The sequence below is a fragment of the Dreissena polymorpha genome, chromosome 2, assembly GCF_020536995.1.
Source record: "Dreissena polymorpha isolate Duluth1 chromosome 2, UMN_Dpol_1.0, whole genome shotgun sequence".
Taxonomy (NCBI): Eukaryota; Metazoa; Mollusca; class Bivalvia; order Myida; family Dreissenidae; genus Dreissena; species Dreissena polymorpha.
Window position 1 is genome coordinate 78,312,926 of NC_068356.1, and position 72,089 is coordinate 78,385,014.

At 38.3% G+C, this 72,089-nt stretch overlaps 1 protein-coding gene across 1 annotated transcript; it reads right to left on the minus strand.

Annotated features, from left to right (window-relative positions):
- Positions 1–577: 577 nt before the first annotated feature.
- LOC127867716 (uncharacterized) lies at positions 578–57,289 on the minus strand. Its single transcript, XM_052409059.1, has 21 exons — positions 57,155–57,289; positions 46,810–46,864; positions 37,660–37,730; positions 33,479–33,570; positions 32,515–32,675; positions 30,829–31,824; positions 30,145–30,361; positions 29,351–29,412; positions 28,540–28,673; positions 27,653–27,725; positions 23,298–23,445; positions 20,512–21,937; positions 11,709–18,565; positions 11,235–11,326; positions 9,214–9,423; positions 7,635–7,761; positions 6,386–6,531; positions 4,043–4,432; positions 3,609–3,778; positions 2,904–3,045; positions 578–1,801 (listed from the first exon to the last, which is right to left on the minus strand). Exons 1-21 carry the CDS (start codon positions 57,155–57,157, stop codon positions 1,668–1,670), a joined length of 11,706 nt encoding a protein of 3,901 aa, XP_052265019.1. The 5' UTR covers positions 57,158–57,289; the 3' UTR covers positions 578–1,667.
- Positions 57,290–72,089: the final 14,800 nt, after the last annotated feature.

Genomic DNA, 72,089 nt, shown 5'->3' on the forward strand with positions numbered 1-72,089 from the left:
GAGTTAGTGTTCGTGTGTCGCATGAATAGATATCGTTGCAGGAATTCAAATAAACCGTAAAACTAAGTTTAGATTCACATCATACATGTATGGTATACATGCTGGCGAATTCGGCTGTGCAGCCGTTTTCAATTTCTGAATTAAATATCGGGCTTATTTCGCATTTTGCAACACATGTTCTTGTTAACTTTTATTTTAATTTATATTGAGATATGTATTTTTTACACATTTTATATAAATTCATCAATATTTGAAAAAATCGTATAATCTCGCTTTTTCAACTTTAGCACTGACATTCGCCGAATGAATGTAATCGCTTAGTCTTGAAGCTTAATTTCCAACTTAATATAAATATACTGCACCATGGCGATTAACGAGTAAGTTCACCCACCATTTTACCATATTGTATCACACGTATTTATTACTACCCCAAAAAGTAAAACGCTCTGACATACATGACATATGGTTAAAGAGTACAGGTAGTTAAAAACGCTAAACTAATGAAACGCTGAGATAACCGAAGCTTATAAACTAAAAAAAGAACCTGGGCGCAAGCTTATAATCATAACAAAACTGATAAATAGAAAATTCTTTATTTCAAGTCTTGTGTTTATCACGTATACTGAACAATTCTGACTATGAAACTAATCGATTCTAAATGGCAATATAGTTTATATTCAACACAGCAGTGTACAATTATATTTTCACAAATCAACATCTTTACACACAACTTAAGAAATGAGTCGCTTATTACATTAGTTGTTAATTGGTTGTGAATAATACGATTGTATTGCACATTCCATAACCGGAAACAATCATTAATTTGACAGAACATGTGACGAGAATGTGATGTGGTAATAAATTCAACGTTTACATCTGTTGAATTTAAGCCACACTTAAAACATGTATGAAAATACAATTTGCTTAAAATATGATTTGTGAAGTCCATAACAAACAGTGTAACTTCTTAAAGTGTTCATTTGATTCTTTCTTTCCCTTTACATGCCTTCGTGAACATGGGTCAATATTGCATCTAGTACATAATCTATAACATTTACTGTTGTTCATTATTCAATATATTCATTTTTTTATATTACGAATATCGCATACGTTTTTAAACATAGCAGTCATGATTGCATCTGTTGTTGTTGTTTTTTTCTTAAAAGAATAACAAAACCGTGTGTAGAAAAATGTGCCTCTACTGCAGTTTACACTCACATAAACATATTATAATTAGGAAAATTACCTTACGCGTAAAATGGTAAATATATTTTATTGTCGCACTAAATACCTTACTAACATAACATTGTTCTTTTCAACCAGAGATGTTTTTCCTGAACTATTCTCAAATGCATCTGATGAAAAGTCGTCTTTTCCTCTTCCTTTAGTGCGTTCATGAAGTACCGCTTAATGCGCACTAATTACCATATTTTGAAGTATATATATATTGTTTACATAACACGATTCAAAAACATTAAAATAGTATTAAAATACAATTTTTACATCATTCCGGAGTTCGAAAATTCCGAAATCTGCACATCAAAATGTTAGCGCCAAAGTCCGCACTCTAAAATGTTGCGCCAATGTCCGCACTCTAAAATGTTGCGCCCAAATCAGCACGTCAGATCTCCGTAAACTAATCAGCGCATCAGAATTTCGTGCCGAAATCAGCAAACCACACGCATTTTCTTTTGGTCGCATATGTGTGACCCGTTGCTATAGCAGCGACACACGTGCTTCTTGCAGTCCTCTACATAGGAGAAGAGTTTGGTCTTGTAGACGCGGTTACCGACCTTGCAGCCTGAAATGTCACGGTAAAAAGATCAATTATTACATACATTCGGTTTTAAGGCGTAACAAAGTTGTCAGTTTTCTACTTACCCGACTTTTTCGTTTCGACCATGGTTTGGAATTTCAGGTTAATAGCTTAAACATTAATCTGTGTTTTCGCTTACTCGCTGAATAAGCTTTAACATGCACATAGTATAAAGAAAGAATCTTGCATACGGATGTAGAAGATTTTTGTTAGTAAGCATCCTTAGTGAATTCGGAGAGAGCTCGTGTATAGTAAATTCAAATAAACGTGAACACATTTGGCGTCGTATCGATCAATCAAAACAAAAGCCAAAACATTTAAGTTACGTTTTCGTTATTATAGTACTGCATACTTATTGTCAGATACGTCCATAGAAAATACTGCACAATCTGAAGAGGCAAGTCATAGTTTTATCTGAAGAGGCAAGTCATAGTTTTATCTGAAGAGGCAAGTCATAGTTTTATCTGAAGAGGCAAGTCATAGTTTTAACAATGTGTGTGCAAACTTGAATAAAATCAAGTATACGAAACCTATACCGAGACACTGTATGGCGATCCTCGATTGCTGAACAATGGAGTCGCGTTCTCAGAAAACTGGGCATACTGCATGTGCGTAAAGTGTCGTCCCAGATTAGCCTGTGCAGTCCCCACAGGCTAATCAGGGACGACACTTTCCGCTTTTATAACATTTTTCGTTTAAATGAAGTTTCTTCTTAGCAAAAATCAAATTTAGGCGTAAAGTGTCGTCCCTGATTAGCCTGTAGGACTGCACAGGCTAATCTGGAACGACACTGCGCAAATGCATTATGCCCAGTTTTCTCAGAACGCGACTCATTTAGTTGTAGTCTAACCTATAGTAGTATGTGATTGCCATAAATATAGTATAGTGTAGCCTACCCATCACATAGATTTGTTCGTGTATATTTGGTTACGTGTAGCTTTAAATATCGTTAAGTGTAAAATACGCTTAGCCTCTGTTTTGCGATTTGCGGTTTTGTGTTGCCCTAAATATTGTTAAGTGCAACATACCAAAAGACTGTACGTCGACGTCAAGTTAGTTATTACTTATATAGTAATGTATAACCTACCCAGTGCCTCGGTTTGACGGTCCTCCTCGCAGAAATTGACGGATTTTGCCGGGTCGCAGAAGTGCGTTCCATTACAGTAACACTCGCACAGGTGTTCAACGCAATCTTTTCTGAACGTGAAATCGCGCCCGCCTTTCAGCACCTGGAAACAATCGATACGCAGAATCAATGCAGCCTTAGCTAGAAAAACAGGCCTTCAGTGGGCTTCAGATCTAGTACCTACCTACCGGTTCCGAAGGTATACGCTTTTGTATCGCTATGAAAGTTACTGTATCTCATGCAGCTGGAAATACTTAAATCGTCCGAATGTTTGAGCGAGCGAGTTGGAGATTTAACTCTCAAATAAAATGTAACATTTGTTCCTTTTTGTATTTTAAAGAAGACGGTACTTTATAGTACTGTCATGGTAAACTAACTGTTAGTTTTTTTTCTATTCTTGTGTAATCAATATGTTATTAATTGTGTACGTGCCTGAACAATGATATTGCTTGACTTAATGAGGTGTGGTGAACCTTTGGACCGGTTTAAGCCGCCAGACGACTTGCATAGACCACCCACGGGGCGACTCAAGGTCGTTTAACTAGTATTTTGTTTTACAAATTCCTTCTTTGTATAAGACAAGCTGACACATGAGGAATTACTCAACTGATAATATTTCTGAATGTTCATGAATGAAATTAATTTTCACCCTTTTTATATACCAACCTCTCCGTTGACTATGCATTCTTCGCATCCATCGTGCATTACACTCCCGCCGCTACTTCCAGATTGGGAGGAATCTCGTGTGTAACCGTCATAACTGCCGCCCCTTGGGCTTGGAGTACGGGATGTAAAAGTCGAAGATCCACCGCCGCTTCCACTTGCATGAAAAGTCCCTTTAACATAAAGAGTGCGCATCGAAATCGCACGAACTTAACATATGAAACAGCTACATGTTCGTTTCCATATTTGTACCTCGCAAAAACACGATGTTAAAGGTTATTACCGATTTTTCCCATTACTTTTCATTTCAAAAAAAAATGTGGCACAGAAATCCATCATACCTCACCTATTTTCTTTGAGAAACGAAACATGCACAATTTGTGTGGCCTTTTCAGCTATAATTTGAAATTTCCGTTACTATAGATCATTCCAATTACCACTTCCGACTCCACTACTACTGGAACCGCTACCGCCCCCGCCACCTGCAACCTGACTTTCGGTGAAAAACCCACTGCGACCATCACTTCCGGCCGCTACGCTGCCGCTATTATAGGTTGATGTGTACGTTTCTCCTATTGCCCCGGATTCCACAGCAGAAAACGAGCGTCCGAAACCAGACGGCCGTATCGCGATGAAAGTCCTTCCAGAATCCGCACCGGTGCTCACTGGAATTTCCGGGAGGCCTCCGGTGCTTACCGGCCGGCCGCCCGAACCACTACCTGCTCTACACACCCTGACTGCGGTGGAGCCGGGACAGCTGTACGAGCCATCACATTTGCACGTGCATTCGTATTGGTTGCAATCGTCCACGTGCTGGAACTTGGTTCCTAAAAATTGAAAAAGGTACACGTATAATGATCTAAAGACCAAATTTAAGTCACAACAGATTTGTTTACTTAAACACGTGTGTTGTGAAAGATTGAAGTGATACAAACATATTTGATGAAAGTAAATAGTGATAAAAGTCGATACTTAGAAATAGTACTTCTTAAAATAACAGGACAAGTTTAATGTGCCTTTCAATATAAATAAGACGGGCGTCGGGTGCGTAATGTGGCCGAAATATTGAGCCGCGTTCTGAGAAAACTGGGATTATTGCATGTGCGTAAAGTGTCATCCCAGATTAGCCTGTGCAGTCCGCACAGACTAATCAGGGACGACACTCTCCGACTAAACTTGATTTTCGGTAAGGAGGGACTTCCTTGAAACTAAAAAGACCATAAAAGCGGAAAGTGTCGTCCCTGATTTGCCTGTGCGGACTACACAGGCTAATCAAGGACGACACTTCACGCACATGCATTATGCTCAGTTTTCTCACAACACCACACTATTGGTAACATAAAACTATTATTATAATTATTCGAAATACAATACGGATATGCGTCAGCATTCGTATACACTGATGAGGAGTAGCAATGGCAGAGATTAGACCACACTTAACCCATTTATGCCTAGTGGACTCTCTCATCCTTCTAAATTGGATCAATTTATTTCCAAAATAAAAGATGTCTAGTATATTTATTTCTATATTTAGAATATTTCTTACAGAAATTCCTTTAAGCAAACAGCGCAGACCCTGATGGACGCCGCATCATGCGGCGTCTCATCTGGGTCTACGCTGTTTGCCAGGGCCTTTTTTGCTAGACGCTTGGCATAAATGGGTTAATAGACTCCATGAAAACGCAGGCCAATCTGGAGCTAATTTGGCCACATATGACATACGACCAATTTTTGCACAACGCGGCTATATTGTCACTTGTTCGAAGTTTGGCCTGCGGCGATTGATATTAGCATATTGAGTCCATTTATCACGAACAAAAATCGAAGTTTTTACATATCTTTCCACTGACCTTGAAAATGTACAAAATGCCTTTCTTGCGACAGTTCACTATCTGTACAATTTCTTATTTTGAATAATATGCGATATACTGAATTTGTAACAAAAGAAGAATGTATCTACTTCAAATGCCATTACATTAATTGTTTAGAAAGACCACTATATTACAAGTATTGAAAAGCATTTTGTGAACGTTCAGCCGTCTTAATCAAAATAGTATGTTTGATTGTTTCGACTGTTCAGCACGGAATTATTTATCTCGATGTTTTTATTCTTAAAATCAATCAACTGCAATATGAAATATTCTTTGCATATCGTATTTAATCGGCTTATAAACAACGACATTGCTTTTGATGCGAAGGAAACGATCTACGAATGTGTGCACCAAGCATCAGGAGGGCATACTATATAAAAATAATATACACATGTAATGAAAAGTATTTCGATTTGATCTTAATTAGACAAATATGTGTGTGCTGATTGATGGGTAGTGTATCAAGAATATTTGTGTCCCTTGTCCAAAACCTGGGTGAGTTTTATGTTAAATATGTTTAATAAATAAACGTTTGAATATAAATAACCAAACTATGAATATATCATATTCAATATAAATACAAAAAGAAAAAAGTGGGATTTTTAAATTGTCTTTCCTAGTGGACTCTGTTTTACCCAATACAACTTGGTGAAATCATTTCAATAGATGGCGCAATCCAAGATCTGTCGTCTGTGCATGTCCATTACACGTTCAAAATAAGAGTCAATTTACTGGGGCTAGTTCTATTCATGACGGGCATTATTATATCCGTTTGATCCGTGAAGCTACAAGATGTACAAAGCTGAACTTTGGCACATTCTAATAAGAACGATGCTACTACGTGAGAGAGTTGTAAGTGTAGAATTGCAGGTCATCGATTTTATTGACATTCCAAATTAAAATACTTACCGAATGCATATTCATTTTCACCGATGACGCATTTCCGGCACGTGTTTTTTGCCGGGTCAAAGATCAAGTCGGGACGGTCGCAAGTTTGAACGGTCATTCGGGGCGGGCATTCGAAGGTCCCGTCACAGGAGCACATACATCGATACCTGAACACAAAACGATAGCGGACAGTTAATACTTTGTGATTTTGGAAAAAAAATGAAACCGAGTTATATCTCTTTGAATACATTGAAAATGTCGTATAGTTAATATAATTACTGTTTTTATATATTGTTCGATTCATGAAAACCTCAGCACATGTGTACTTTTCACTTTTGAAGAATATTCACAATTTTAATAAGAAAACATGTAACATTGATATATTCGTGCATTATCCTTAACTTAAAACATAAGGACACTATTAAAATTGTACTTTTAAACGTGAACTTGTTTGAAGTATAATAATTATGTTCTATGAAAAGATTTCAATGTATCTGCCTCATGTTTGTGTGCTTTATTTTTTAAATTTTAGTTCTTGTTTTGTTACGCGATGCAGTTAACGAGTAACAGGTCAAAGGGATCAGAGCTGTGTACCTACGGAGCGCAGAGTATATATTTAAATAATATTTCAACAATTACCAGACGTTTATTTAAACACCACTGGTTTATCGGATGGATATCACGCACTAGCATATAAACACGAATTACCTGTTGCAAGTATCACACGTCGGTACAACTTAACCCATTTATGCCTAGCGTCTAGAAAAAAGTCCTTGGCAAACAGCGTAGACCCAAATGAGACGCCGCATGATGCGGCGTCTCATCAGGGTCTGCGCTGTTTGCTTAAAGAATTTCTGTAATAAATATTCTAAATATAGAAATAATATACTAGAAATCCCTGATTTTGGAAATAAATTGATCCAATTTAAAAGGATGGGAGAATCCACTAGGCATTAATTGGGTTAAATACACAGCGCGAAGGTTGATTTAACCACAGGCACTCGGCATTAGTTACTAAACCCCTACCCCCAGCTGCTAAACCCCTCCCAAAACTCTCAAAATTGTCGATCAGTTATACAAAATAACAAGACACAAAAGTTAGTCGAACAAATTATCTTTTTTATTGATATATATAATAACTAATGGACAATTTTGGGAGGGGGGGTATCAGCGGGGGGGGGGGGGGTACCTTGGTACCTTGTTGGTACCTTCTAACGCAGAGCAGGGCGTTAACAAATATCTCAACAAAAGAGTGAAAGCATTGATATACCTGTAGCAAGTGTCGTTCGCAGTAAACCACTGGTTGGGTGCGTGGGTACCTCCGAACGCAGTGCAGGGCTTACACTGGGTATGGTCCCAGGGCCCGAGCGTACCCGTGCAGTCAGTGCCAATTACATCTTCAATGGAAATAAATGCACGTGGTTATGCTAACGACGCTTCCAAAGAAAACAAATACAAGAGTGTGAACTAAATCTGCTAAGAAGTTACAGCAGAACAGGCAAGAAACACTTGCAATGTAACTGTTTTCATTTCGTGCATAAAGGTGGGTTCCCACTGCCGATCCGATCAACTCGATCATCCCGATCACCGAAATTTCCCGACCAAACCCGACCAATCTCGACTAAAAAGGGTATTTCACGACTTCTTCTCGACCTCTTGTCGATAACACACGACCCATACACGACTCATTCTCGACGTCCACTCACCCATCTTTCCGATTTCCGCTCGATCATCTCGACCTATACGCGAGCCCTATACACGCTCAGCTCGACCAAGTGGACCTCAGCTCGATCGCAACCAGATCTTCACACGACCAGATCGTGATGGTCGTACAACAGTCGTACAAAGTCGCGAACGGTCGTGTATTGAAACTTTGAGAATTAAAACTTTAAACATCGTTGTTCTCTAATCACTTTAATCATCATGGAGATTTTTACCGCTTGTTTTAACAGTATCAGTCGCCTTTGTGCCCTTTCTTGGCATCTTTGGATGTTTACGCGTCCGATTCTATGAAGGTTATGAGAGACAAGCACATGAGCTCGTGTATGGTCGAAACGCAATCGGGAAGTGGTCGTGTACGGTCGAGTAGCCGTCGGGTAGCAGTCTAGTAAATATGTACATCAATTCGAATAGAGGTCGAGTGGATCGTGTTGCGATCTAAAAAAAACTCGGGTAGAGGTCGAGCGGATCGGGTACACATCGTGTAAAAGATGTCAATCCGATCGCCACACGATTGCTTCACGATCAACTCGATCTTCTACTCGACTAATACACGACCACTTTCCGAGCGCTTCTCGATTCATTTCCTACTCGACCGCTACTCGATATTTGATGACATGTCAAAAAATATCGGGTAGGAAGCCCGACCAATGCCGACCTACCCGACCGCCTCCGACCACTCATGCCGACCGAACCAGCCCAGTACCCGAACGCTTGGTCGGGCTTGATCGAGTTGATCTGATCGGCAGTGGGAACCCAGCTTTAAAAACAAATACAAAAAAATATTTTAATTTTGAAAAATGAAAGGCTAATCGGGGTACAAAAATATTTTCAAAAGCACACAGCGTATCAATTATAATTACTTGCAAGCGTTGGGTGAAACTTCGAACAAGAGCGTGGTTACCAAAGTTTCGGAAATTCTGAGTATATATTTAATCAGTATTAAAGGGACTTGCCAATAGATTAAGACACACTTTTAAGTGTGTCATTAAATGACACTAATTGATCGTTTTTAACCACGGAACTGTAGAACTCAAGTATAATGACAATAATATGCCGTCATGGTCTGTGACGTCAGGATTTGGAACAGTCCTGACCCACAGGTTAAACATAAATTTAGCGAAACTTACTCGTGCAGTTCAGCTGCCCATTACAATCACACGTGCACGACCAACGCAGGCAGCCGTCCTGAAGCACAAACACGGCGTTCGCCGCGTACTCTTGGTCGTTGATGTAGCAGCGGCCGCTACACCCGGTACTGCCGCGACCGCCAAACTCCGTGGCCGTCAACTCCTCGTTGGCGAAGATTACGGCGGTGTCTGGACCGCTTGGGCGCGCACCTGCTCCAGGTTACCAAGAAAATACAAATACAGTTAAACCAAGCTAATATGAATGCTCTAGGCACTTGGTAGATAAGTAGAAAAAGTTTCATTAAAGATCATATATTTTTATCGACTGTTACTCTGTGGCGCGTGCAACTGGTCAAATGATCATGACAAACATTATAATTATATCAGTAAAACGACGCTAAAGCGAGCAATTGAGAGTCTTCATAAAAATCGTCTTAGTTGCGGGGTGTTATATTTGTCGTCAGAACTGCTGGGGCGATTGTCTACCCCTAGTCGATTGATTGAGACAATACATATGTTGATTAGACCGATTGTGAGTCGGAAAAAAGATCTTATAACCAGAGTGGTTGTTTTACCCATTTATTGATAACGGCAGATCACCGGGTATTCACATATGTATACTTTATTTTGCTGCAGCTGTTGTTCAGTTGTTTAACAGAATATGTTAACTAATAAATTAACAACTTCTTTCTCTATAGAAAAATAGTTTAAATTTGATTCGTTAATTTAAACCCTTGCACATGTATCAAAGTCAAAGTCTTAAAGGCGGAATGTCACTCGCTATAATTTAGAACAGTGCGGATAGATCATGGAATTAAAAACATATATATTTAGTAGAAAGTATTTAACAAAAATACACGTTTCAATTTGAAAAGTGTTTACGATATACCTGTTTTATTATATGCGCCAATTAAAGTGATATTCATGGGCATCTTACAGTTTATAGGTGTCTGTCGCAACCGTTGTTTATTTTTGGGGTTTTTACTTCATATACACTTATATTTGTTAATGCAGCATCAACATACTAAATCCCGGAAAGAGAAAAATAATATTCAATATTCAATCAACCGTACTTTCGTTTGACAACTGATCACGCATGTTCAATGTGAACCTAAATTTAGTTTTAGTGCAGATTCGTGGTATACGACACAAAGACACAATTTTGTTTTATGGATCATTTCGGCTTACAGGACTGGGTGAGTCACGTAAGATATCGAATATAAAATATATTTTTATAAACAATTGGATGAGTTGCAGATAATAGGTCAGTAACCACATTTTAACTGACTCGGTTGACCAGTTCATACTTTTCAGCTCAATTCAACAATGAAAAATGCCCATAATATCACTTTAGATTTATTCAGGTTTTAAGCAATCTCTAGGTACAACAAAGTTTTAACTTGAAAGAACTGGTACCACATGAATATACGCTTGTTAAAAACGATTAAAGGTATTTTAAGTTCGAATGACAATACATGACCAAATGGACTTGGGTTATTTGTATTCACATCCCATGTACATAAACGGTTAAAGTAACATTACTACTCAAAATCAACAAACATTTCGTAGAATTGTTCGTAAAATAAACTTAACCAATTGAAAATCAGTGTTCCTTATGGTAATTGCCGAAATTTCAACGCCAGATGTGGTCTGGTAAAATAGATGTTTGTAGATACAAAATGCTCGTTTTTATTATTGTTTTGCATATCTATTCATACGACACATGAACACTAACATGGTGTTCGTGTGTCGTATGAAGATATATTCGCGGGAATTAATTGTGGCCACAAATAAATAAAAACGAGCATTTTGTTTCTACAAAAATCTATGTAATCATACCACATCTAGCGTTGAAATTTTGGCTATTGCTACAAGGAAAACTGATTGTTAAGGTGTTAACTTTATTTTACGAAATACTTAACGAAATTTTCGTCGATTTTGAGCGTTATAGAGACTTTAAAACAGTTTCAGCAAATTCCGATCAACAATATTACCATGACATTCAAAATTAGAAAACATACCGCTTGTGTAAACGTGACTTCCGGCTATGCTATAACGCAGACGCTGTCTGGCCTCCGAAAGAAACTCAGGTTCTTTTCCGGTGCATGTGTACCTAAAACAGAGATATTTAACTCTTTTTAGGTACGAGCTTTGTATTATATATTGTTTTTGAAAGTTTCTCATATGCAACCCTGAAGGAGTTATATATGTTATATACAAACCTAGCTGAAATTTAAAGGAACATATAGTCTTCGAAGGTCATTTTACACTGGTCCATATCTAAATATTAAAAGAGTCCACACATAAATATAACAATTTACAGTACCATAACGCAAAAATTAATCAAAGAATCAAAGAGAAATCATGAAATTCAGAAAATTATGTGCAATACCCGAAACTAGCACGGACTCTAAAATAAAACCATTACACTAGCTATGACTTTACACATTTCTTTTTCGATAGAAGTACCTTACACTTTAAAGAATGCTTCTCACCTCGGAACCTGCTGCGGACAATCCCAGTTTCCATCACATCCACAAATACAGTCAATTGAGTAACACGAACGCTGGATCTGGAAACGGGAGTTTCCGGGCCGCTCCTGACCGGCAACGTAGCACGGCGTGCATGTGTCCGTCGGCTTCACTTCAGCCGGAAGAAGAACGTTGGTGACGGTCCGGTAGCCGCGGCACTTGTATTCGCCGCTGCACTGACATTCGCACAACATTCGTACCCCACCAACGTCAGTCGTGAAGCGGGTGTCCCCTTTATAAGTGACCCCAAATATTGAGCACGTGCTACATCCGTCAAAGACTGTATTATCGATGCGCCGACCGACGCAGACAAAATCTCCATTACATTGGCACGTGCATCGGATGTTATTTCCGTTTCGCGTTAACGTGAAATCCTGGTTGCTAGTGTACTCCCGTCCGTCAATAAAGCAATTGCGACATTCCGACGTCGGTGTACTACACGAGTGTTCCCCATTGCAGTTGCAAGAGCATACCTGTCGCTCACCGTCGACCATCATCTGGAATCGGGTGTTTCCGTTGATTCTCCGGTCTCCTACCTCGCATGATCTGCAGCCAACCTCTTCCGGTCGCTCGCCGGTTGAAATTATCTGATAGCCGCGGCAAGTATACGTGGAATCGCAGTTACACGCGCACTGCATGAACAGTCCGTACTTGGTGATCTGGAAACGGGAGTTTCCTTCGTAAATGTCGCCATCGACGTTGCATCGTTTGCAGCTGCTGCCCTGCGTTCCGCAATCGGAGCCAGTGCATGTGACGGCGAAATGCTTGGAGCGGCAGTTGTACTGGCCGTCGCAAGCGCAGGTGCACACCATTTTTCCATTTAGCTCAAATTCCGAATTGGCGGCGTATGAGCGGCCGTCGACCGAGCACGATTTGCAGCCGTAGCTGTCGCACTCCTTTCCTAAACAGGTTCCGGAAATACTGAAGCATCGATATGCGCCGTCGCATTCGCAAACGCAACTCATCGTCAGGCCCTCCTTCTGAAGCCGGAAGCGGGAGTCTAGCTGGTACTCCGTGTTGTCCAGGACGCAGTTCCTGCATTTGTCGGCAGCACATTCGCCACCGAGGCAGGAGATCTCAAATCCGGATCCAGTACAGCTGTGAGTCCCATCGCAGAAACACGTACACAGGTGTTCCGCGTTTCCCTTCTTGTAGTTAAACCGAGTGTTTCCCGTGTAAGGGACTCCGTCGATTACGCAACGTTTGCAACCGGAAGTGCCGCAGTTCGGCCCTTCGCAAATGACCCGCCGTCCCTCGCACTTATACTCCCCTGTGCATTTACAAACGCAGTCCATGTCGATTCCGCGCTCCGTCCGCTGGAAGCGTGTATTACCAGGTACTTCGCGATCATCCACGATGCACGACAGGCAGCTTTCGCCCGTATTTTTACAGCCACTTTCGTCGCACACAGTTATCGAACGCTTGCCAACGCACGTATGCCGTCCATTACATTCGCATGTGCATTCCATTACTATGCCATCGTCGTTCAGCACAGCAAACTGCGTATTTCCGGCGTACCATTTACCGCGCACGTTGCATTGTCCACACGGGCCTGTTACTTCGCTGCACCCAGTGCCGTAGCACTTCGTATCGGTGACGTTCCCTTCACATCGGTAATTTCCGCTACAAGAGCACGTGCATTGCATGCGAACATTATCAATCATGGCTTCAAAACGCGAGTTTCCTGCGTAGCGTCGTCCGTCAATCTCGCATTCATTGCAGCCATTGACCGGACACCCGTCGCCAAAACATTTCTGCGTCTGTTTAGTGCCATTGCACTTATAGCTACCACCGCATTCACACGCGCATTGCATATTTATTCCGTACGAGCTGTGGAAGATCTCAAATTGCGTATTACCAGCGTAGCGGCGTCCCTCGATCACGCAACCAGGGCATGTTTCCGTACAACCAGAGAGATCAGTGCACACTCTGCCTTCACTTACGCATCTGTAGCCCCCAACGCAATCGCAGCGACAGGTCATCCGCACGCCGCCAACATCCGCTTGGAATTCGACGTCTGGTCTATTGTATCTCCGCCCATTAATGACACATTCCCGACATTCCCTGTAACAACCTCGAAGAGTCGTACAGATGCGCCCGTCACCACCCGTACATTCATAACTTCCAAGACAATCACAGCTGCATCGCATTCTCGTTCCATCAAAATCAGCATCGAAGGTGGTTCCGCCAGAGTATTGTCTCCCGCCGATAGTGCACGATTGGCACGTGCTTACGCATCCTGACGGAGTACATAGCTTGTTAGAGCCTCTACATTCGTAATTACCCTGGCAGTCGCAAGTGCAACGCATTTGTGTGGCATCCAACGTAGCGTCAAACGTCGTACCGCTTTCGTACTCGCGACCAGCTATGCTACACGCGAAGCAGATGTCAACGCATGCGGTCGGAGTGCAGCGCCGGTTAGGACTCCTGCAGTCGTAACCCCCATTGCAATCGCAGCTGCATCGCATGGTAGTTCCGTCGATTACCGCATCAAATGCGGTGCTGCCGCCCGGATAACGTCTTCCGCCTATAGCACACTCCTGACACGTGGTCACACAGCCACGTGCAAGCGTACATACCCTTGTTAAACTTCTGCACTCGTACACGCCATCGCAAGCGCATGTACAGGTCATGTCTTCACCGAATACGCGCGCGGCAAAGGCCGTTGCTGCTCCGCGAAACACTTGGCCGTCAATTGTGCACTGCTTGCATTCAGTTACACATCCGGTTTCTGAGGTACATCGTCGGCCGTCGCCGGTGCAAACGAACCTGCCATCACACTCACATGAGCATTCCATTCGGCTTCTTTCAAGTACAGCTTGGAACCGGGTATTTCCCTCGTATCTTCTTCCTCCGATGACACATTCCTGACATGTGCTGACGCAACCACGTGCAAGCGTGCATACCTTCGTCGGACTTCTGCACTCATATACCCCGTCGCAACCGCAAGTGCAGGTCATGTTATCGCCAAACACGCGTGCAGCGAAAGCTGCGGCACCTCCGCGGAACGACTGGCCGTCGATTTTGCACTGTTTGCATACACTAACACATCCGGTTTCGGAGGTACAACTCCGGCCGTCGCCGGTGCAAACGAACCTTCCCACGCAATCGCAGGAGCATTCCATTTGGCTTCTTTCAAGTACAGCTTGGAACCGGGTATTTCCCTCGTATCTTCTTCCCCCGATGACACATTCCTGACATGTGCTGACGCAACCACGTGCAAGCGTGCATACCTTCTTCGGACTTCTGCACTCATATACCCCGTCGCAACCGCAAGTGCAGGTCATGTTATCGCCAAACACGCGTGCAGCGAAAGCTGCGGCACCTCCGCGGAACGACTGGCCGTCGATTGTGCACTGTTTGCATACACTAACACATCCGGTTTCGGAAGTACAACTCCGGCCGTCACCGGTGCAAGCGAACCTTCCCTCGCAATCGCAGGAGCATTCCATTTGGCTTCTTTCAAGTACAGCCTGGAAACGGGTATTTCCCTCATATCTTCTACCTCCGATGACACATTCCTGACATGTGCTGACGCAACCACTTGCAAGCGTGCATACCTTCTTCGGACTTCTGCACTCATATGCCCCATCACAACCGCACGTACAGGTCATGTCATCGCCGAACACGCGCAGTGGGGACGCCGTCGCTCCTCCGCGGAAAACTTGGCCGTCAATTGTGCACTGTTTGCACACAGTTACACATCCGGCCTCAGAAGTACACTGCCGGCCATCGCCCGTGCAAATGAACCTTCCTTCACAATCGCACGAGCAATCCATTCGGCTGCCTTCGAGCACAGCTTGGAACCGGGTGTTCCCATCGTACCTTGTATTACCGATCAAACATTGTGGGCACTTACGGACTTCTTCCGGCGCGCACGTGTGTTGCCCATTGCATTGGCAGGCACAGATGAATGACACCTCGTTGCGGTAGACGCGATGTTGAGAGTGACCCTTGTACGTTTTCCCATCAATGACGCAGTTCGTGCACTGAGGTTGAACAATGTTTTCACACGTTACGCTTCCGTCGCACTGACACCGACATCGCTTCCTATACGAGCCATCGGCGGCTTCCTCGTATACCTCGCCGTTGTTATAATGACGCCCGTTATTGGTACACGACCTGCAGCCTTCCGTGCGGCAAACTTCTCCAGTGCAGACAATGGTTATGGTGACGTTAATTCCAGTGCAGCGGTAACTTCCGTCGCAGTTGCAACCGCAGCTTACGCGAATACCGTCGTACAATTTCTCGAATTTGTCAAACGCTTCAAAACGGCGACCGTCCGATACGCACGTTGAGCATCCTTTCCAAGTGCAAGTGCCTCGTTTGTCGCAAATGTATTCCGAGCCGTCATTCTTATAAGTGCAGTGATACGACCCATCGCAACCGCACTGGCAAAGCATGTTCTTCTCTTTAATCACTGCGTCGAACTGCGTGTTTCCCCGGTAATCGCGCCCGTCAATTCGGCAACTCCCACACGACGTTAAGCAGCTCCTTCCAGGGCCACAGTCTACTATGGTCTCGTTCTTAGTTCCCAGGCATCTGTAGCTGGAATCGCACTTGCACTGACAATCCATCTCGTATCCGTCGTAAAGGAACTGGCCTTTCCCGTTTCCGGGAACGCGCACGCCATATATATCGCAGTCGCGGCAACCGCTGATTATCCTGCAGCCTTCGCGACGCTGGCACGCGATCACAATCACCACGTTCACGCCTTTACACGCGTAGGTCCCATCGCAACCGCAAACGCAATTCATGTCCACGCCTTGATAGTTGTACTTGAACGACGACATACCTTCATAACTGTTTCCGTTGACGCGGCAAACTCGGCAGCGCTGCGGTAGACAACCTCCCCGCTTCCCCGCTGCGCATTCAAACTCCTCCGAATGCCCCTTACACCTGTAGCTCGTGTCACAGTTGCAGCCGCAACGCACTGTGACCCCCTTGTAAACGATGTCGAACTCCGAATCGCCCGGGTAGTCGCGTCCGAAGATGCTGCAAGTTCCGCAGTTAATTTGCCCGCACGTGTCTCCAATGCACGAAACGTAAATCACTTCCTCGACACCCTCGCAGTAAGATGTTCCGTCACATCCGCAGCGACACGTCATGTCGATCTTGTTCTTGTAGCGGTACGGGAAGCTCTCTTCGAACTTGCGTCTGACGCCATCGACGACGCAATCCCGGCACGTATTTGTATAGCACGTGCGTCCGTATTCGCATTTCTGCACCGGCTTTCCCTGAGCAAAGCACTGGTATCCGCCATCGCAATCGCACGCGCATTCAACTTCCAATCCCTGTACAACGTATTTTGTCCGCGAAAACGGCGCGCGCTCCTGACCAAAAATCGTGCAAGTTCTACAGTTCAAGGGATAACACTTCCCGTCGATGCACCGAATCTCAATTATTTCCGTAACACCTTTACAGAAAACAGACCCGTCGCACCCACACGTACAGGACATATCAATGCCGTTGTAGCGGTACTTAAACACCGACTTTCCCGCAACCGTCTGCCCATTCAGCGAGCACGTACGGCAGGTGTCAACGAGACAGCCACTTCCGGTTCCGTTCACACATCGGATTTCATACCCGGATCCGCTGCACGTGTATCCACCACTGCAGCCACACTGGCACCGCACACTGTAGCCGGCAGTCACGACATCCACGATTGAAAACGACTCGAACCTTTGACCGTATATCATGCACGGGGAGCAGCCGATTGGGATACATTTTCCTCCGATGCAAGTCAGGATAAGGCCCGTGTTGACGCCTTTACAGTATACGGACCCGTCGCAGCCGCATTGGCACCGCACATCGTAGTTGTTGTAACGAAGGGTGGCCTCGGAAAAGGCGGGGATCGTTTGGCCGTTGTCCAGCTGGCAGCTTTGGCACTGCCGCGTCATACAATTTCCGATTCCGCCACGGCATTGAAAGATCGTAGTTCGGCCCTCACCGTAGCAAGTATAATCCCCGTTACATCCGCATTCGCAGTCTAACACAAGGCCGGAATAGACGAGTTGGAATTGGCTGGCGCCCTCGTAATCTCGTCCGAACAATGAGCACGTTTTACATCCTTTCGGTTGGCAAACGCCGTTAACGCCGCATGATATCTCGATAATCTCTGTAATTCCCGTGCAGTAATAAGACCCATCGCACGAGCATGTGCATTCAACGGCGATTCCCTTATAGTCCATGCGGAACATTTGACCTCCATCGTATCGCCTATTATTTGCGACGCACTGATTGCAACTCTCGGTCAGGCAGCCGCTTCCGATGCCGCCAACGCAGCGGACGATTACGACCCCAGTTTCGCTTTTGCACACGTATCCACCATCGCAGTCACAGTCGCACGTGATTTTGTTGCCACCATATATGATATCGAACATAGCGCCGCCAAGATAAGGTCTCCCAAATATTGAACAATCCTTGCATCCGATTCTCACGCACGATCCGCCACGGCAAGACACCTCGATACTGGTGGTGACGCCAACGCAGTAGCTATTTCCGTCACACCCGCATGTGCATTGGATATCAATCCCTTGGTACCTAGACCGAAACTGCGACATCGCCGCGAACTCTCGACCATCGACGGAACATGTAAGGCATCGACCGACGAGGCATCCGGTCCCTCTTCCGCCTACGCACTGAACCACGATTTCATTGGTGACGCCGCGGCACACGTATCCGCTGTCGCATGAGCACTGGCACTGCAGCTTCATGCCACCGTAGATAAGCGGAAAGCTCGAGTCTCCCTCGTGCACCTCGCCGTAAACTCTACACAGGCCGCAGCCGAGCCGGCGACACTGCCCGTTAACGCAGGAAACCTGCAATAGGTAGTAACGAGGGAATTACTCGGTACGTACCAATAGTGGATTGTTTATGATATTATCGAATAGCAGCCATTCTGTCATAGGAATCATGTAGAACTGTATGTGTTGAATAATATGTTTTTCATATGAAAATGTTAAGTATGTTTTCGTGTCAGGAATGACAATATACTGCATCATTTTTAATAGAATTTCAATCTATTATAAATTACAGAGGAAACAAATGCGTTTAGCTGTTATTGATGTCACTTAATATGAGCTTTTATTAATTAACTTTATAATATTAGACGAGAATGTGTTCAATTTATTCGCCCCATACTAGTCGAGCCTCGCAAATAAAGCTCGAAATTCGCCTTATACGAGAAAAAGTCGGCCAATATGGAAAAAACACGGCCAATACGGAAAAAGGTAGGCCAATACGAGATTCAGCCAATCAGAAAGCAGGAAAAACTCGGCCTTATATGAGAATCTAAAATTTCGACAATTTTGGACGCCATCTTGAAATTCTGTGCTTAGTTTTGGTGCAAAAGTCTGAATCTTTAAAAATATACATAAAGCACTCAGTCCCTAATATATTCAGCTCCCTTTTTCGACAATAACAATAGTGCAGTGTAACCATAACAGTAAGGTTCAATATGTTAGCGTTCAAGCTACAATGACTAAGCGCCGAAGGCGAAAGCAAAACTAATTCGAAATCATGGAGGATTTACACATTACAAATGCAATTCCTAATGTCAATTAGTTAGTTTTCAATCCTTATTGTCTTTCTGAGTTGTATTAAAAACAACGGTAGTGGATCAAGCGTGGCTGGAATGTTATTCAGGTAAATTTTGCATAATTTCGCGACCTGTCAAATTGTGTTTCTGCATCATGCATTCAGCAATGTCTAGAATTTATTATTTAGAAAGCATCTTTAGCCATATACTATTTATAAATGCTATTGCTTCTATGCTTTATCAGTAATACCGCCTTCATATTACAATATTGAAGAAATAATAATTATTCTTCTGAAATTAAATGCATGTTCAACATTTGTTTCCTCTTGCAACAATACTCAATTTTCGTTGTAAATTAACAAGATATCTCTTAAAAGGTAGGCTAGATTGAACTTTACTAGTACACAGTTGTTTACCGCTATCTACAAAGCAGGGGTTTGGGGGCGGTAGCCCCTGATACTAAAGAATATAAAGAATAAAAGGATAATTAGGTGTTGCGCGCTTAGCAACGATAAAATTATACGCTCTTCCATTCTTTTTCACGTACCGCTAAAGTTCAATCGTCCCAAAAGGTATTTTGGGGTACATAACATTTTCAAAGCATTTTGCATGGAAATATAAACAGGGAAAAAGTTGTATAGAACAGAAATTTTGCTATTTTTTCAAAACTTCAGACTTAATTTAATAGCAAAAACCTGTAAGTGTAATTCGAAAGTGAAATTCAAGTTTTTCTTGCTGAATAATATTATAAAGTTAATACATAAAATTCTCATTAATTAGTTGAATTCATATTGGCTTTGTTATTGAGCTTCAGACAGCCGTATTGGCCTGCGGCCTCAGGCCAATATGGCTGTCTTCAGCTCAATAACAAAGCCAATATGAATTCAACTAATTAATAACATTATAATATTAAATAATTGTATAGAAATTTGCATAATGTTTTTTCGTATAGAGTATTCTAAATAAATATAAAAAAACTGTTCAAATAGCTGAAACACAAGTGTGATTGTGTAATTATACTTTGAATGAAAAATGCGCATCAGTTTTTTTTTCTAATATAATATAATACAAAATGATAGCACCGTGATGTTGAAGTCCTATATGCGTAACCGGTACAATACGATTGGTATGATACTATAATTATGTATAGGAATAAACACATTCTTATTCTTTGTAGCCAACATTTTGTTTTAATTATCTCATGAGAGAAAAGAATACATTACACACCTCCACCACTTCCGAGATACCCGTGCAATAGTAGGACCCATCACAAGCGCACGTGCACATCATATCGAGCCCATTCCAATTATGACGGAACTGGGCCAAGCCTGCGTATCGGTTCCGCCCCACTAGGCATGGCGCGCAAGTGCTAGGAAGACATCCGGTTCCGTCCGGCCTGCAGCGCACCATAATCTCCTCGTCGTAGCCATAACATTCGTAACTTCCGCCGCATTCGCAATTGCAGGTGAGCTTCATACCGAGCGCGTACACCTCAAAGGGGCGCTCGCCGGGGTAGGTAGTTCCAAACGCTGAGCACGAACCGCAGCCGATCTCGACGCAGCGACCGTTTACGCCGCAAGAAATGAGCAGTCCTCCGTCCCCTTCGCAGTAATAAGAGCCGTCGCATCCGCACAAGCAGCGCAAGTTCTGACTCTTGTACACCGTTCCGAATTCGTCACCGCCATTAAAACGCGCGCCGTCCACTATGCACTGGTTACAAGTCGTCGGAAGGCATCCACTTCCGGTCGGGCACGTGATGACGATCGTTGAGTCTGCTCCGTAACAAATATAGCTAGAATCGCATGAGCATTGGCACGAGAGTTTCAAGCCGCTGTAGACAAGAGAAAATCGGGATTCCCCTTCGTAGCGCCGTCCGTACACGGAGCAGCTTCTGCAGCTCAGATTCTCAAATTGTTTTTCTCCGTAGCAGTAATAGCCACCGTTGCAGAAACATTCGCAGTTTAGGGTGATCCCATTCCTGCTAATGACATAGCGCGTGTCGCCAGCGTACGTACGCCCGTTCATGTCACACTGAAAGCAACCACCCGAAATTATACCACTGCCGACACCAGAACCGGAAATACTGGTATCCTCGCGGATAAAGTACCACTCCCCGATGCATACGTAGCTTCCGTCACAATTACAGCGGCAGTACATGCCCATGCCGTTCAGTTGGAAATCGAAATGCGAATTCCCGCGGACAACACGCCCGCCGTTCTCAGCGACTGTACATTGCGAGCACGGCTGTTGCACCGACTTCGTATTCACCACAATGGCGGCCGGGCAATAAGCGGTCCCGTTGCAGAGGCAGAAACACTGATACCGGAAATCATTTTTGTCCAACGTGAACTTCGAATAGGGGTCGTACGTCCGGCCTTCCGCTTCGCACTTTCGGCACGTGTTGCACGTGTCCACGGCGCTCTTTCCAGAGCATTTCCACGTGCTGTCGCAGGAACAGTCGCAGTCCGTGTACGATGTACAGCCGACCCGGAGATTGAACTTTGACCCGCCCGGATACTCCACGTTGTTCACGTGACAAGATCGACAATCTCCGCATGTGTCCGTGACAGAGCGACACGTGGTCTTACCGCATTTGCATTGGCACGAGCGATAGTCTTGGCATTTCGTGCGGTAATCAAAGCTCTGTTCGTTCCTGAAAAAAAAGACAAGGACATTCTAATACAATAGCAGTTTATATTTGTTGTTCTGTTCCCAAACTTGCCTACTAATTTAGCAGACTTCCGAAAACTGCTAGATTTCGGTATCTCCATTAATCTTCGGTTAGTTACATAAGCGCATTCAACTGTCGGTTTGATAATAAGCACCGCTAGTTTGATGCAAGATGCATACAATTTATAAAATGCGTTTTAAGTGGAATATTTTGGTATCTGTTTACATGTAAACAATATGCAAAAGAGCCATCTTAGCACTACTTTGTTGTAATGGTTTTCGGTCTCACATCTTTTGCCACGTGTATTCATGCTCAACAGGCAGCTTCCATCCCGGCATAGAATAATGTGTTATTTGTAAGGTAAATCAACGTATAGAATTGATTTAAATGCTTGTTTTTCAAAAATTCGTGGTCATATCCTTTCAACCATGTTATGATGTATAGTGATATATTAGACAGGTCATGGTCTAATGGGCTGCACGCATTGCATGATGTCCATAAAGCGAAATTAAGTTTTGAATGTGTAAAATAAACATTTTGAGCGATTTCCACTAAGCAATGCTTTATCGATGGATCCAAAACGAGGCTCGTGAAGCAATGGAACTGGATCTTTATTGAAATCAAGTTTATATACATTTCATATGAGCCACACTCGGTGAAAAGAGGGTTTATTGCATGGACGTAAAGTGTCTCCCCAGGCTAACTAGGGACGACACTCTCCGCCTAGTTGATTTACCCGCAGAAGAGATTTTCTTTTAAAGGGATCTTTACGGTTTGGTAAATTGACAAAATTGAACAAAGTTGTTTCCGATTCGCAAATTTTCGGTTTACTTATGATATTTGTGAGGAAACAGTATTACGGAACATTTGCCATGGTCTAATATAGCCATTATATCCATCTTTTGACGATTTAAAAACCTAAATATTATAAAGCGTTGCAACGCGAAACGATTGAATAATTTGGAGAGTTCTGTTGTTGTCGTTTAAATTTGTGAAACTACGAAGATTGCTTAAATAACGTATAAAATACGCACCTTTTTATGCTTGGCAGGATAGCTCAGTTGGCTAATGCGTTTTTACTTCAGGATTCTGGGGGTCACTGATTCGAGCCCTGCCGGGGGCTACTATTTTTTTCCTTTTTTAAATTTTATTTTTGATTTTTTACTGGAGCTTTTAAAATTTAATATTTTCATTTATCAATATAAAGCATTTAATGACAAACTTCAAAACATGCCAAAATCTGTGAAAAGGCCCCTTTAAGTTTTGACGAATATACCAAAATGCGGAAATTGCCGTCAGTTATTAGCCTCTACGGACTTCACATGCGTATCTCTATATATACCGGTATGTTCGGCCGTCGTGAACACAGTCCTCGCAGGTCTGGTCAGGCGGCTGGTCTCCACGTGTGCACGTGTAAATCCCGCCCGTGCACGAATACGCACCGTTACAGTTACAGGTGCACTGCTGATAGCGCGTGCAACCCACCTCGGCTGTAAACGTGCAAGAAAAGTGCACGGATTAAAACTTAAAGCCACAAACCTTTTATTCTTTTCCAAAAAAAAAAAAATATATATATAATATAAAAAAAAATAAAAAAAAAATATATATATATATATATATATATATATATATATATATATATATATATATATATATATATATATATATATATATATATATTTTATAAGCACATGAGCGTTTGTGATTGAAATCTTATATACCAACAAATAGCAAGATTCAACACATCGTCTAATTTCTATCTATAAACGCGATAGAGTGAGTCGATAAAGTACATTACGTTTTAACCAAGCGAACAGTTCAGTATTTATTCACTTCGCAATAGGCGCCTTCTGTCTACTTGAATTGAATAAATAAGTATAGCGTTGTGTTTTACGTTTTAATGTCGTCCGTTCTCAATCATAACAATATATAAACTGAAACAATAATAACAAGATGACGTGCATGTATATGACGTTATTCGGCGGCGTCACACAACGGCGCGCCAACGGCGACGTCACACGACGGCGCGCTAAATTCCCAACATTATCCGGGCCGCGAAATGTTAATATACACTTACAAAACATGCTTATTTGAATAAAATAATTAAATCTACTGATGTTTTTGAAACTTCAAATGTCAATAACATCAGAAAGAGTTTAACACTTGATTGCACACAAAGTCAGTTGTCGTCACAGTGTACTTCTAGCGGGTATAGTTTGACGATAGGTCTGGTGGTGATTCGACTTGATGTACCGAGGCGCGCGGCCCTCGTAAACCCATCATTTCCGGTGAGAAGCTCGTATACCACAGCCAGGGTCCACTGAAGTCGCGGTTTGAAGTCGTCCTGCACGATAACAACGTCGCCCAAACGTATCGTCTGATGGTTGTTGCCGCCTTTCGTTTTATGGTGCTCGCGTAGTGACGTCAAGTATTCACGTTTCCAGCACGCCCAGTATTGGTCGATGACTCGTCTGTGTTGGTCAAGACGCCGTGTTGCGTTCTCTCTGGTATGATTGCGCCAAATGATATCGTCTACATCGGGAGTGTCGTGTGTAGGCAGTGACGTCATCCGCTTGCCGTACAACAGATGAGCGGTTGTTAACGGCTCTGGATCTTCACGTGATGTTGGAACGAATGTGAGCGGTCTTTCATTGATAATTGTCTCTACTTCAGTGACGACGGTCTGCAGTGTATGTAAGTCTACTGAAGCATTACCAATTACTTTCTTTATGGTCTTCTTCGTGATGCCTATTAGCCGTTCCCACCAACCACCATACCAAGGTGCGCGTTGCGGTATGAACTTCCATTCTGTGCCCCGTGCTGCAAGACACGCCTGACTATTGTGTGTCATTCGGTGAATGTGACTCGCCGCAGCTCGGAAACGGTATGTCGTCGGTGACCTGCATGGGTCTGTAGGGTAGGTAACTGCAGAGGCGCGTGTGGTTCTTCCTCTACGCTTCGATAGCGTGTATTGGATAACTCGGGTGGCTGCATAACGGACATCGTCAGACTACTATCATGGACGGCTGTACTACTTGAAGATGGGTGATCACGCAGATTTTGACGGTATCTCCGAAGCTTCGCTTCCATGTCAAAAACGTACATCTGTGAGTCCAACAGCTCGTCTGGGGTCGATTCCGCGTCTGATAGTGCGGATATTTTCTCATTTAATCCTCGTATTATCTCCAACTGGTTCTCTATTGCAACGATGGTTGGTTCAAACTGCAATTTGTCATTTTCTTCCAATCTTTCGATTAATCGCTCAATAACTTTCTGATTTCCTAGTCTCTGCCCCTGTAACTTATCTGTATTTGTTGACGGCATACTTAGTTTTTTCGTCACGGCACCAAAATGTCTACTTGAAATTAATAAATAAGTATAGCGTTGTGTTTTACGTTTTAATGTCGTCCGTTCTCAATCATAACAATATATAAACTGAAACAACAATAACAAGATGACGTGCACGTATATGACGTTATTCGGCGGCGTCACACAACGGCGCGCCAACGGCGGCGTCACACGACGGCGCGCTAAATTCCCAACACCTTCTATGATCTTAATTAGATTCATTTCTTAAAAATGAAATGAGGTTCAGTAAAATATACATCATTTTCGTTCAATACAACATATGGTGTTTTTTCAGAGGGGGTAATCAAGTGATAGGCAAGATGGCGACGTCAATGCCGAGACAGTTACTTTTGTTTAAGTTTTAAATGACGCTCACTTTTAAGCCATAGCAGTAAAAAGGTGATAAGCGCTTATTTTGTATTAAAATTCGCTTCATATCTCTACTTTACTTCACGCGAATTTTCTTAGTGGAGCTGTAATTAGGTCATCGCACTAAGAAATTTCGCAGCGTGTAAAATCGAGATATAGAGCGAATAGTGAAAAGAAATAAACGCTAGTAACTTTCTTGCTGATATGGCTGGAAAGTGAGCGACAGGAGGGCCTAAAAGGCAAAAAGTCGCTCACCTGAGATAGAGAGGAACTGTCCTGTTCTATGCAGCCCAATATATTATAAGAACAAAATGTTCTGACCAAGTTTCATAAAGATTGAACTATAAATGTGACTTTAAGAGTGTTAACAAGGTTTTACTAAAGGCACATAAGGATACATGCCCCGCCCCTTTGCGACCATGCTTTGCAACAGACCGGAACGATTTCCGAACCCGTCCAAAATATCATCACAAAAAATGTTCTGACCAAGTTCAATAATGACTGAACTATAAATGTGACTTTGCATTGTATTATAAGGAAAAATACACCTCTCTCCTGCGGCCATATTGTTCAAACAACAGGAACCATCTCGTCAAGATATCATTGGTACAAATCTTCTAACCAAGTTTCATGATGATCGGACAATAAATGTGGCCTCTAGAGTGTTAAAAATGTTATACTATAGCCATGTTAGGAAAATTGGCCCGCCCCGTGGCGGCCATGTTTTTCAACAGACCAAAACCATTTAATATATAACAAGCAAATTCGAAGAACTGATATCCCCCGCAACATATGCTTTGTTTGAGGATGGGTGCAAATCGGACGGATATAACCAAGGGCCATAACTCCGTTATTTCCAGATGGTGTACAATGCCATTTGGCGTGCATCATCCTCTTATCCATATATATATACTCATACCAAGATTCAATGAAATCTGCCAAAGCACTTGCAATATATGGCTCTGGACACAAAAGTGACGGACGGACAGCTGGACAACGCCAAAACAATATCCCTCCCCCTCTGGCCTCTGGTGGGGGATATATACTCATACCGAGTTTCAATTAAATCCGCCAAAGCACTTCCAAGATATGGCTCCCGACACAAATGTGCCTATAGTAAAAAGCATTTTTTCAAGATACAAAAGGCCATAACTCTGTTTTTAACAAATGGTATACAATGCCATTTGGGGTGCATCATCCTCTTATGCATCTATATACTCATACCAAGTTTCAATGAAATCCGCCAAAGCACTTCCAAGATATGGCTCCGGACACAAAAGTGCCTATAGTAAAAAGCATTTTTTTTCAAGATACAAAGGGCCATAACTCTGTTTTTAACAGATAATGTACAATGCCATTTGGCGTGCATCATCCTCTTATGCATATATATACTCATACCAAGTTTCAATGAAATCCGCCAAAGCACTTCCGAGATATGGCTCCCGACACAGAAGTGCCTATAGTAAAAAGCATTTTTTCAAGATACAAAGGGCCATAACTCTGTTTTTAACAGATGGTGTACAATGCCATTTGGCGTGCATCGTCCTCTTATGCATATATATACTCATACGAAGTTTCAATGAAATCCGCCAAAGCACTTCCAAGATATGGCTCCGGACGGACAGCCGGACGGACGGACAACGCCAAAACAATATCCCTCCGCCTCTGGCGGGGGATAATAAGAACAAATGTTTTGCCAAAGTTTCGTGAAGATTGAACACACAATGTGTCCTTTAGTATAGTGTTCACAAACTAATTCTTTTGACATATCGCCATAGTGTTTGACTTCGTGTGGCTTTGTTTCGAACACAGCAAAGAAATCATTAGGGCGAATCTTCAAAGTAGGTTGTATTAATATAAGAAATAAATGTGACCTCATGAGTAAAAGGTGGATACCATCAAACACTGAATTCCAAAATTGAATGATACACATTTAAACACTATTGTCAACCAGATTGAAAGTAGGATTAAAACAAATACCTGAAAATGGGGCTGTGCCCCCATTGTAAAACCGGTCGCCAATCTTGCACTTCCGGCACCCACCGCACAGATCCTGAATAGAGAAGTGGTTATAGAGAAAACCGCATTCCTATGTACATAGAAGCGTGACGTCACCACTTTCGTCTGGAGAGTGAATCATTCCATACAGAGGTTTCAAGTTATTGCATTAGTTCAGAGAATTAAAAATTAATTAGTATAGAGTTTAGTCCACATTTAGAACTTTAACGTCACTTCTTTAGCCGTACCTCTTTACTAGGAACTTATTATACTTCCCATATTTGGCTTAATGTGGAAACAGTTACATATAGTTCGAGGATAAAAGACACAAAATCAAAACAAGCATATTTACAATTGATTCTCGCAATAACATCTTTTTGCATTTTCACATATACGCTGCATTTCCCGGGGAACCCATTACGTATGAAAAACAAAATATTTATAAAAACAAATATTCATGACCGCTATACCTATTCATCAACAATTGGCCAAATACATCATTATATTGCGCGAAACTTAACTACTATGCTTTTCATTCGTAAATAATAAATAACGTAATTGTTTGGCGCGAACGTTTACGTTGTGCCGTTTAACGAGATTCAAACGTTTAACGAGACTCGAACGCATGCGGTGTCACCCTTATAGTTTTAACAATTGGCTCTTTTATACACTTAACGCCGAAATTAAAAGAATTCAATATAATTTTGTGGCACTTCGTAGGTGTAAGAACTGTCTCGTTAATTGCGAAGAAAGAAACCGATGAAATGCACAAAATATGCCATTAAATACTTAACTACAATAATAATCCCATTAAGACTGTTTTGCGTAATTTTTTTAAAGTTTTTATTGACTGGGCTATTAGTTCTTACGATGGTCTTATTGCGTCCTCCCTCGCAGAACCAACTTCCGTTTTGATGACACGCGCAGTCCAAGAGCAGATCACATCCGTTCGTGTAATTGAATCTTGACCCACTTGCATACCTTTTACCGGCTACTTCACATCCTATTCGAAGAAGACGAGTTCCGAGGTTATAAAACATGAAAGTGTACATAATAAATGTATCATTAATGTGTTTGTACATAAAAGCCTGCTTTGACTGGTTCCCAGCTTAGCTCGTAATAAATCCCAGCCGCAATCACACCCCACGTGATGATGGTCGGTTTAAATATAACTGCAATTATATGATTTCCACTCGTTTTCATTTCTATTGAACCTATGTAGGTACCTAACACCATTAATAGATCAGAAGGCCGTGTTTAAAGAACTTTTGCTGATTTTCAAATCACTTTCACAATTCATACAACGTGATGATGAGCAAACACCTCTCAGTTAACGGTAACCACTACCATAAGAAGTAAAGTTCCTTGAAAATCTAGAATAAATTGTAACATTTTCTCATTTGATGAAAATAAGTGCTCTTTTCTTCCGTATTGAACATATATGTTTTAATATTATGGCCATGGTTGAGAAGAGATAAACAGTTTAAATAGACGCCTTTGTATATTTTACATTCGGTATTTTGTGAAATTGGTCTTCCGGAATCGCCCCTTTTCTGTTAATTAAGTATATGAAGGCGCTTTCGAAGAAGCAAACTATGAGAAAACGTACGCTTTTAAGTTATATTCTTCTTTGCAGTGAACGCATGATTTTTTCTCTTTATAAAACACTTGCAAACCTACCTTGTTGAATTTCGCACGTGTAAATTCCTTCCCCGCACGTCCATCCGCCATCACAGTTGCACCTGGGGGATATAATATTTATATGCTCCTTAAGAACTCACATACATTTAGAATCATACGAAAAATATATTCTCAGATCAAATAAAGATACAATAAATTTTCAAATATAGAAGTATTGATAAACATGAATATGATGATGTTGTTGTTGGTAAAGTAGTTGATTCACGATAACCATCATGATAGTAATGATTATCCGTTGACGATTCTAGGAAAATAATGATTATGAACGCGAGTCGGATGATCTTGGTTTTGACGATGTTGATAATAATAGTGATGCTGATACTGATGGTGATGCTGATGATAATGGTGATGGTGCTGATGGTGCTGGTGATCATGTTGGTGGTGATGATAATGATGACGATGATGGTGATGATGTTGTTGCTGTAGGTGGTGGTGATAATGAGGATGAGAATGATGATGAGGAGGAGGAGGAGGATGTTGTTGTTGTTGTTGATGATGATGAGGAGGAGGAGGAGGAGGAGAAGGAGGATGTTGTTGTTGTTGATGATGATGATGCCACTGCTGCTTTTGCTATGATGATAAAATGTAATATATTATACAAACAGCACTTATCGGTAAGCAGTATAGTTCTTTGTTAGTATTATCTGTACATTTTTAAATTACCAAACACAAAACGCCTGAGGGAAAACGGGTATCCAACTTTGTAAACTGACGTTAATACCATGTATCTGACACTCCACACATAATTTAATATATTAAAAACACATGTTTACCTGCACGAGTTATAATAAGCGCAACCCGCCGTCAGAGTGAAGGTCGTGTTCGGTTGCACGACAAGGCCTGGAACCAGATTCGGTTTGCATACGATACACTCGAGTGGCCCCGGACAAATGTAGCGGGACTTGTCGGATGGGCAGACCAGGTCTCCGTTGCAGCGGCACTCGCAGTTGTACTGGAAGCAGCCGAGTTCGAACGAGACTTTTCGGCCGCCTATGGGGAGGACACAAGTAAGAGGTTTCATGATGCAATTTAAACGTTTTACGTCGCGCGGAAGCTTGTTCTACAGTAAGCATAAAGTAAACTTAATTGTGCGGATTGTTGATCTGTAATACGCTTTTTATTGTACGCTGCAGGCAGTAAAGTAAATTTGGGAGTGTTATTTTTTTAAATTTAACTTCGATATGTCGTTTGTCGCTTTTGTTGTTTGTTAGCATTATAATGTTGATTTGCATTTACTTATTTTTAAGTTAAAGAGTTTCTTTGTCTATTTCAAAATTTCATACAAAAACGATGTTTCCTATCCATGGAGGTCAACAGTGGGGAACATGAAAAATACAACGCAAGTTTGTGATGGTCATAAACCGAGACACCTAGGAATCAGTGTTGTATTGAAATTTACATTTAGTAGCATTCCGACCAAAAATAATCAAGAAAAAAGAAATGACCAACCGACGTACCTTCAAACGTCAGGTCCTTATGTTTACACTGGCGGCAAGTGCCGACGCCAGTGATGCCGACGTCGTCAGCGGAACCGCTACTGATACCCGGTAAACGCGATCCGACTAGCGTCCTACCGACGCCGCTTGTTCTGCCACTGTCTGTATAAATTCCCGTTGCGGACGTCTGACCTGTGCCCGCAGCTATTCCTTGGCCACCGACAGTCCCAGTAACGCCCGCGGTCTGCCGTTGCGCACCCACACAGGTGTTGATGACTTGATCACTTGGGCAGTTCACTGTTCCGTCGCAGCGGCAGTTGCAGACGAAGAGATTACAGCCTTCCTTCTTTTGAAACGACGAGTTCGGTTCGTATGTGACTCCGTCGGACGAACATCGGGAGCAGCCTTGCGTCTGGCGCCTTGTTGAGCTACTGCCGGTTCCGGATCCCTGCGCGTAAAGACTCTCAATCACGCTGCCGCTTCTGAAATCGTCGCTTAAACACATTTGGCGAACGTCCTGTGAGGGGCAAAAGAGTGTACCATCACACGAGCAAGTACATATGTACCTAATGCATCCACGGTCGTAATAAAACATGGAATTCCCGCGGTACGCCTTTCCACCTAAGCGACAAGAGGTGCACTCGGATATCTCGATCCCGCGCTCATTGCAGGCGCTGATCCCGCGCGTGTGCGCGCACGTCCAGCCGCCATCGCATGCACAGTTACATGCGGGGTATTTAAAACATTCACGAACAAGATCAAAGCGCGAGCCGCCCTGGTAAATGTAGTCGTCGATCTCGCAGTAATAACAACCGGTTGTGCGATTCTGACGACACAAATCTTTCGCGCGCTCACCGGGACAGTTCCAGGAACCGTCGCAGTTGCAGACGCAGTTGTACTCGATACAGCCGTTCACGTACTTGAAATAGTCGTTACCTGTGTAACGTTTATCGCCAACTTCGCAAAAGGAGCATCCGGTCTTAGGGTCTATCCTGCATGTGTCCCGCGTGCGCTCAGCTGAAATAAGAAATATTTTCTTTAAATGCCTAGTTTAGGAACACGGGGTTCCATTAAACAGTGATATAGAACACATGGTTTCTGGAGACGAGGCGGGGCGATTTCAAATTAAGAATGCTTTAATTAGAACAGTTTTGTTTAACAAAGACAAATGTATCATCCATTTGTCAATATAATACATGTAGTATCATAGACAAGAGGTAGCGAAGACGTTGTTTTCTCTCAAAATGGAATACAATATAGCAACTATGTAACCGGTGTGATTAAATTTGCTTAACGAAGGCGCGGGATAGAAGATAACGGACACTATTTATTAGTAAAACAAGACGTTACGTGTTCATTCTCATTGTATCATTGTTGCAGTTGGAGATAAGTTTCAAAATTGTATAATCCCAGATAATCACTGAACACATTGTAACCCATTTATGCCTAGTGGACTCTCCCATCCTTCAAAATTAAATCAATTTATTTCCAAAATTAGGCATATCTAGTATATTTAATTCTATATTTAGAATATTTCTTACAGAAATTCCTGTAAGCTAACAGCGCAGACCCTGATGAGACGCCGCAGCGGCGTCTCATCTGGGTCTACGCTTTTTGCCAAGGCCTTTTATTCTAGACGCTAGGCATAAATTGGTTAAAAACGCTAAACGAACAGTTGATTTCACAGTGGTAACGCGTGCTCGTTACCTGGGCAATTCCAGCTACCATCGCAGTTGCACATGCAATCAAACTCCAGACAACCGTTCACGTGTTTAAAGCGAGAGTTCCCCTCGTACCGGCTGCCATCTACCGTGCAATAACTACAGCCGGTTCGGGGGTTGGTGTTGCAAATGTTCTCTGACCTTTCTCTGAAAATATATAGTTTAAAACGAAAAGTCAATCACAACGGTAATTACTTCGACTGTTTTGTAATCGAAGCTTAATAATTTATAAACAGAGACTCGATTACCAAACACTTAAAACCAGTGCCATGTATTTAGAAATTGTGAGTCTCTTGGTATACAAATGATTTCTCATCGTACTTAAGAAAATGGAATAAAACTTTCTCCAATGTAGTGTGTATCTTTGATAAAAACGGTTGCGGTTTCGTTTTTTTTTTTTGGTTGTAACATGCAACGAAAAAGTATCGTATTTGAGCCGCGCTCTATGAAAAGGGGGTTTATTGCATTTGCGTAAAATGTCGTTCAAGATTAGCCTTTGCAGTCCGCACAGGCTAATCAGGGACGACACTTTCCGACTTAACTAGATTTTTGATAAGAAAAGACAAAATGGAAATCAAAAATATCATAAAAATCGGAAAGTGTCGTCCCTCATTAGTATGTGCGGAATGCACAGGCTAATCTGGGACGACACTTAACGCACATGCATTAAACCCCTTTTTCACGGAGCACGGTCCATTTCTACTTGAAACATGTTCCGGTTTCCCATGAAGGCTCTATATCGTTGAGCTTCGGGTTTCAGTACGAGTATTTGAGACTTTTTAGGTGATATTAGACAAGTTGATCGCGAATAAGTTTCGCCGCGACAATTACGCGATCGAAGTTGCCGGGAGGCATTTTAAACTGTTGCCGATTGCAGTGCATACACTATTCGTTATGCAGATACACTAACAATTTGATATTAAGGTTTAATAGGGAGGCAACACACTTACTCGGGACAGTTCCAGGAACCGTCACATTTGCAGAAGCAATTGTATTTGAAGCATTCCTTCGTGTAGCTGAACTCACGATTTCCTTCGCGCACCTGATATGGAAAACATATGAGCCTTGTTCTGAGAAAACTGGGCATAATGCATGTGCGTAAAGTGTCGTCCCAGATTCGCCCGTGCAGCACGCACAGGCTAATCAGGGACGACATTTTCCGCCTAAACGTGATTTTCGTTAAGGAGGGACTTCCTTGAAACTAAAAAAACAACAACATAAAAGCGGAAAGTGTCGTCCCTGATTAGCCTGTGCGGACTGCACGGGCTAATCTGGGACGACACTTAACGCACATGCATTAAGCCCAGTTTTCGCAGAACAAGGCTCATATACTAGTAACAATAATAATCAGATAAATACAGGAAATATTTCCATCGTATTCCGTAATATTTACAAGGAATTTTTGTTAAATACAGACATAATAACACTGTTGTTTTGAAGGGTAATACATATTTACATACATATTTGTTTGTTTCCAGTGCTAATTGCAATATATTTTCACGTTTGCATTATTATTGATAATAAACGCGCTTGTTTTCAGTATTACAACCATGATAATTGCTTGTTTTCCAATAATGTTTACTCTGTATTTACCTTTTAACAGAAATAATTACAAAATTCCTTTATTTGAATATTGCTTTAGTGGTGTAACGCGTTTAAATCAGCAAAATAGAGACATTTAAAATGAATTAAAATTTTGAACATTTCAAATTGCTTGTCCATGGGCTCACAGAGTCACTCTTTAGTCTATTACCTTTTAAGGACACATACTTGCTGGCCTTGGATATATTTTAATTAAGCTCCTCGAGCGGGAATCGATTCGGGAAACTCTGTTTGGCAAGTCGGACACAGTTCTAGCATATTGTATAATCTACTTTTACAGGTAAATACAAAATGTACTTATGACCAATATGTCTTTCACGTGTTCGTGGCCGTCCTCTGTACATCGATTAATAGACCGTTTCCGGAGAGTAATAGAAACAGTTTCCTCAAGATTTCGTTTCCCACCCAGGGCTTGTTCTGTACAGCTGATTTTCGACCTAGCTGATTTTTTGAACGCCTGACGCATACATGCCATAATTTTTCAGACCAATTCCGGGACATTGAGTTAAATTGTACGGGACTTTTGCCGATTTTCCGGGACATGTATAAAAATGTAGCGATATTTATAGACATATGCATTTTTGGTAAGTTTTTTTTTTGTTTCGCATCGTTAATTGCATAAGTTCGAAAGCCTATCCGAAATACACTTAATCTATTAACGTCATATTAAACATTACTACTTCCGTTACTAGATACAAGCCACATGTTTTCAGTGTAAGCGTTCTAAAGATAGATGGTGACGTCACTGCGTTATTGTTATTAAGACCGGTGTGTAACGCGTAGTTGTTGATACCCATTATTCATTTATAACATTTATAAATAAAAACTTTTGACATGGCGAACGCAATTCAAATTCACTTATTATTTTTAACGTTATGTTTACTAGGGGTATAGAACAAGACAATAATATACCTAGTGAGGATTATGGCACGCCTGAACCACAAAAATGAGAAAAACTAAGTTTAAGTTACTTAAACTAGGTTTTTCTCTACTTAAATTCAATTTAAGTTACTTAATTCGAATTAACGCTGCTTAAAATGAATTTAAGTAGTTTTTGTGGTTCCCGCGGCGTTAACGCTAATTAAAACACCGAAAATGCATTAACGGTGCTTAATGGTAATTTTCTTACTTAAGTTGAATTAATTCAACTTAACAAGGATTTTCTCTATCAATTGTACTATTTTCAATTAAGTTGCGTTAAAATAGGTTTTTCTACTTAAAATATGTTTTCAGTTACACGAATTCAACTTAAGTAAGGAATTTTACTTAAGTTGTAAAGTCGAATTGTTTTGATTGGTCAGTTAATGATCCGGAAGACCTAAGCCAATCAGAAACGTCGTAACAAACGTAAACAGGAAAGGATATTCTTCTACCGCCATTTACAATTTTGCAATGGATCGGTTACAACGCACGCATTTACCTACAGCTGACAGTGTTCTTGAAAGAGTTTCAATAACACTCAGAGATGTACAGAGAGGCAAACAGAACGGCAACCTTGACGTTTCTGCAGCTCGCACCCAGATCGCCAGTCTTCTTACAAACTTGCAGAGACTTGAGAATGACCACACCGTCCCAGATGATTTACTGAAGAGCACCATCCAGTCAGTAGTGTTAGTCAGAGATAGTCTCCCTGATTTGACTCAACATGCTCAACACAGCAGTCATTCAGTTGATCGTTATGGTGAGTAGAATGCTAAATATAACAAACTTTTTGGCCTGTCATGCATAAAGGGGGTAAGGAGGGAGTCCCATCCCGAAATCCTGTACCTATTATTTTGCTCCTTTGAGTCCTTTCCCGATTTCCTGGATTAAATTAAATTCATTCCCAAATTCCAGATAAAGGTATAAAAAAATGTTAGGCAAATTGTTTTAAATAGATCTAAACCGCAATGCATATCTTACAGTCCCAGCCAAACTCACAGGACCTCAGGACATGACTGGTAAAAAAATTGGAGGTCCAGTAAGGTGACCACAGAATTTATTAACAAACCTGACAACCAATCAAAACGCTTGTTTCATATGCTTATTTTCGGACGCGAGTTTTGACTTAACGATAATTAATAATTCAACTTAAGTAAAAATTTTATTACTTAAGTAATAATTAAATACAATTAACGATGCGAAAGCACTTAAATTAATTTTAAGCAGCGTTAAATGCAATTTAAGTAACTTAACGGTAATTAAAATCAATTTTTGTTGTTCGGGCGCACTTAACGAGTTAAACTAAGTTTTTCTCTGCTTAATTCATTTTTCTCACATAAATAGAAAATAACTCTTCTTAACTACTTAATGCATTTAGTAGCGTTAATTCGAATTAAGTTACTTAAATTGAGTTTAAGTAGTGAAAAACTAAGTTTAAGTTACTTAAACTTAGTTTTTCTCTTTTTTGTGGTTCAGGCGTGCCATAGAGGATGACGTTTTTATATGCTTACTTATTTACTCAACTTCTTTGTCGGTTAAACGTGCGAACATAAACTGCTTTTAATTTTTTACTCAGCAATGTTGGACTTCAGATGTGTGAACAACTATCCTTTGCCCTTACGCAGCGGGAAATAATGACGTAGTAGATTAAAGTCAATTAACAACCACATTAAACAATGCCGCCTTTTCGGTTTGACCGCGAATGTGAGACAATCGATATGATAACAGGACCCCTGTTAATTGATCGATTTTGACACGTAGCGTAGTCTGTCTATTCGGGTAGGCATTGCCATGGAGACGCTGCAGATATACACAGATTCGAGGTGCAGTTAAGCCTAAGATAAGGTACATGTATATATGGATTTTGTAAATTACGGGACATTTGACGGATTTACGGGACAGCGGGACAAGTTCTTCATTTCCGGGACTGTCCCGGACAATCCGGGACGTATGGCATGTATGCCTGACGAGTAGGATATGAATCGGGATAAATGCAACTTACAAACTTAAGTCTCTAATAACCAAACACATGGATGATCCCTTACCGCAAGGCTTCACACATAAGCAAGCGTGTACTCATCTAGTTGCGAATCAAGTTTCACAACTCTTGTTGAGCCGCGCTATCGGCAAAAAATCGCTAAATGCATGTGCGTTAAGTGCCAACCCAGATTAGTCTGTGTGGAGTGCACAGACTTATCAGGTACGACACTTTCGAATTGTTATGGTATTTTTGTTTAAAGAAAGTCTCTTCAAAACCAAAATCCAGTCTAGACGGAAAGTTTGTCACTATATAGCATATGCGGATTGCACAGGTTTATCAGTAACGACACTTTACGCACATGCATTAACCCATTTATGCCTAGCGTCTAGAAAAAAAGGCCTTGGCAAACAGCCTAGACCCAGATGAGACGCCGCATGATGCGGCGTCTCATCTGGGTCCGCGCTGTTTGCTTTAAAGAATTTCTGTAAGAAATATTCTAAATATAGAAATAAATATACTAGACATCCCTAATTTTGGAAATAAATTGATCCAATTTAGAAGAATGGGAGAGTCAACTAGGCATAAATGGGTTAGGCCCCCTTTTCAGAGAGCAAGGCTGAATCTTACCTGGTTTCCGACCAAGCACGTGCGACACTGACGTTTGCTTCTCGAGACTACAGCGTTGTCATCAGTTGATCCTGATGCGAGAAATTACACCATATGTAGCTATATGCATTGTGGGGAACAAATGATAATGAACACGCATACTATGTTATCTTATTGTTAAGCATTATAATAGGGGGAACAACTCGTTTAAATTATATTCCCAAACTTGTAGGTTAGGTAGGTCAGCGTTACATAATTTTTGATTAAAAAAAGATTCCCGATTCATTAAGAATATTAAATGATGTGGAGACATTTTCAAAATTTCAATTACACATTCCTTCTTTGAATAATTTTATTTAATTAAAAGTAAATTTCGCTAATATAATTTAATCTATAAAACATGATCACGAACTGAATAACATTTAGTAGACAAACATAATTGAAAAATCAGCCTGGAAAAAAATGTTCGGCACCAAATAATAAGTCCGGTCAGGTTGGTGGAAACAAACGATCTTTTGATGCCGTATCGCCATTGTTGTAAAGTGTGCATTTCGAAGTTGACGAGGTCCTTTCCGAGCCAAAGCCTACATTATGTTTGGACCAAGAGTGTGCCCCAGCACTCCTACCTTATAAGCTTTCTAGACTCACGATAGTTAGGACGAATGTTCAATTATAGCACTCTAGCTCATTCTTTTTTACTAAAATATCTTTTAATGTTGGTGTGGTCTTGCGCTGTAGGCGGGGGGGGGGGGGGGGAGGGGGGGGGGGGGATCGGACTACCCGTAGGAAACCCAACCTGTCTTGTATAGTGACCATCAATCAACCGAACTCACATTCTCTCACATTCTTCCGGGAACGGTAATTGAATCCGGGTCGCCTAAGTCAGCAGCGCGTGTACCAACCACTGCGCTTACTTTACTTTAACACTTGTTTATTGTATTTTTGATGTAATCGTCAAATTTTTAAGAAAACACGTTTTGTGTGTACTGTATACGTTTGATTGCGCTGACTTTCCATTGTTTTACATTCATGACGTCATACAATTCTCGATACAAGCTAGTTCCCCATTGGTCAATTTCCTTTAAATTTCGATACAAAGGCTAACGCTCATTGGATAAAATGTATCAAAATATTGGAGTCTGGTAGGATATGCTAGCCGTACAGCCCGTCATTGTTGTATTTCACGAGAAGTGGGTATTTAAAGGTGTTTTCGCTCATTGATTTTAAATGACGTTGTTTTTGTAATATGACGTCATCAATGTGAATTGACGCCACGTCAATAAACTAGAAAATGAATCGAAATATTTTCCAATAAATAATCGTCTTTTTTGTCATTAATAAGCATGTTATAAAATTATTTAAAATCTAATATATATATCATAGAATTACTGGTACTATTCCTAATCTGGAGTTAAATAAAATAACAATCGTATATATGATATAAATATATATATATATGATAACCTGTGACCCATGCCATATATTGATCACTATTTAAGATTAAGAGCTTTCGTTTTGCTTGGTATTTTTTTTTGTTCAGAAAATTTTAAAAGAAAAAGCAGAAACATACAATGTATGCATGTTTATCGAACGAAAACTATTTTTCGTTTTTATATTGTTACCATGCTACCATTGACTGTGTTAACCGACATAAAGTATTTTCGACAGAAAACTATGAACATCGTTGTTTGTTTGTAGATGTTGAAGAAGATGATGGTGATGAATATTTTTGCTGCTGATTGTTTCCCTTTTATACTGTTTTTGTTTGTGCTTTATCTTCTCTGTTGACATTCATAACGTTAGAACGTAGAATAACACAATAACAGGGACAATAACACAAACAGCATAGTCATATTTGACACAAATGTATAAAATGCTACATATAATGATTTGCGAATAATATGACGTCGCTAAAGTCTACGTACTATTATTATGCCCCCTTCGAAGAAGAGGGGGTATATTGCTTTGCTCATGTCGGTCTGTCGGTCGGTCTGTCGGTCCGTCCACCAGGTGGTTGTCAGACGATAACTCAAGAACGCTTGGCCCTAGGATCATGAAACTTCATAGGTACATTGATCATGACTCGCAGATGACCCCTATTGATTTGGAGGTCACTAGGTCAAAGGTCAAGGTCACGGTGACCCGAAATAGTAAAATGGTTTCCGGATGATAACTCAAGAACGCTTAGGCCTAGGATCATGAAACTTGATAGGTAGATTGATCATGATTCGCAGATAACCCCTATTGATTTTCAGGTCACTAGGTCAAAGGTCAAGGTCACAGTGACCCGAAATAGTAAAATGGTTTCCGGATAATAACTCAAGAACGCTTAGGCCTAGGATCATGAAACTTGATTGGTAGATTGATCATGACTCGCAGATGACTTCTATTGATTTTCAGGTCACTAGGTCAAAGATCAAGGTCACGGTGACCCGAAATAGTAAAATGGTTTCCGGATGATAACTGAAGAACGCTTAGGCCTAGGATCATGAAAATTGATAGGTTGATTGATCATGACTCGCAGATGACTCCTAATGATTTTCAGGTCACTAGGTCAAAGGTCAAGGTCACGATGACCCGAAATAATAAAATGGTTTCCGGATGATAACTGAAGAACGCTTATTCCTAGGATCATGATACTTGATAGGTAGATTGATCATGACTCACAGATGACCCCTATTGATTTTCAGGTCACTAGGTCAAAGGTCAAGGTCACGATGATCCGAAATAGTATAATGGTGTCCGGATGATAACTCAAGAACGCTTATGGCTAGGATCATGAAACTTAATAGGTAAATTGATCATGACTGGCAGATGACCCCTATTGATTTTCAGGTCACTAGGTCAAAGGTCAAGGTCACAGTGACAAAAAACATATTCACACAATGGCTGTCACTACAACGGAGAGCCCATATGGGGGACATGCATGTTTTACAAACAGCCCTTGTTACGTACGCGGTATACATGCGAATGTTAACCTCCGCTGCTATACACATGTTGTAATGCAGTGATAAGGTTAAAGGTTCATTAACTTATAACGCACTAACTACAATACGAATAGCCTCATGTAATCATTCTATTGTTCAGCAGTCAACAACGAAGGAGCGAATTATTCCGTTCATAATGTCAAAACTAATATCTGAGACATCCGCACATATAGTTAATAAGCAACGCAGAGGGGAATTGCTTTTAGTCACGGTGTATATGAGTAATTGATCCACCAATATAGGTTCACATTTGCAATAATGAAAACTTTAAACACCGATGTTTTAAAACATTCTAAGTCGGTGACCCCAGAAGTACGTTAAGTGCTGAGTTGTTTGTATTGTGCTGTAATGCATTTATGCGAACAATTGGTCACTCTTCCTTATTTGATAATGGCTAGTGGGTGGTAACGACACTTAATAACATAATAATACTTACGGATTATTATTATAACATTATTCAAATAATTGATAGAAAAGTGCGTAAACGATATTGTTCAAACGTACATGAAACTTGTAGTTGTTATTTGGGAAATATATATTTCAGGTGAAAGTTACATTTTAAGTATTCTAATCTTGCTTACTTTTTGTTTCACTTCATTTGATTGGAACCCGTTAAGATCTTTGTTAAAAAGCGACGCAATAAAAATCCGCAAAACAATTGTAAAGCATTGTAGTTTGTCACCGCTTCCACCAATACATGTCTGAATATCAATGCAAAAACGTTTTATGTAACAGTCCGAGATGGTGTTTGGGTTATATTATAAACGTTTACTAGTGTACTGTTGCAATTATAATACATGTAGACCAAAGTGTATGTAACTTAGTGATCTGTTCCTTAATAATAAAACGGTTCATTAATGATTATTGCTTCTATTACTTAATGCTTACATAGAAAGTGATGGCGCTTGCAATTTTAGTTGGTCGCGTTAGCGGCCAGCTAAATTTACAGAGCATATTTTGCAAATCAGTATGTGCTTAGAAGCCTTAAGTACATAAGAACCACAACTCACTCTGCAAGGGACGATTACCGCTGCCTTTCTGTTGCAGGCGACAAACGATTCTGCTCTAGCAGTGAGTGTATATACCCTCTAGCAGTGAGTTTATATACCAGCTTGTAAGTCGACATTGGCCAGTCTAGTGTTTATCATTGAAGTCCGTACATAGTGGCTGCTTTCAGGGAAAACGGGGCTTAATGCACGTCAAATAAGATTAGCCTGTGCACACTGATTAGCCTGCGCAATGCACACAAGCTAATCAAGGACGACAACAGCGAACAACTTCAGTGCCATCAGCGCTTTGAATGTAAAGTGCTTTTATTTTCATGCTAAAAGCCCATAGGTTTCCGGCGTAAACAAGCTACACACAATTATGAAAGATCGTGTACAAAGGTCAAACAAACATCACAGAATCAAGGTCAAAATTTTATTTATCAGACTGAAAAGATAAACAGACTGTTAGTCGTGTTCATATATGACGCACGTCCATTGTAAGACAATGCAAAACAACAAGGTTTGCCAAACACTCAATTGACCGTTAATATTTGAGAGATTAATTCAAGCTTTATAAATAAGACTTTCATGCCTTTACTTTTGTGTTTTGCAAATCGACGACCCTAGCCCGACTTCTAATCAGCGGAAGTAGAAGAAAATAGTTGGTAAACATGTAAACCTGCTGTAGTGTAAACATGCAGATAGCGGAGGCAAAAACACTAGGAATAATACTATTGTGAATAATATAATATAAATATATAAGGTTTAATTTCTGAATAACGAAACATATACATCACATAACACAATTTATCTTGTTTTGTTTAATGTATTTTGTTATACCTGAACATTTAAACCCCGCCACAAAGATGCATAGTCTTTTGTGAGTAAAATAATAATGAAATAATTGTCTCCCCATTTAGAAAATAAATAGTATCGTAAGTTGTTCAGACCTACAGTAGAACTGCAAAATAAATGAAAACGCGACTTACGCATTTGTAATTAAAATCTACAAAAACACTTACAGCGGCGTTAGTTCAAGTAAGCGAACATCAACTTCCTAACATTATATCTGTTTACATTTTTTTTGCCTAGCGTCTAGAGAAAAAGGCCTTGGCAAACAGCGTAGACCCAGATGAGACGCCGCATGACATAGCGTCTCATCAGGGTTTACGCTGTTTGCTTAAAGGACTTCCCGTAAGAAATATTCTAAATATAGAAATAACTATACTAGACGTCCCTAATTTTGGAAATAAATTGATACAATTTAGAAGGATGGGAGAGTCCACTAGGCATAAATGGGTTAACATTTTGTTGAACGATCGATTGATTTATTGATTGATTGTCTGATTCAATATTTATTTGTTTTCGTTTATTATGTCATGATTGGAAATGCATAGATGTTAAATTCAAGAATAGGCATAATGGGAAATAAATCAGGAGAAAAATGTTATGGCTCAAACCAATACATAATGCTTGGTTTCGTCTTTCCTGCCGAAAACAAAACACGCATCTGGAGTTTTAAATAATAACACGATTCTTGTAATAAGTTTCACATCCCCGCACGAAATGCAATAAAGATGTTATTTATTTCTTCGCGGTTTCCTGTTCGTTCATGAAGATTCTTTTTGCGAACGGATTTAATGGGGTTGTTTGTACTTTTATAAAACCGTCAAAGCAGAATCCATATTTATGTTAGTCAGCATCTATTTGAAATTTCATTTATAACGTCTTGTTGGACTGGTAAGTTCTGTTGGTATAGCGGTGAACTTGATATTCGATATCCGACCGGGCCATTGATTCAAGAAGGGCAAGGTCTTGTGCAAGTATGTGCACTAAGTACTGGTCCCCTAGCTAACCCAGAAAGTCTTTATTGATAAATCAACGCCGTGATATTTTTGAAATACTGCTGAACACGACGAAAACCCCATGTTAAAATATTTTTTTCATAAATTATACTAGATTTATTTAGTACTTAGTATGTCTTTTAATGCTGGAAACGTGCATATTAATTTCAAATGCCGTTATTGCTATTGCAAAATATAGTGGTCAAATAATTTACTCGAAAAATATCAGTATAGTTTTAAAGCGAGATTATACGATTTTGTCAAATATTTATGAATTTATATAAAATGTGTAAAAACTTATTATATACATATCTCAATATAAATTAAAATAAAAGTTAACAAGAACATGTGTCGAAAAATGTGAAATAAGCCAGATATTTAATTCTGAAATTGAAAACGGCTGTACAGCCGAATTCGCCAGCATGTTTACCATACATACCATACATGTACGATGTGAATCTAGATTTAGTTAAACGGTTTATTTGAATTCCTGCAACGATATCTATTCATACGACACACGAACACTAACTCCGATTCTAATACAAAGACGAATGCTTCGGTTATTGTAGGAAAATATGTACGTCACAATCGGCTCGGGGCGCTAATTTGTCTTTGCTGCATTTTATGAAATTCGGCTTTAATGTATAATTTTTCTTGCCTATTTTGTGTTGTTGTAACATATTTTATCAATATATTACAATTAAACACATCTAAAAATCGTATAATCTCGCTTTAAGTGAAATATTTATAAATTTATTTGCGAAGACACTGAGGCAGTGGATCATCTATGAGAGCATACTTCATGGATTGATTCAATATAAAATGAAGTAGGTAATGTACCAACGACATTAAAAAGTCTTCAAAATATGAAGTAGGTAATGTACCAACGACATTAAAAAGTCTTCAAAATTGCGTACCAGACTACAAAGATTACATGCTTAACAGCACGCCGAATGTTTTATTGTGGCCATTTACTATAACGATTATCTTAGTTCAAATTCGACATGAATTTATAAGTCGACTAGAACGCAAGTATTGCATTAAATGTGGTAAGAAGTGTTCCACAATGGAATTTCTCACCTAGCACGTGCGTTATCAAATCGAATAATTTTCATCACCAAAGTCAAATATTATATATCACTGTCATATTTTAAAGATTTTCGCTATTGCAGCACGAGTACATGGCAAGTGGCCTCTTAATTCTAAGTTGATTTTATTAAGGTACTAAATTGAGCCTCATTATTTTCTCAAAGAGCACATACTGAGCAATTAATTTGTTGCAAACCAGCGATCAATCTTTTATGTAATGAGTACCGCATAGAGTATAACATCTTTAACATTGGTAATTAGCATATGATATGTTGTTACAGACAAGCACTTGCGGTTCTATGTCTCGAGTACTTTTCCTGATAAGCCGACGAGTCAGATATAGATTTACGCTTGTGTTTTGTGGGAACAATGGTTATAAAAGAGAAGCTCAATTTAGACTGGTAACCGCATGCACATGTAGAAGGAATATCTGAATTTTCGATACATAGGCATTCACATAAACAATTACCACACACTAACTGTTTTCGGAACAATGGTTAGCTAAAGATTAATTTATATTTTTACCGCATGAATTATGGGTAAAGTGTAAAAGACATAACAAATTCTTTTTCAGTTAAAATCAAGAAACATCTTCCTTCGGAAAGACGGTAAAAATTGAGCTTCAATATGACAGGTTACCGAATAAATGATGTGGTTAATTCACATAATTTAAACTAATTTCACGTTTGTTATTTAAGTATTAAAAGGAAAACAATGTGTTGTTGGCGCATCCAAATCGAGGCCCGCTGTACATGTATAGTCTTTTAAACTACATTTAACACTCCATTTAAAAGGACACAAAACCATTTTCAACAGCAACAACAACAACAATCTCACGATTTAACTAACGGGCCGCCAGACTTCTCCCGATAAAGTTCCAAGCAAATGCCATGAATAGGGTTTATGCATCCAGACACATTGCCGTAACCCCGGGGAATACGAATTCTCGATATTTTAAAGGGACTGTCAACCACGACGACGCAGAAAAGAAAAGTTGTAAATTACCGTATTTTTACAATTATTAGTTTATATTGATTAAAATATCACGACTGGTATATTACATTACTTGCAAAAAGTTGTTAAGTTTTTATATTTTCAGTATATTCGGTAATAAATTTTACTGGGTATGTCTACCAGGTAACTACCAGTTAACTATAAATAACGCCAGTTAATTGATCATCATCGTCACGTGATAAACCCAGGAATGCAAATTGTGCATGCGTAGTGAATTGTATATTTTTATTTATAAAATGATCAATCTATCTGCGATATGTATTGTGTGTATATCGTTATGCCACCTATTTTCGCGATGTACTTTCGATTTCACATCGCGAAATTTTATTACCGAATATACTGAAAATATGAACTTGTTTCAAGTAATGTAATATACCAGTCGTGAAATTTTGATCAATATAAACTAATAATTGTGAAAAAATACGGTATTTTAGAGATTTTCGTTTTCCGTCATTCGTGGTTGACAGTCCCTTTAAGATATTTCAAGATAATTTTGCGGTGACAGCTGTAGTTAAAACAACAGCTGCACCAACACAAACAACACCTACTTAAAAAAGCCGTGTTTGCGTTTGTTCGGAGTCTACGCTGCAATGCTGTTGCGGCCCACACAGATTTTGTTACAGATTGTAGAAAACAAACATCCTTTAGGTGCACTCACACGATTCAGTTTCTATTTTTTCGGCAGAATGTATTTTTTAAGCAGCGATATTTTAATTGAAATTTTCGCGGCGTCGCGTCACATTGGGAAATGATTCTTGTAGTGACATTGACATTTTCGTTTCGTAACTGTTAGTATATATAGTTACAAACATTTCATACAAGGGATCTGTTTCACATATTGGTAAATTGACCTAAATGGTGATACAAGTATATATACCTGTACTCAAGAGCGAAATAAACGTTACAGTTCTGATAAAGACAACTTTTTAAAGCACCGCTTTTTTAGTGGATTATCGGCTCTAATAAGAAATATGTTAATTAGTAAAGCGTGTTCTACATCTTTTAACCGGTTATTTACTACCAAAATGATTAAATAATATTTTAAGATCTAAAACCGGATAGCGTGTTGCTTTCAAGTCCCTGGTTCGAGCGCCAGTGAATACAAACATTTTATAAAGCTTTTAAAATATTATAATTATTTTATATCATACCATATAATTATTGTTTAATTAAATACATTTCATGATTTTGTCTTAAATACGAATAGTAATAAGTCCATACAAAAAAACATAATAAAAAAACACTTACGTTCTGCTGACGAGATTACTAACAAGGCTGCGAGAAACTGGAATGTTATCAGAATCTGAAAGGAAAATAATTACTCATGCATAAGTATATCAATATATCGTAGATAAGGAAATACGAGAGATATATTAACACTAGTACCAAACATACTGGCTCATTTGCTAAATATATAGATAACTCCATTAAATGCATAATGAAGACAAATTAATATCTCTGCTAATACACACTTTTGTTTCGCCTTGAATTGAATATATATGATATATACATTGAGCACAGTTCTGCTTTCAGAAATAGTTTTGTTTATAACATTGTAGTACAACTTTGTCATTTGCATTGTTTTAAGGGGCTAAAATGTTCCCGTAGAAGCCCGATATTTATATATTTCTTTTTGTTATTACGAAATATTTTAATGCCCCCCTCCCCCGCCGTCAACTTTAAAATCTAGCGGGGGAGGGGTTAGATGTAATTTTAATACGCAAACAGAACTACGAATTTTAGCATTTGAAAGTGTATTTTCCTAACATACAAGTTTTGTATCCCTTTCTGTTTCCGAAAAGTTTACAATGCTCTACCGGTAACAACGCGTTTGTGTGGCCATTTCTACTAAAAAAATTATTTATTCAATATAAGACATATAATGTATACATGTATATGGTCATAAAACAAAGTAATACTATGTAGCAGCAATAATGTTCAAACATGTTATACAAGATATGCTAACATATACTTTTTTGACCTTGCGGTTTCCTTTTGATTAAAAAAATAAGTATTTTTGTTTCTTTAGTTGTTTGTTAAAAAAAGGAAAAACAACAGAATGGTTTATGAATAAGGATGAGTTGCATAAAGTGGGTAGAAAGCATATTGGACTTGTTAATGAAATTTTAATGTGTTTCCATTTTTTTCAAATATATAAAGTGTAGCATTGTTTAGGGCTATTTCTTTTTCAATTTTAATCTTCAGTTTTAAATAATTGATAAAAAAGTTCATTGTAGGTACTTGTTTTCTGTATTTCATGCTGAATATAAAATATTTCATTAATATAATTCACAGCGTTATCTTGTATGTTGAAGGTATTTACTCCAAACTGATGCCTAAGAGAGATAGTTTAACATTAAATTGTTGTTTCTCTAGAAAGATTGACAATTGATTCCATAGAGGTTGAATATGTTTACTCATGTTTTACTAAAAGTTATGTTCCAGGAAAGGAATACCTTTGTGTGTGCAATCATTTCTGGAAAAGATGTGGTCATGCATTATCATAATAATGCTCGAGCCATTAAATAAAATTATTGTCACATTGATATCATAAATGCTTCTAATAAAGCAAAATCACGTAACATAGAACATTATGCGAATAATTATTTTACTACTATGTAAATTATAACCGTTCAAGAAAACAAGATGGATTGAGTTTGCATGTAGATGATCAAAACGCATGCCTTGATTCATAATTAATGTCACCATGTACTATATCTATCACCATAACTGTCAACCATCGACATAGTATAACTTATATACACTAGAGACTGAAGTTTTTTAATAACCCGATACCTTGTCCTCATAACAAGGGTGACACTATACCGTCATTTGATTTAATATAGAATTAATCGTGATATATGAATACACATGCGTAATTGTCATTTTGTTGGAATAATCGGCATTACCATTACTATTGCATTTGATCTTTCTTATGACTTCGTGTTGGGTGCATATGTTCACTTATGAATTTGATCAGAACACATAATATATTGTTATTTATACAATAGAAGTTGCGTGAATGTAATTTTGGTAATAACTACGGGATAGAAAATACCTTTTAACAAAGTTTAACATTTCAATTTGCTAAGAACTATCTGTAAAGTATCGCTTTAATATAATAATAACTGAAAGGCTAAGCAATAACACACCTTGTACGTGGTGAACTTAAAAATTGTAACAATTGAATGCTTAATTCATGTGTGTGTCTACGTCATCAAAAAGTTACACCATGTATTATATTTTCTAGCTCGTTAAATGTTAGGTGGTCAATGCGTACATGGATTTTCTTACTTGCTAGTTATTTTCAAGATACTAAACGTGCTTAAATGACATTATTAATTGGAATTTAAAAGCAAATGCAAATTATTATTATTAAAATATTATTTAATAGTGATTTAGTCAAGACATGCTTTTGTCGCATCATCTAGCCTTGGACCAAAGCATTCTTTCATTTTATATGTTATCTATTCTTACTCTGGCCTACCTTTCTTATTGCATAACATGTTGATCTGTGCAATCTTTCCCAAGACATGATACGTGGCAAGATAAAACAATGATTTATTTCAGCAGTTTGAGTTCATTAACACAAACATATTATTCACATCTGTTTGCCATACAATCCTCGAAGGAACCTCGTTAAAAGTACAAAGAGAGTATGTAGTATAGTAATAATATGTGTGCCAGTCAAAGATATAGCAGAACGGCAACATTCTCTTTCCCACACTTGAGATATATTATATGGCATAGATGTATTAGGCAACGCTTTGGAAAAACACAAAGGTAAAGACGGTTGCTTAAAAGTAACAGGATGGAAGCAACGAATCAACATGATTAATTTAGTAGAGAAGTGTCTTTCCCACAGGTCTTCAATCGTGTTGTGAGCTAAATTCAAAAACACGTTTGCGTGTTATCTGTTTTGTTTGACAAGCTGTCCGCCGGAAAATCTGAATTCAAATATAACGAACTTTGCTTTGTCGACCGGCCCAGAATGAAAGCAAAGCGAGGTTCGGGGCCAAGGGTTGCGGTTTGGGGTAAAACGAAAGTGCAAACAACATTACCGAGATGGTTTGCTCCAGAATTGTCCTTATATCTTTGCGTATTTTATTGTTTTGTTCTGAATTCCTTTGTTTCAAGTATTTGACATCCGTATTAAATGAACATATTCGATGTTCTCATTAATATTTATGGAATGGGGCTGTTCGAGTTACATTCTCGTTAACATATTAGGGCTAATTTTCGGTTTCAAATATTTAAAGAGATATCATGGGCATTTTTCACTGTCGAATTGAGCTGAAAAGAATTAACAGGTCATAAGAATTTGTTAGAATTTGTTAAAATGTGGTAACTGGCCAATTATCTACAACTCATCTTGCTACCAGTCGTTTATAAAAAATATTTTTTTTTTTCGACATTTTACATGAATCACCCAGTCCTCTAAGCCAAAATGATCCGTAAAACAAAATTGTGTCTTTGTGTCGTATGAACGAACATGAATAAAAACTACATTTAGACTCACATCGTACATCGAATCATTTCTGTCGTCAGTTGTCAAAACGAAAGTACGGTTGATATTCAAATGGATTATTTTTCTCTTTCAGGGATATTTTAGTATGTTGATGCTGCATTAACAAATATAAGTGTATATGAAGTGAAAACACCAAAAATACCAACGGTTGCGATAGACACCTTTTTACTGTTAGATGCCCATAATATCACTTTAAAGTGATATTATGGGCATTTTTCACTGTTGAATTGAGCTGAAAAGAATTAACATGTCAAAAGTGTTAGTTAAAATATGGTTACTGACCAATTATCTGCAACTCATCTTGCTACCAGTTGTTAAATAAAAAAAAACATGACTCACCCAGTCCTCTAAGCCGAAATGATCCGTAAATCTAAACTGTGTCTTTGTGTCGTATGAACGAATCTGCACTAAAACTAAATTTAGGTTCACATCGTACATGCATGATCAGCTGTCAAACGAAAGAACGGTTGATATTCAAATGCATGATTTTTCTCTTTACGGGATATTGTTTTAGTATGTTGATGCTGCATTAACAAATATAATTGTATATGAAGTGAAAACACCAAAAATAAACAACGGTTGAGATAGACACCTATAAACTGTTAGATGCCCATAATATCACTTTAAGAGAATTTTTTATTCTCCTTCTTATTGTGCTCAAAACGAAAAGCGTGTCAGTTTATGGTAAGTCGAATTTCATGTGTGCTCTTAGTTAGGCTTGCATTTACGACCCGCACGGAAACCTTACATTTAATTAATAATATAGCTCTAATGTTCTGAACTGAAATATATTTCAATGATTAAACAGGTCGTGTGTTGTTTGTGTTGAACTTCTGTTTTGTTTCCATACGTATAATTGTTTTTTTTTTAAACATTTTAAATTAATTACTATCGTCTAGAGACATTATTATTTAGTGAATTACATACGAAGTTATTATGATCTCGTCATTTAAAACATATGATATCTTTTATTAATGTGATTGATTTTATTTCAAGATTATTCTTTCTACCAGCAAGCTTTCCTACCATACTCTTCACTAAATCGTCGGTGTTTTAGCAGATTGTGTTGTTTCAAGGCTATGCACGTGCGCCTGTGCTTGACGCTGGGCCTTCCGTCGTGTATGATAGAGTTGTTCTATGTGTGTTGCTAACAGAATAAGAATATTCAAATGTTCGTGAAACTCACGCCTATATAATATCCATATTACGTTATATTTCGACGAAATGAGTAGTGAAACAGCAGTAAAATTTAAAACGTTTCGTGTTGTTGTTTTTTTTCTTTAAAAAACAAACGTGTAATTTTCTTGGCAATTATTATATTTTGTTACTCGAGAAAGATATGAAAAACTAGACCTCGTCTAAACAATGACGAATAGTCCAAACTTCGCATGTAGCAATACGTAGGAATTTGTTACAATAAAAAATTTGACCCTAGGGCGTGGCCAGTTATGACCAGAAGGACGTTTTAAAGGGATCTTTTCACGCTTTGGTAAATTGACAAAATTGAAAAAAGTTGTTTCAGATCCGCAAATTTCCGTTTTAGTTTTGATATTTGTGAGGAAACAGTAATACTGAACATTTACCATGCTCTAATATAGCCATTATATGCATCTTTTGACGATTTTAAAACCTAAAAATTATAAAGCGTTGCAACGCGAAACGATTGAATAATTTGGAGAGTTCTGTTTTTGTCGTTACATTTTGTGAAACTACGAAGATTGCTTATATAAGGTATAAAATACGTCAAGAATGTGTACTCGGCGGAATAGCTCAGTAGGCTAAAGCGTTTTTACTTCAGGACTCTGGCAGGACTCCAGGGGTCACTGGTTCGAAACCTGCTCCGGGCAATGTTCTTTTCCTTTTTTTAATTTTATTCTTGATTTTTTACTGGTGCTTTTACGATCCAATGTTTACATTTATCAATATAAAGCATTTAATGAATAAGTTAAAAAATGCCAAAATCTGTGAAAAGGCCCCTTTAAAGAGTTTTAGAGCCACAGTGAAGTTTTACATACTAAATTAAAAATAAATGGGTAATGTGGATTCAGATGAAATGATTTTGTACAGTTTTTTTTATCAAAATAAGTTTATAAAAATAATTTGAGATCATCGGTGTGGCCAGTTATGACCAAGTTGTTCTGATTCGGGCAAAGTAAGAAGAGGGCAAATGTTTAACGTTACGGACAGATATTCACGGTTATTTCAAGTTTATCCCCCTTAACTTCATATCGGAAGTATAATTAGGATAACACTACAAACGATTTAAAGGGGCCTTTTCACAGATTTTGGCATGTATTGAAGCTAGACATTAAATGCTTTATATTGATAAATTTAAACATTGGGCCTAAAAATCTCCAGTAAAAAACACAAGAATACAATTAAAAAAAGGAAAAAAGTAACCCTCAACAGGGCTCGAACCACTGACCCCTGGAGTCCTGGAGTAAAACGTATCCCTCTAAGACCACTCGACCATCTGTACTCGTACTATGAGCGGATGTAATTTTTAGTGTGAGCTAATATTACAAGGCAAATTTTGCAAATCAGTATGCGCTAAACTTCTTAGCTACGCTATGAAAAGACAACCACTGCCTGTTGAAGACGACAAATGCTCATGACAAATGCTATGAGCGTCTGCTAGGAAAGATAACCACCACTGTCACATCTGCCTGTTTATACCAGTAGTACACTGCAGTGGGTGTATACAGGGTCCCTGGTGTATATGACTAACAGTGTTTAACTCAAACTTTAACAGCTTGTAAGACGACATTTGCCAGTCAAGTGTTTATCATTTAAATCTGTACATATTGGCTGCTTATAGGGAAAACGGGGCTTAATGCATGTCAAATAAGATTAGCCTGTGCACACTGATTAGCCTGTGCAATGCGCACAAGCAAATCAAGGACGACATTTCTGATTTTATAATTTTATCGTTTAAAGAGAGTCTCTGGTACTGGGATGACAATAAATGCATATGCATTAAGCCCTGTTTTCCCAAAATGAAGCTTAAATTATATTTTTTATTAATGATTAAAAAAACAACACATCTGGACGTGTGCTTTAAGACACTCTCTTTATAAATTTGAATGGGTTGTGTTCATTTAAAACTTGCAAAATGAAAAGCTATAACATAATTTTTTAAACTGAGTTGCGTCTAAAATTACATCAGCGAACACCTACAGTGCCTTCAGCGCTTTGATTACCTATATAGGCAATCCTCGTAGTTTACCAAATTATAACGACAACAACAGAACTTTCCAAATTATTCAATCGTTTCGCGTTGCAACGCTTTATAATTTTCAGGTTTTCAAATCGTCAAAAGAAGCATATAATGGATATTTTAGAGCATGGTTAATGTTCAGTATTACTATTTTCTCACAAATATCATAACTAAAACGAAAATTTGCGAATCTGAAACAACTTTTTTAAATTTTGTCAATTTACCAAAACGTAAAAGGGCCCATTTAAAACAAAGCTGTGTATTCAATTTAGTGGTTTTAGTGTGTATTCAATTTAGTGGTTTTAGTATATCTTTTCTATAGCATGTGTTAATAGTGTTGATAATCTTTGTTCTGATGGAATCATTACGATTTTCAATTTTAACGTTTTGATCATCCAAAAAGATATGACAAGTATCTGAAAGTCTTTTGATTCAATAGTATTTATCAACAATGTGTCTGTGTTATGCCGAATTTTAATAATTATTATAACAAGGGCTGTTTGTAAAACATGCATGTCCCCCATATGGGCTGTCAGTTGTAGTGGTAGCCATTGTGTGAATATCTTTTTTGTCACTGTGACCTTGACCTTTGATCTAGTGACATGAAAATCAATAAGGGTCATCTGCCAGTCATGATCAATGTACCTATGAAGTTTCATGATCCTAGGCTTAATTATTCTTGAGTTATCATCAGGAAACCATTGTACTGTTTCGAGTCACTGTGACCTTGAACTTTGACCTAGTGACCTGAAAATTAATAGGGGTCATCTGCCAGTCATGATCAATGTACCTATGAAGTTTCATGTTCCTACGTGTAAGCATTCTTGAGTTATCCTCCGGAAACCATTTTACTATTTCGAGTCACTGTGACCTTGACCTTCGACCTAGTGACCTGAAAATCACTAGGGGTCATCTGCCAGTCATGATCAATATACCTATGAAGTTTAATGATCCTAGGCGTAAGCATTCTTGATTTACCATCCGGAAACCATTTTACTGTTTCGAGTCACAGTGACCTTGACCTTTGACCTAGTGACCTGAAAATCAATAGGAGTCATCTGCCAGTCATGATCAATGTACCTGTAAAGTTTCATGATCCTAGGCCTAAGCATTCTTGAGTTATCATCCGGAAACCATTTTACTATTTCGAGTCACTGTGACCTTAACCTTTGACCTAGTGATTTGAAAATCAATAGGGGTCATCTGACAGTCATGATCAATGTACCTATGAAGTTTCATGATCCTAGGCTAAAGCGTTCTTGAGTTATCATCCGGAAACCATCTGGTGGACGGACCGACAGACCGACGGACCGACCGACATGTGCAAAACAATATAAGGGGGGGGGGGGCATAATAAATATGAGCCGTGCTCTGTGAAAAGGGGGTTTAATGCATGTGCGTAAAGTGTCGTCCCAGAGTAGCCTGTGCAGATAAGCATTGTGATATGAATCTTCGGCATAACCAATTAAAAGCTGGTTGAAACAATTGCTTATGGCATAAACCGAAAATAATAAAAGCTTGATGTGTCAAATTATTTTAGTTGTGCACATGAACAACTATGGTTTACTATCGGTGTGCAGGGTATAACGATTCACCAAATCACACTTAACCCGAATCCTCGCCGTGAACGAGTTCGCGGCGCGGAGGAGTATACATGACATAACATTTTGGCCTAATAAAAACAAGTTCACTGCATGATATGTTATAATCGCGTAAAACAGCTCTCCTTAAAGTTCACAGGGGCAGGTCAACCAATAGATGCATTCGGGAATACGCCTGTAAATGAACTTTGAAATACACAGATGCACAGCAGCTGAAGCTATTAATTAGCAACCTTAATAACAGCCGATTCCTTATCAGATCAACGGGAGAAAACGGGAAAAATCAAAGCGCTGAAGGCACAGCAGTTGTTCGCTGTTTGAACGTATTTTATATTACTTACAGTCACATGACTTGAAGTTCGACTTTTTAACGTAGGCCAAACGAACGGCCAAGGAAAATGCAAAAAAAAAAACATCAAAAAGGAAAATGACATTGATTTACGATCTCTCATAATTGTATACAGGATTCACACAAACTCCACTTATGATTACAAATATGAAAAATGATATTCAACGTATATCTTAGAGTTGGCGCTAAGGAAAAGTCTGTGAGTCTAACAAAGAATGAACCACAATATAATTCTAATACTAAATTTATTGGTATCAACGAGCATTGTATGCAATTCTCAATCGAACCACATTAAAAAATACTTAATATTTTCGCCTGACATGTAATGCTTCATTTAATTTATTTCCATTTCATTTTTATTCATTTTTGATTAAATCCTGGGATTATTAAGGTACGTGTTCGAGTATGTTTCTTTATAAGAACAAAAACAATACCGATGAATAGAGACTTAAACAATAAACTCTATATTGAAACAAGCTGTTGGCTTCTTTTATAAATGAAATGTCTTACTCTTACTCACCATCACACATCACAATTGTCCGTTAACAACGTGTGCTTTCTTCATGTAGGCATTCTGCATACTTTGTATTAACTTGTGGTTCATTTATTTATACGAACGCACTGATTGACATAAAGGAAAATGGCTATACTTGCCTGTGAACTATCATTATTAAAGGGATCTTTTCACGGTTTGGTAAATTGACAAAATTGAAAAAAGTTGCTTCAAATCGCAAAATTTCGGTTTAGTTATGATATTTGTGAGGAAACAGTATTACTGAACATTTGCCATGGTCTAATATAGCCATTATATGCATCTTTTGACGATTTAAAAACGTAAAAATTATAAAGCGTTGCAACGCGAAACGATTGAATAATTTGGAGAGTTCTGTTGTTGTCGTTTAAATTTGTGAAACTACGAAGATTGCTTATATAAGGTATAAAAATAAGCAGCATATGTATGCTCGGCAGGATGGCTTAGTTGGCTAATGCGTTTTTACTTCAGGATTCCGGCGGTCACTGGTTCGCGCCCTGCTGCGGGTTACTTTTTTCCTTTTTTAAATTTTATTTTCGATTTTTTACTGGAGCTTTTAAAATGTAATGTTTACATTTATCAATATAAAGCATTTAATGACAAACTTCAAAACATGACAAAATCTGTGAAAAGGCCCCTTTAATATGAATTATACATAAAACATGTTTCATCTACAGATCTTCGAAAAAAACTGCAAATTGTTAATTTCACTTTTTTATCACAGTGTTTGCACGTCTGATATTTATTATGCTGTAGCTGCTTTTTGCTTACAGACAGATAGATATAGCCTCTGCATAATATTTGCATTTTATTTACAATCCACTATTGTTCCATGGTGTTGAACAATGCCACGATTGCTATAATATCAACCCCTGCATGATTTGATCGTTTCAGAATCTGTTCAGCAGCATGGAATGCGTGAAGCTAAGCGGTTGTCATGAATTTTTTTTATACATAAAACAAATGAAAACTCATTAAATGTATTAGTCATTTTCGCTGTTTATGAAAGCACGATTTGATGTTTTTAATGTTCGACCAGTTGTGAACGAAAATGAATGAAAGCGAGATGCAATATCATTTTCAATTAGTATCTGTTAATTCCCCCAAAAGTCTTTTTTATAATCAAGAACGATATAGAAACAATTCCAAACGTGTTAATAAACATGATGGCGTTTCTCTTTAGTTAGTATGACACACAGGCATTCCAATTCAGATCGGTAAACAGTATACAGTTTAAAAGTTCGTTTTGTGGTATCAAAGACTTACATAACACTTATATAATTCGGATAGAACATGTTTTTGACTGTTTCGGCTAACATGCATATGCATATCAAAAAGGAAAGTAAAACACATATTTAGGACTTACCATGATGACTGAAAATGTAGGAATGGTTAATGTTCCTTTCTGCGGAATAATATGATCACAAACACCTTAACAAAGAGCAACATGGGAGCCGTATAAACCACAGCGCATGTTTACTGTAGTATGCTCCAAAACTGAATGATTTTCCAGGCATCAAACAATATGGCAGGGGTGTACTTGTATTTGTCGCTGGTAATTATATCACCAGGCTTATCAGCAAACGAGAGCAGGGAGCAGAATAGACTTGCGCCCATAGCAATCCATCTGCTTATCAGCTAGCAGGAGCAAGATCAACTGCTTTATTGCGGGGCATATAAGAAGAGACTGGTAACCGAATACCTTAAATCCCTGGATTTTGTACAATATGTAGTGGAAAGATTGCTGGGTTGCTTTTGCAATATTTTATATTCACACATTTAAAATCTAATATTTCTGGTATTGGTGATAACATTTAAAATTACCACAGTATATCGTATTTGTATGCGCTATAAATTGGGGATTGTATGTTGGATTGTCAAGCCAGAAAAACAAATAACAGATTTGTATGTAATGTTGGAAATATCAAAGCAAAATATAACATTTAAACGTGAGGTAGCCTGTTATATAACTGAAAATGCTGCTGCGCGACTGATGCAAAAGAGCCTTTTCAGCCTACCCGACTACACTGACGTTAGGGTAGAATTTACATTAAGCAAATATTAAACAATCCCTAGCCACCAATTTAAAGCGGGTATATACGATCTTGTCAAATATTTATTAATTAATATAAAATGTGTAAAAAACTTATTATAATATACATATATTTTAATATAAACTAAAATAAAAGTTAAGAAGAACATGTGTCGAAAAATGCTAAATAAGCCAGATATTTAATTCTGAAATCGAAAAAGGCTGTACAGCCGAATTCGTCAGCATGTATATCATGCATGTACGATGTGAATCTAAATTTAGTTTAACGGTTCATTTGAAATTCCTGCAGCGATATCGGTTCATACGACACGCAAACACTTACTAAAAAGACGAATGCATCGGTTATTGTAGGAGAATATGTACGAATTATCTTCGTCACAATCGGCTCGGGGCGCTAATTTGTATTTGCTGTATTTTATGAAATTCGTCTTAAATGTATCATTTTTCTTGCATATTGTGTGTTATTATAACAAATTTGTATCAATATATTACAATTCAACACATATAAAAATCGTATAATCTAGCTTTAAGTAAGTGATAACCGCGGCCTATGTGAATATTAGTAGACTGCTCCGCACAGGGAATTTCCTTTTGTCATTTGCAATAATATCATAAGATTAATCAGCAAGTTGGAGGCAAATAGTCTTAAGTCATTATCAGAGAGATAAGATGAACGTAGTCTGGTGATCAGAATTAGTCAGCAGCATGTATACGCGTCATACTTATGTAAACGTGTAAGTGTCACTGGCAATTATATCATCATTGAGTTTGAACGGGGAGTTATGGTCTATAATGTTGGTAATTTGGTGATCATTTATGGGAGAATCACAGAATATTTGCAGTATCTGCGTATTTCGGGGCTAACGATTCTACGGTTAGTGCCCTAACTTACGTGATTATGAAAACCTTTATTAGTTCGTACTCATAGTGTGATTTCCTCTCTATGGATGATGGTATTTAATGAATAAATGTTTATAATGATTTAGAAAGTAAATGTACTGGTGACCAAAATCAGCCACTCACTCCAAGTAAATGGTGAGACTTGGTTTGATTATATTGATCTAAAAGAATGGAAAATTTACAACACTGGCATTTAAAAAAAGTATTGCCGTGTTGGTCCGACGATTATTTAAATATTTTACAACTGTGCGTTTGTGACCCCTTAAATGCAAACACGTGACACAGAGGAATCTCTTTATCATAATGAACATGCGCAGTTTTCGTCCCCGTTGTTCGTTAATCATAAATTAAAGTCTTCGTTTAACGTACACATACTTTTATTGTTATTAAGCAAAATGTATGATTAGAATCCAATAAGGAAAACTGCATATTTAACACTTAATATGTGCGTGCTGATCGGAGTAAATATCTCGTAGTTCGAAAAGCGATTCGTTCCTCCACGATTTGCATCAGTTTCAGAAATGCTTAAGGTTTGAAATCGTTATGAGGATGATACTTTTGATGATGGTGGTGATCCCGATGCTGGCAACGACGAAGACGATGATGATGGTGAATCAGGACGGTGATAGTGAATGTTGGTGGTTGGCATCAATTAAATGGTCGCGATTCTCGTTTCGACTTCATGACAATCATGATGCTGATAATAAATAGTATGGTCATGGTGGTGGTGGCGGAAGTGGTGCAGAAAAAGAGGAGGTAGAAAAAGATGAAGAAGAAGGAGAAAGAACACGACGAAGAAAATAGTAATAATTATAATAATAATAATTATTATTATCAGTATTATTATTATTACTATTATGCGATGATGAATGATAGATAATGGTTTTACATCACAACGTGTTCGACATGTAAAAATGAAACAAAAACACGGATATAAATACGGTCGAATGGATCACACCCTTGTTAGGTATTCGATTTGTGACATATTAAGTTAAAGTGATATTATGGGCATTTTTCACTGTTGAGTTAAAGTGATATTATGGGCATTTTTCACTGTTGAATTGAGCTGAAAAGAATTTACAGGTCAAAAGAGTTAGTTAAAATGTGGTTACTGACCAATTATCTGCAAATCATCTTGCTACCAGTTGTTTATAAAATATATTTTATATTCGATATCTTACGTGACCCACCCAGTCCTGTAAGCCGAAATGATCCGTAAAACAAATTTGTGTATTTGTGTCGTATTAACGAATCTGCACTAAAACTAAATTTAGTATCACATCGTACATGCATGATCAGTTGTGAAACGAAAGTAAGGTTGATATTCAAATGCATTATTTTTCTCTTTATGGGATATTGTTTTAGTATGTTGATGCTGCATTAACAAATAAAGTGTATATGAAGTGAAAACACCAAAAATAAACAACGGTTGCGATAGACACCTATAAACTGAAAGATGCCCATAATACCACTTTAAAGCGCAAGTACAAGCTATTCGACGTTGTTGTTTATTATGCTGGGCTATAGAACTATTTCCTACAGTAAAGCCCACCTATTTACATCATTTCGAGTTCGCTTTTTAATATAAGGCCAAACCGAATTGTAGATTTGTTCTAAGGATTCCCCCCCCCCCCAAAAAACAAAAAAAAAATGGAGCGAGCGAGAGAAATACAAATAAATTACTTTGTATTCTTGTTTTTAAATCACAGGCGAATGAAAAGCAACAAAAAAATACATATGCTGTCTATGTAAATTGATATATTTTGCCAATAAATGCACGATATCTGCAACATACCAGTACAAGATCTGGTAGTTTCTTGTTGAGTCGTGGGTTCTTTTAGAGTCTAGGTCATAGAGATCGCGTGAAATTACGTGAGTGTGTGAATGTCAGAGTTTATTTACAGGTCATCGCTGCGTCTTCACGCCTAAGTTACGTGCTGACCTGCCCCTGCGACCTTTCAGGGGAAAATATTTCAAATTTGAACCAAAGTAGGTCAACTGAAACAAATTCAATGTTCCAATAGTATGCAGTCGTTACGGAAAAAAGTTTTGACCAGGTCACCATCGTTTCGCTGGTCAACAATGCGACAAAAACAGGTCAATATTGTTATTCATCAGAGCTCTTATCAAATATGTCCTCTTATATAATTGTACATATAGCGTTCCTAAGTAAAACACAATCTTTTATTTATTACTATTTTCCATACAACATCGTCTGTTGATATTTTTTTCACAAGAAATTAACCTTCTCTAAAATGTCAGTTTTAAGGCTATTCATAGCATGCAAATCTTGACATTGGAAAAGCCAATCAGAATACACGGCTCGACAAGAAAACATTTTCAAGATGGCACTTTGACACTATTAAAGGAGCCTTTTCACAGATTTTGGCATGTTTTGAAGTTTGCCATTAAATGCTTTATATTGATAAATGTAAACATTGGGTCTAAAAATCTCCAGTAAAAAACAAGAATACAATTAAAGAATTTTAAAAAGTAACCCTCAACGGGGCTCGAACCACTGACCCCTGGAGCCAAAGAACAAAAGCCTACCGGTCTATCCACTAGACCATCCGCTTTTATACCATTTCCGATGTATGTTTTCCCCTGATATATGCAATCCTAGTAGTATCAAATAATACAACGACAACAACAGAATTCTCCAAATTATTCAATCGTTTCGCGTTGCAACGCTTGATAATGATAATGTTCAGTATTACTGTTTCCTCACAAATATCATAACTTCAAGAAAAATTTGCGAATCTGAAACATTTTTTGTCAATTTACCAAAGCGTGAAAAGGCCCCTTTAAGACAATCGATTTTTTATCATTATTACAGACGATAAACATTTGAAAAAGCAGCAGTAAATGTAAAGACCAACGGTTAATAATTATTTTTATAATGATTCATAGTCATATATTTATAAAATAGTTGTGATGTAACCACTTTATGAAAATGACCCACGACTCAACAAGCGTATAGCACATTTTAACTGTATCAATACCAACACGTTTATTGCAGATATTTACCATACGTACGCATACCGGCGACATTTTACATCCTAATGTTGATGCGGCTGAACTATAAAACTACTAAAATCATATGTGATGAAATGACTCATTTTACCGTGAGAAAAATTAACATTTCCAATTGTGTCTTCGACCGACACGGCAAGACAGACGAACGCTGCCATTTTGTACCATTAACCAATTTAATAACGCAAAGCGTTATAACTGTCTATGTGGTAAAATACGCATGCTAAATTAAACTAAATCATTTAAGGTTACATACCCCTAAAAGGAAGTGGAATTTGGGGGTTACATGCAGTCAGTTTGCTACTAAGCACATATGATGCCGGTCCTGGTGCAAGAGATTTTAAAAATGTATTTCCAATGAAACAAGTTTTGATATCAGTTTATTGGTACATGTGTAAGCAAAAGGCCTGATTTGTGCATTTCTTTGTATGTTGGTGGTTGCCAGCGTCAATAGTAGGGCATGGTGTTTGCCTTCAAATTGCAGTGCCGGTAGCTGTCAAAACCGGTGCATATGATCTAAGGTAATTATTTTGAGTTACGACGTATAGAATTTTTCGGCATAGCTGTTTAACGTCACTTTTTACCTTAGATGACCTTCATCATGATAGAATAAACCCGAATTGTTCATTGGCTTATAATACAAAATCACCGTAAACATTGGTAGTCTGGTCCCCAGACTTAAACATTGGATGCATATCATTTGAACTGAAAATGAAATATGAATATATTGTAAATTAAATGTAAATTACAATAAATTAAAAACTGTCATGATACAAAACATCCTCTAAACATTACATCGAAACGTTTCTCCTTAGTTTACGAAGCAGTATAGCATTAATCAAATGTCAGTACAATTAAAAGAATCTATTGTTTACATGCCGTAGCGGCCACACTAAACACTACAAAAATAGGCTTGATTGCACTTTACCGGTACGCAGTTGTTTACCACTATCGACAAAGCGGGGGTTTGTGGCGGTAGCCCGCGATACTAAGGAAATATATAGGTGTTGGAAATATATCTGTTTTGATTTATTATAATCCATATTTGCGTTTATTAGTGTAAATATGTTTCTTTGTACTTTGTTTCGTTAATTTTTTATATACAGTTCTGTTTTTCTGCAAAAAAATTATATCACTATGATGCTTGCAATATTGCGTCTTTTATGTTTACATTCTACTAACATCTGTACACATTATAACACATTATCTTTTATTTCATTTCAACATTATTTTCATAGTTTTTCAGTGGCGAATATGTTTTCTTTTCCTATTGAAACTAATGTATTACTCATTCAATTATGAAAACCTAGTCATTACAATACTTATTGACAATAAAACATACAATTTCACCTCTTCTTGTTCTTCATTTTTATTTGTTAATACATTAAAGTATATTATCTTATTGTCACTCACTACCTTCATTAAAATACCTGGTCGCTTCATTCCATCTCCTTTCACTGGTCGCAAACATTACAACATCAACGCCGTATATCTTTTTAAAGATATTTCTTGTTTAAAATGCAGTTTGTTTGTAAGCTTATGAAACCACCTTTCTATTCATGTATAGTGATATATTGGCTCATCGCTCGGTCATGGTGAAATTGGGGATAACAGATTGCGAATTCTTTATATAACAAATAAGGAAATTATTTGGGGATACGTAACCATTAAGAACTACCGACCAGGTAAGTCGTCTGCCAGAATTTCGACGATTGACCATCAAAAACTCTCTGTATTGCAAAACATTTCTGCCAGATGTCATTTTGACCCAATTTAGGGCTGTATGTAACTGGGCTGTTGCACTTGGGCTCATAAGGGGGGTAAATGCTGGAAAATCACACCAAAACCTGTTCCGGAGACATAATCTTAGACTACTTAAACGCATGGTATTGTTTTGCAGTGACATTTTGACATTAATGTGCATCAATGTCAATAATTAACCTAATGCATGTCTTTATTTCATCTGTATTTATTACTATTGTTTACTTTTTGAGCCTTTTACTGTTAAAAATGCCCGCCAATTTTGAACGGACACTGCTATCTGCCTTCGTCTTCAACCCCGTCAGGCAGATCGACTCAGAATAACACTACTTTTATTTTTCCTGTTCGGATATCTTGCTGAGTTCAAGTAAAATCCACTATTCAGCTGTGTCACATAAATGATAATACTAGTATGCTTTCTTTCCTGGAACGATGTTGTTGTGATAGACCCTGCGTGGAAAATACCAGGGGATCTGTATTTAAGTGACCTCGATATTATGCGTAATCCTAAGTGTGCATTTGTAGGCGGTGTCGAAATGGGTCTATAGCTCTGCCTGAACTTTCGTCCAATTGGTTTACAAGTCCGGCTGAAGTGACAGGCCACCAAAAACTGTACAGCATGACTGATTCGGAGACGGCCCTCAACACTCGCCCAGTCGTGTCGAGAGGATCGGTGTCTTTGCAGGTTAGTACACCGTTATTTTCAATGAAATCTATTGTAAAATGATTTCTTTGATATTATGGCACACTTTTGTCACCAAAGTAGGAAATTTGGGTGTTTTACATTAACTGCAGCTCTGAAACCACATTTTGTGGTGATAACTTTGCCAGTGTGCCCAACAATGTGATGCCGGCATGGTGACTTTTCCATTTGCCGCAAATAAAGCAACCAAGACTATTGAAAGCTTACTCTTATTGTATCTCACTTACGTTAGTAGGCACTGTCATGGGTAAATGTGCACAAAAAGCTTTTTGTTTTCTCAGATTACACGGAATTGAGAACCCGAGCCAGACTGACACTTTCCGGAGCCTGTCCGAGACGGAACTCGAGCCGATGAAACATAGGTCCAGGTGTGACAGAAGACTTATAGCTCATGTCTGACGATGACTTTTTTGAGTCAGGAAGTAAAGTGTGTTGTTTTTCCATGCAAGCAAGGCCTTTTTTGGGGTCAAATGACATCAGATATGCTGCTTCTACATGGATTTAACCTAAAATGTGCCCTCCCCCCCCAAAAAAAAAGTTTGTTCGAATCCTGTTTAAAACCTGCTATGATGCACATATATTGCCATTGATAATTTTTTTCACTTAGTAAGTCATATGTTTCATCTGCTTTGCCTATTAGAATAAAAAGTGATGCTTTGTATGGAGTCTAAGCGCTGCATGTATGATATAACCAAGTTCGGCTTTTCTACATCAATTCTCGACGCGAAACGCTGTTATGCGTGACGCTTTCAATGTCAACTTTAATGAATAAATCTGTGCGTCATGGCACTGGAACTTTGTGATCGTTTTCAAAACAGATTATACCTATAGGAAAAGTGCCTTTAATTTAAATTTGAAGGGGTTGGGTTCTCTTATAGGTTGCATACCCCTAAAAGGAAGTGGAATTTGGGGGGTTGCAGTCAGTTTGCTACTAAGCACATATGATGCCGGTCCTGGTGGAAAAGATTTTAAACATGTATTTCCAATGATAAGTTTTGGTATCAGTTTAAAGGTACATGTGTAAGTCACAGGGCAAAAGGCCCGATTTGTGCATTTCTTTGTATGTTGGTGGTTGCCAGCCTCAATAGTAGGGCATGGTGTTTGCCTTCAAATGGCAATGCCGGACGCTGTCAAAACCGGTGTATATGTTCTAAGGTAAAAATTTTGAGTAACGACGTATAGAATTTTTTCAAATGCAGTTTTTTGTAAGCTTATGAAACCACCTTTCAATTCACGTATAGTGATATATTTGCTCATCGCTCGGTCATGGTGAAATAGGGGATCAAAGATTGCGAATTCTATATATATAACAAAAAAGGAAATTATTTGGGGATACGTAACCTTAATAAATAGGTGCGTAGCAAAATTGTTTCTGAGGGCGCAAAATAAAAATATTTTTATTTCGTATACAGATATTTACTGGCTTTACTGACTCTTGCAAACTAATACATTGGTGTTAGCACTGATCCGATCTGGGGACGGTTCTACTAAATAATAATGATGTGGTAAAACATCAAGCAAATGACTTTTTTCTTAAGTGTTTTATTTCTTTCCACATATTAATTTGCTTGTTATTGCAATAAATGATATATCTGTTTTATTTTTTAAGTATACGGCACAAATAAACTCGGATGAAATCAGCAATTTTCTATTCACAAGGTCACATAACCCCAAACCGGAACTCCTGTTTTTAAGGTTACATGCAGTCAGTTTGATACTTAGCACACATTGTTGAGTGCATGCTGCCTATGATTTGTAAAATACATTGCAAATGGTTAGTTTTGGTATCAACTTGAAGGTATATTTGTAAGCAATAAGAAAATAAGCCATTTTTTGTGCTCTACTTTTTGTGTTGATGGTTCCCGGCTTTGAAAGTAGATCATACTATTTGAGCCCCAAATGGTTGTCTGCACAGCTGTCAAAACTGGTTTGCCTATTTTAAGGTAAGTATTTTGAGTAAACGCGTATAGAATTTAATGACATGCATTTTTTTCAAAAGATTATGCATTTATCTTTCCAATGATGTATGATGATATAGTGGGTATGCGCTTGATCATGGTAAAAATTGATATCGAACTTCAACTATTTTATATGTAATATAGAAGGAAATTCATTGCGCATGCGTAACCGCAACAATTTTGGCGAATTTCCATTTGAGAGTTATCTCCCATGAACACCAATACATAAAGTTTTGTCAGTATTATACCCAATCTCCACGCAGAGTTGTCGTTCCTTGCTCTCACATACAACTCTGCATAAGGCTCAGCACGCCATTTTGTCTACCAAATAGCTAAAACCGAACAAACGCATGCAATGTATATTTGAGGGGATATTTAAGATCGCATGCATTTAATTAAGAAATATGACTTTTAAATGTACGATAAATCGTGCAGAAACTTGTGAGTTTTAATGCAACTCTTTGAAACTATTTTATTGCCCATTTACACAGATGTAATCATTCCACGCACTTCACAAATGTAAACAATTGCACATATTTTTATTGAGTGACGTTAGGCATTGCTACGACGTATTTATGTATGTTGGTTTCTTAACATAAAAAAAACATATCAATTGTATAATAATTAATTAAGACTGATATAAGATATCATGGTATGAGATTGTTTTCTTTAATGCAGTTAATGCAATGTAACCGTCGTGCAAGAGATTGTTTAGTATACTGTAACCTCAATGATGAACGCTTGGAATGATCATGACATGAATGAGACGCTTTCAAAACAATAGTCCGTTTTGTATATTTGAGGGGATATTTAAGATCGCATGCATTTAATTAAGAAATATGACTTTTAAATGTACGATAAATCGTGCAGAAACTTGTGAGTTTTAATGCAACTCTTTGAAACTATTTTATTGCCCATTTACACAGATGTAATCATTCCACGCACTTCACAAATGTAAACAATTGTACATATTTTTATTGAGTGACGTTAGGCATTGCTTCGACGTATTTATGTATGTTGGTTTCTTAACATAAAAAAAACATATCAATTGTATAATAATTAATTAAGACTGATATAAGATATCATGGTATGAGATTGTTTTCTTTAATGCAGTTAATGCAATGTAACCGTCGTGCAAGAGATTGTTTAGTATACTGTAACCTCAATGATGAACGCTTGGAATGATCATGACATGAATGAGACGCTTTCAAAACAATAGTCCGTTTTGAGCCCAACACAGAGGTGAATGTAATGTGACCGTCGTGCAAGAGATTGTATTATACCATGAAAAGTACATATTTGTTAAGCTGAGATATTCTCATCATAATGTGATAATACTTAAAATACAATATCGTATAAATTATCGGCCTACTTAGTACATTATGCAATTTAACTATTGCTCAGTGTATGAGGACTAATTTAAATGATATTTATTATTGAACAACCCGAAATAGTATTGGATATATTATTGAAAAACCCGAATTATTATTGGAAATTAAATTTCACATTTCAACATGCGTATTAAAATATAAATTCCCCTTCGTTGGAAATCAACGTCAGAAATAATCATAAATAATAAGAATTATATTTGTGGCAGACATAGATGCCCATTCCGACCAGCAGGCACGAATTATTAAATGAATACAACATAATGTATTCTGCATTAAACACAAGGAACAAAATTGAAACGCCTTTGGATTCGACGATCGTTGACAGCTGAAAGTCAATCGTACTTAATTTATTGTCAACCTCAAATCGGTGTCCCGAAAAGATTTTTATGCATAATTTTACAAGTGTTTGTCAAATCGGCATGTCATTCAACGCTGAATAACACCCCACACTTTCCCAGACGTAATTAGACGTAACGTTGTCTACCGTCGAACGTCAAGGTATCGATTCACGCCATTAACGTCGTGACGAAAGATTGTACCGCTAGTTTCCAAGTTTGATGAACATGGGCGAAGGTTCATGTTTTTCTAAGACGCGGAAAAATGGTGGTTTTTAAATGCGTCACTTTCTTCCTGAAATTGAATACATCTGAAAAGTCGACGGTGAAATGATTTTGTTTTAGATAAAGATACAAATTGTTTACAAATACAAAATAATAATGGACTTGAACATTTGGAAGTATTTTACGATATGTGACAAACGCTGGATTGCATTCAACTTGATAATATGTGTGACTTTCAGCGCCTGTGTTGACGGCCAAGGAACTTTCCAATCTATGGTAAGCCTTTTTAGGTTGAAAATCAATTAAATACGAGACAAACATATTAACGCAAGCTGACATTAACTTGTGAGATTTTCAAATAGTTTTACATAAACGTTTCGATATAACTAACAGACATGTCAAGCCGTATTTCCTATCAGTGAACACAAGTTATGTTTTCATAAGTACTATCTAGAGTGTAAACAGTATTTCCAACTGTTGGTAACTGTTTGAGCGTATTCATCGTTTACAACTTATATGTAGATATCCATAACTGAATCGCAAAAGGAAAAGGAAGTCACTTTGATTCTGAAACCAACTGTTTTTAATCTGTAAACTCAGAATTAAACTTTGTCAAAACATATCGATGCCCATGGCTCGTGATTAAGATGTTTAGCCTATTTATAAGATATAATCCAGGGTGCAGAATCAACGGGGTTTCCCGGGTTTAACACACGGGCTGGACAGAATGTAAACAACCCGTTAAGAACTTTATTTTGCAAATATCTCAAGTTATAAAAGAAGTTTTTCTTGCAGTTTGTGCCGGTATCTTAAGATATAAGAATAAATCCTTGAATACGTCTGAAATCGTTGACAAAATTTCACATTGCCTGTCGCATAACCGTGTTCAATTAGTGCAGTAGAAACCGAATTTATGAACAAGAACACAGTCTTATTAAATTAAGTAATTCCGATGTTTTTCACATTGCCATAAGCAGCATAAAAAACTGTCTTTAATGCACTAGTTGAAATTCTTAAGAAAATTAAGTTATTTGAAATAAAGCACCACTTACCGTCGTGTATAAATCCTTTAGAGTTAAGACGGGAACGCTAAAAAGGCACGTGATTTTGCACCCTGAATCCGTATACAATCATAAGATTGTTTTATCATGTTATGTTTGAATAAGATAATTAATCTATGAAAACTGAACAAATATTATGTTTTCTTTTATACCTAATGATAAAATATGACATTTCTGCAGTGAAATAACAGCAGTGAAAATAAACAAATTGTTATTTTCTCCGGTAAAAATAACACATTTTCGGAACTACTTTTCCTATTTTTAGATTATCGTATAAAGATTTGTATGATCACGAGTGAATTAAAATCGGCATTCCACCGAATCCAACAAAATTTCTTTTTATTTTATGCTTTTTTTCACCGTTTATTTACATTGTAAAAGGGTTTAACTGGAGAAACTCGCTGGAATAGTGACGTAATTTTGTCGAAAAGATGGCGTCATTTGGGGTATTGAGGCATGGCACGGGAGAAAGGGTAACTTTCAGCGAAAGGGAAACAGCTGTTAATTATTTTCTTGTAAAAGGGGCATAAAAGAAACAAAAAATTGGTTCATGTCAGTGTAAGATCGTTTGTTATTTCACTCGTGATCATAGAAAAATAATAGTTTTACTCGTGGCTGCGCCACTCGTGAAAATATATTTTCTATGATCACTCGTGAAATACGAAACGATCTTACACTGACATGAACAAATATCCTCTATATCTGCAAGAATAGTTGATGATTTTGAGAATGTGCATGGCTGGTTTAAATCAAGTTTTTTTGTCGCCTAAATGTGCATCGAAACTATATATGAAAAGTATTTATGTGCTTTAAAAGTTTTGCAAAGGCATAGTGTACTTCATGTTTTTGCATGAAATCGGTTAAATATGAAGTTGATAAATCATTATTGATTAATGTAGTTGTCGAATATTTAACAAATTATATATGTTTAATCAATCACTTTTCAACGTTTTGAATGATCTCGTCAAATTTAATCACCTTCAACCAACATAAAACATGTCAGAGTGCAATATATAATTTAAAATTAATGTGAAATATAATTTCAAATTAATGTTTGTTTTGATGTACTTGGCAGGTTCAAATTTAAACGTGAGTGTTAAGTTTCAAAAGATTGTTACCACACCATTTATTGTTACTTCCGTATGTTGCAAGCATACACAATTCGCTTATTAAGAAAACTAAATACGTTATAAGGTGTATCCAATATTTTATAAATAAACAAACTCAGAAATGAGAGCATAACTTAAGTGTTCATACCTAACAAAAACCTTTTGCATTTGACGTGGTGAATTAAAACAGAACATAATTCGTATAATCTTTTATATAACTTAAAACTCATATCACAAATGATATTCCAGCATACCAAAAATCTTGTAATTGCGACCAATATAACATATTTTTATATATGTATTACTACCTTTCATCAGTCACCATTTTTTATAAACAAACTGCAACTCAAAGAAACTACTCAGACTTGTAGGAAATTGGACACGAGTGTCCTGTTATTTATTGTTTAATATATTAAAGAAATATAAATTGGCGATGCTCTATGAAAAGGGGGTTTAATGCATTTGCGTAAAGTGTCGTCCCATATTAGCCTGTACAGTCCGCACAGGCTAATCAAGAGGACACTTTCCGCTTTTATGGTATTTTTCATTTACGGAAAGTCTCTTCTTAGCAAAAATCCAGTTTGGGCGGAAAGTGTCGTCCCTGATTAGCCTGTGCGGACTGTACAGCCTAATCTGGGACGACGCTTTACGCATTTGCAATAACACAAAGAACGGCTCAAATTGTATAAATCAAGAATTTCTAAGAAAGCGTAACCTGTATGATGGTTCAAAACAGTAATAATTGTAAATAGTAATTGAAGGTAGAAATGACAATTAAACGTTCTCATAATGTGTTAAATAAGGTGCATTTGTCCATTTTTTAATATATTTTAACGCAGAGGAATGCAAGTACACGGAGTAAACAGTACATGTATTTTTGAGGAAGTGGTCCAGTAATGGAGGCCTTTAATATACCGCTTTTTGCATAGCGATTTTTCACTTCTGTGCGGAACATGTTGTAACTCGATGTTTGAAAATGATGGATAACAGAGACTTCAATATTTAATATTAAAATGTGACAGGCTTAAACTTTTTCTCCATGCAAAGGCTAAATGCCTCATTGACAAGGTGTACATTTTGACATTGAAATATTGCGCTTGGTAAACATTTATAGATCCATTTGATATAATTGCCGTTTATGTCGGGAATATTTAATATCACGGTTTGGATGATGGAATCATTTTTACATAGCAGGCATGTCATTATGTGCTTTGAAGTAATTAAGGGAGTGAATAAAAGGTGGTTGGAATGAGACAATGCCAGCGTCCAACCGATCGACACCATAGTCCTGTTTGGTTTTTTTCTTTCGTGTCTAAAGCGTTAAAGAATTTTTTACCAATAATATGTTTCATGCTTAATATATAAAGGATCCGCTATGAGCTATCATCTCATTGGGTATGCTATCGAACTAGTTCAGAACTTTTGTTATAACGCGGGCCTTTGGCTAGCTTACAAAAAACAATATGATTGCTTTAATAAATTTTAAATGGAAAAGACAACGAGTGCCAGACATTTGTATATCATGCTTTAAAATAAGCAACGACTATAAATAATTAGGTAAACGTCATGATCAAACCGGAAAGTATTTTCTTTAACGTGACGTCACCTGACGTAAGAACGTTATTTCAACAAAATAACGTTACCTGACTGGTCGTTCGAACAAAATGTATCTCATACAAACGCTAATAGTATTGAGTAACTCGCCATTGAGTCGGACAGGTTAACGGTATGATTCAATAACAACGAGCTATTCAATCAAAGCTGGGACTCAG

Bases quoted from the DNA above. Each gene is read 5' to 3' on its own strand.
- LOC127867716 (XM_052409059.1), bottom strand. The intron at 32,676-33,478 runs GTAAGTGTGTTG...ATATATTTTCAG, and splicing joins GGTTCCTGGAACTGTCCCGA to AGAAAGGTCAGAGAACATTT. The intron at 31,825-32,514 runs GTAACGAGCACG...TTCTTATTTCAG, and splicing joins TGGTAGCTGGAATTGCCCAG to CTGAGCGCACGCGGGACACA.